The sequence below is a fragment of the Anoplophora glabripennis genome, unplaced genomic scaffold (genome assembly GCF_000390285.2).
Source record: "Anoplophora glabripennis isolate ALB-LARVAE unplaced genomic scaffold, Agla_2.0 scaffold638, whole genome shotgun sequence".
NCBI lineage: Eukaryota > Metazoa > Arthropoda > Insecta > Coleoptera > Cerambycidae > Anoplophora > Anoplophora glabripennis.
This window is the reverse complement of record NW_019417008.1, coordinates 104,138-176,226: the sequence shown is the minus strand read 5'-3', so window position 1 is coordinate 176,226 and position 72,089 is coordinate 104,138. Positions and strand designations below refer to the sequence as shown.

Here is a 72,089-nt window from a genome sequence, read left to right as displayed (position 1 = left end):
GATTAGCTTTTGCTTTTGATGTCATATTCAAAAGAGTTAGTTTTAGTGACACTTGCTTAATACAAAATATTTTAAGTTCATAGTAGTAGTGTATTATTAATTTCAATGGAACTTAATATTATAGAATATTCCAATCTTTTACTTCATATTAGCAAAATCCCTTCAGCAGTCCACAAAGCAATTAAATTACTTAAATTTCGTAAATGGTAGCATATTCTGTACAAATGTACAAATGCAGTATCCTTAAGTACAGATAAAATTATACTAATTTAATTTTTTTAATATAAAGTTATAGAATTCTCTACACGATTCTGTTGTACATATATGTTTGTATATTTTTTAGATATTTTCAAGGGCAACAATGCCGACAGCCATGCTTGAAACCTACAATTCATGTGACAAACCGCCTCCTCTTGACAAACTAAACTGTTACCGAGATGACGGAAAAGATGGTTTGAAGTTCTATACTGATCCCAATTACTTCTTCGAACTATGGAGGCAGGAGATGCTCAACGATACAGAAAGGATGATGCACGACAGGGGAAAGAAACCTCATAGGCCTAGAACGGAGGGCGGCCAAGGTAACAGACACAAGAAACGAGTGAGGCAACCTCATAATACTAGGGAAAGGCAGAAACAAAACGCAAGAGAACATGGGGAGTTTATTATGCCACAGAATACAATCTACAGGTATTTATGTTTTTTTCTTTATATTTTACTACAAAGACAGCTATACAAACAGCTAATGATCAGCTGATAAATACATACTATTGATGAGGATGGTTGTAAAAATACATAAACTATCACGTAGAGAAAAATAGAGAATTAATTTTTTCGGGTTATAAACTTTAGTCACCTTAGAAGTACGCTCTATTAATACTAATGCACTAGTTTAAACATTTTTTCCACTGCGAAACACCTTTCGTACTTGTCCTATCTGATGTCTTGCAGCCTCGCCTTTGATTTTCTTCTCCCCGCGGAAATGTCTGCAAACGTTTTCCTTTCAGCTCCCTTTTCATTCGGGAAACAAAAAAAGATCACAGGGTGCCAGATCAGGTGAGTAGGGGTGGGTTAGGAAGCGCTGTCATGATGTTTTTCGCCAAAAAATTATGCACAGAGATGGCTGTGTGAGTTGTCATGGTGGTCACATTTGCAAATCTTCAGCTAAAACTTGTTGCACTGAGTTCCACAAATGACCAGATAATTCAACAAGTACATAGTACGCCTTCTATCTTTGTACACAAGCACTCAAATTTTTTCCACATTTTGATCAGTTCTGGACGTGAAAGGCCGACCTGTGCACTGAATGTCTTTGATCGACATGTAGCTGCTTTTCAATCGCTAATACGACGCAAACACTTGAGTTCTTTTCAAGGCATGTTCTTTATAAGTTATAGACGATATATCACCTGCGTTCCATGCACTTTTATCGGGCAGAAAACAAAATTTCAATGCTGCATGTTTTTGAATATCAACTATTTAAAAAAATCGAAGAGGTCAAAATAGTTGTCACATAAAAACTGTCTCAGGGACTCTCTACAACTGTTTGAAGCAACACCAATTGGCAGACTGACTGAAATTTGAAAAGAACATTAAATTATTGCAATTGTTTATAAGCGTGAAAATTGCGAAAATGTTTAAACAATCACCACAGCTCTCCTAATCGTCCGATTTGAATTTTGCAAAAAGCATTTTAAAGCTTGAGAGCTCTTCTTTTTGTGGTGAAATTTTCAAGTATTCAAAGGCTTTAGATTTTTAGAAATTTGATTTTGAAAATTTTTAATTTAAAAAAAATAAAAAAAATTAAACAATTATTATGTAAAAACTATCGAACCGAATTGGATGAAATTTGGTGTGATGATTTTATGCACTAAGAAGTTTAATTGGGAAAAGTATGAAGATCCTAGGTATTATTCAAGTGTCTGAAAAAAATTGACAAATAAACTAGCATTTTTTGCAATTTTTTAAATGATTTTTCCGATTTTTACAATAATTATTTTTTCGAATTGCAACTAACTCTATCTTATTCAAAATTTAATTTCCTCTTCCATTTTTGTCTAAAATGAATAGTTGCTAAGTTGTCGACGAGAAATCCAAGAAAAAAATGATTTTTTTTTGTTATTTTTTTATACTTTTTTGTAATAACAATTAAACCCACGTTTTTTTTTATTTACATAGAAAAATTATCATTTCTGATGTTATTTAGAAGCCGTTAAAGCAAAAATCTCCGATCATATGCGTTTTACCCAAGTACACCCTTTGTAAGACAGATACCGCCTGGACTATAATATATTTTTTGCATTTTTAGGCGTTTAGGGGATGATCGGTCGATAGCCGCATGGGTTAAGGCGTCAGTACTTAAATCGTCTTCAAATTTCTGCCCGGGTTCGATTCCCGCGGCCGGTATACCGTAGATTAGCAATGCTTGTACGGAAGATTGGCACCCTCTGTACAGGTATGGTAGGGCGGAAGAATGTTGGCTTGGGTCAATGTGAGAGATTGACACTGGTTGGCATTTGACCACCCCCCTAATTAATGAGGTTTTCCAGGTTTCCCTCATTCCTGCAGTGAATGGTGGTTAGGGTCTACCAACATAAGTCGTTTTAAATACGAAATTAGATATTTTCACGTTCATGATATTATTTTGATAACAACATAGAAATATTTGGTGTTTTACAACTGTTGATGATTCTTAATTTGTTCACTTTTTTTGTCTTTTCAACCCCTAAATAAGGGTGATTTTCGAAAAACTGAAAGTGTTGCTCATTTTCATTTTTCATGACGAGTATTTGGATATTTTTAAAATATTTTTAGGATTTTCCCTGTCGCCTCTGTCAAATAAAAATTTAGTGCCCTGGTCATGATTTTAAGTCGGCAAAAGAAAGTAGAGGCACAGGAACATAGACACATATTTTTAAATACCTATCTGTTAGCCATTATTTACCTGTTACCCGCTATTTACCGATTACTCGTTATTTATCCGATAACCAATGCGTAATATTGGTTGCAATAGGGACAACTTCAACAAAAATAGAAACCTAGACAGCACAGACAGAGACAGGGGCGATTTTAGAACCACAGTGACAGATTTCGGGGATATGAGGGTCCACAATATAGACAAAATCAGGGATGACAATGGCGACGGTAGTAGTAGGGACTGACAGTTAAAAATTATGGACATGGATAATGATAATAATAGATAATTATAATCTAACATGGTAGGAAGCCTCTTTTCCTTCTTGCCCTTACTAGACTTTTCCATACAGACTTCTTATGTAGTTGTGCTGATGTGAACAATAACAAAAATATACTCCTTGACTCAGATGATTAAATGTAACACCTGAGCACTAGGAACATACATCTTTGAAAGTTGCTCATTTCCATAGCTTCTTCAACTATTACTACCACTACAACCACTAACTACTACTGAGTATTCCAGAAATAGGTACCAACTTTTGTTTTTTCTCTTTTATGGAACACTATAATATATTGTCAAAAGAATTTGATTGCATTTTCTTTAAACAACTAATAATTTATTTATTACATTTATGCACATTTTTATTATAACAATGTCTCCCTTCAAACCTAATATCTTTATAATGCTGAGAATATGGAAAAGCGTACAGGTGTTCCACAAGAAATAAGCAGAGTAGATCCTATTTCCCAATAAAAAAATCAATTCCTTGTGATAAATTAATAAAAATTATATTTTATCATTTTTACATCATGATAAACATGTATTTATCGATCTAATTTTATTTTCTACACCCACTGATTTATTGTTCAATTTTTAGAACTCCTCAGCAACTGCAACAACCTACACAATTACCACACGAAGAACTTGTTGTCGAGCAGCGCCCTCCTCGGCCAAATTCCATCGAGATCAGACGTTCCTATCAGCAGGAAGTCCCAGACGGTTTACATTCCCCTACTTATCCACCTTACGAAGAAAATCCTTACCAACATGGGTTGTACGGTCAAGGGCCCCTAAGTTCAGAGTCTTTGTATGCCGGCGGTACTCCCACCAGAGGTGGACGAATTCGACCTAGTCAGCCACCACCTGCACCACCAAGCAATACCAGCACACCTTCCGCCAATACACCAACGCGAGGTAGGAGCATGTCGGCGGGACGAGACAATTTGCCTCCCCCTCCACCACCACCTGAAGCAACTATATCACCTCCTAACGGTATTCCAGCGCATATAGTCAGACAATCGAGTCAGTCCAGGTCTAGCAGCCCGCACTCCCACCTAGCCACTCCGGAACCAATACAAGACTTACCTCCTCCGCCACCTGCACCAGTGAAACAGGCCTCCCCACCCAAACAGCAAACTCCCGTAGCTCCCCCTCCGCCTCCACCGCCTCCTATGCCGGTATTAACCAATGGGCCCACCACTACTCCGCCTCTGCTTAACGGAGACCTGGCCAAGATTCTGAACTCTTCTACGCCACCCAAGTTGACTCCCGTTAAAGATCGTCCGATGACTAAACCGCCTATGGCCGACCCCCGCAACGACCTTCTGAAAGCGATACGTGACGGCATCAAACTTAGGAAAGTGGAGAAGATTGAACAGAAAGAAGTAGAACGTGGCAATGGGTTACACGACGTCGCTAGTATATTGGCAAGAAGGGTGGCGGTTGAATTCAGCGATTCGGATTCAGGAAGTGATTCGGAGTGTGACAGTGAGGGCTGGGGAGAGAACGAAACGTCAGCGTGACACAGACGAAAGGCTAGTACAGCTAGCCAGGTGTACTAAGTGAAAACAACGAATGTAAAGCAAGTGGATCACGCTGTTGTCGGGAGAGACATATAATATTCGTGTAAGAAGTGGCAGAGTTTTCAATACTGGCTTTGTGAAGATATTTTCGTCAAGTCTTAAAAGTTTTAATTTATTTAATAATCAGCAATCTTTCTTGTTTCGATGATTAATTTTAACTTAATAAAAAGTTTTAGAGCTTTTGTTTTGCTTTTAAAGTTCATCACAAAATTAAATTGAGAGTACAACCTGTACAGGGTGATCACGTGAAAATTGCTTTTCACATTATTTCCGTTATATAAACCGTTAATCTGTTATACAATTCGTTAACAAACTCTTAAATTTTGTGCTTCTTGTGTCGCAAAAAACTGATGTATAGACTGAATTTGTGTTTTCTAAATGAAACACTATTTTTTTCCACATCCGAAGAGGACGCTTTGATGTATTAGTGTTAGATGTACACCGAGATTCGCTAATATTTTGCTAAAATTTAGGTAGAGATTCCTTAAAGAAGAAGTCTTATAAACATGTCTCAAGAAATACATCGTGTTGGAATTTTCATAGAGTTGCTTTATCCCCTTTTCCCCATTCGGGCCGCACAGTGCTTTGCCCGTCGGATGGTAAATATAACATTTTTTGGAATTTCGTGTACCTTAGTTTTTTAAACACCCTGTATATAAAAGTTTTGTCGCATATTTGAATTTCTAAAAAATTATTAGTTCGCTACAAAGCCATTGAATTTAGAAACTTTTTTGTCTCTTGATATTCGTAAAACACAATGTTTTTGAGAAAAATGGCGAATCATGATACGCATTCGATCACATTTTGACATTTTTCTCAAAAACTGCATTTTATGAAAAAAATATCGAGGAACAAAAAAGTTTCTCAATTTAATGGCTTTTTAGTGGACTAATAATTTTTAAGAAATTTAAATATGCAACCAAATTTTTTTTGTTGAAAAGAGGACCCACGAAAAATTATCTTAAGGGGATTCCCTGCCAAAAAAACGTAGCACTATCAGATCCCACGTCATGAAACCCTTGTGTACCAAATTTAGTGATTTTCGTACAAAAGGGTTCTGAGTTAAAAGGGTTCTGAGTTATAAAAAAAGGACTATTCTTAAGGGTGGATTTCAGGTGGCTGTAACTCCGAAAAAGGGGGCCACTTGGCACAAATAAGAAATACGGATCCCCTAAATTTGTCTTAAGAATCTGACTAAATTTTGTTACATTAATTTCGGAACACCCTGTATAAATATTGTTATTTTAAATTTCTCGTGCATCTTTTTAGCCCCCTTTTACGTAATCCAAGAAACGGCCCTATTTTTTAAACACTGAGTCTTCACTCCTATAAACTCCATACCTTGGGTCTCCACAGATGTAAACGGAAAATTTAAAATGTCCAAATTAAGTTTTATCTCTATAATATCGTCTCTAAAAGACCACAACTGGTACCTAATGGCACAATAACGACTCGCAGTGGCCCTATCGGCTGGGAAAACGCGTCGAAGCTCAAAATTTATTCTGATGTCTTCACTGATGTTTGTCTCCGTTTCTGTCTAAACATCGGGTGTATTTTAGGTATCTCTCCTTCACTGAATAAATAGAAATCGCTTTCAGAACATAACGATGGGATAAAGCAACGGTCTTCAAACTTTTACGACTTGGGGAACCTGGCCAACATTTCGATTTTTTTGAGGAACCACCTAAAAAAATTATCGAATACATAAATACCAGTTTTAAATAAGTTTTTTTTATAATTTTGTAGTATCGATATTATTAATTTCAAAAATTTGAATTTTTGACTGAGTTGCGGAATCATCAGAGAGGTTGTGGGGAACCCCAGGGTTCCACGGAAAACAGTTTGAATACTGCTGGGATAAAGGAAAAACACCCTTTATCTCAAAAATGAGGTATTCTGCTCACATGTTTGTAAAACTTATTTCTGTTCCTCCACTTAAATTTTCTTGTAGTATTACCTTGTACCTACCTTGTACCTTGTACAGGACACAAGGCCCCATCCTATTGTTTGAAATTGCTCATAATTTGAGGGGACTCTAGACTGTCTGTGGTTAGAGAGTATCGATGCCAACACTATCAGATGAAGAACAGGTGCCATAAAAAACAGGGGAAAATTTTCCCGTGATCACCCTGTGTATATCAAATTTTGTACCCTCGCAGAAAACTTCATTCAGATTTTCTTATAGATCGACTACATATTTGGAAAAATTTTGAAAATGATGATTTTTAGTAATAACCAATTGTTTTTAAAAAGTCGAACAACTTAGCAAAAATATTTTAAGTTACTTTAGGTCTAATGTCCTATATACCAGAAATAAGGAAGGCGAAACAAATTTCAGCAGCACAAATATGGCGTTAAAATTTTTAAATCATACAAGTCATTTTTTACCTTTAAATAAACGCTTAAGAGCGGGTTAGACTTTATCAAACTTGCTTAAAGAAGTTGAAGTGATTTTACTATAGAGACGCTGAGATTGCTATTCATTAGCTGCAGATAGTCTTCTTACTTCAATATGGATCGGCGTTTGCACTACTTTACCATCTTGAAAAATTAATGCAAAATTCAGTAAATGTCTTCGCCATAATGTGTTCTGTCTGGCCTATTCAATTATTTATCAGAAATCCAACAATTGCACAAAAAATTGTATCAAATTTGTCATGGAACTATGAATTTTTTTATGTTCGTTATGTATCACTGACCTAATCATTAATGTGAATGAAAAATATTACATTCATCCCTTATTTAAAAATATATTTGAAAATTTTTTGTTTTTAAAAAAAGATCGCTGAAGAAATGAGATCATTTAAGTCTAGGCATAGAGTTTTGTTCGGTATATTAAGCATTGAGTGTGTTTTACTGATTTTACTATAATGAGGATGATTAATATTTTTTTCAATATTTACACCTAAATTTTTGACCTCTTAAATACTGTAAATATAGGCCAATCGTATAGAAATTTTTCCAGAGAGAAATAAACGTGTTTATTGTCTACAGCACTAGTCTTTTTAAATATATTTAAATTTTTTTGTATTTCTAATATTGTAAATATTTTATTTAAACACAGAATCTGCACATGTAAGTGATATGACTGAAAATTAAGCACGATTAAAAAATTTGAAGTCTTGTATATTACATCATTTACTAGTTGTTGAAATTTTATACAAATTCCAGTATTACTAACCTCGTAAATTCTTAAATTAAAAAAATTGCGCATTATTACAATTAATATGTTTCTTTGTTGCAAAGCCACTTGAAAATAATGCCAACTATATACAAAAAATGTATACAAAAGTAAAATCAAATGTATGTTTAAATTGCAAAAAAATATATATAAATGTTGGCTTTATCGAGAATAAATTAATTATATAGACTCAGCTGTATGACTGTTTTATTTAAACCAAATGTAAAAATTATTCCAAGAGCAATGCCAAATTGTCAGTATTATACTCTCCAAGTTTTTGTTTTCTCCAGAAAATTGGGGAATATTCTTTAATAAATGTGCTTTCGCTATGTGGTGTGCTAAACTTTATATAGAAATAATTTTAGTCTTCATCGCTAAACATTTACGAAGACTATATTGTCGCTATACTCGAGTACGTTTTATTGAAAAATTGTGTTGGCTTGAAGATAATGAATATGTACAAAATATACGTCTGTTAAAGAATATTTCCCAATCTTCTTTATTCTGTGTGCTTGTAGGTACGCTTTACTTTTAGAAAAACATGTATATAGTGTAATGAATGAACATTTTTGTAAATTTGTATGCTTTTCATTTTAAATTATATAAGGTGTATAGTTACAATATTTATCTCGTACTATGCTAATACTCTTTTAATATTTTGACTATAACTATCTCCTTCAGGAAGCATTTGTAAAATATTTAATGGGTAAATAAAAATGAGTTAAATATATTACTGAAATATGTAGTGTCTTTTATTATACATTTCGCATTAAAATTAATGTGTCACTAAAAATGTGCCTCAAATACAAAGCTGATTTTCTCGTGAACAGCTTATCAGATCTATTAAAGTCCTTATTGTAGAAGTTTTTATCATAATTTGTTTTGAAAATATACAGGGTGCAAGAGTAAGTCTTTATTCTCCAAAATTTGAAACCCTGTAGAAAATTCTGGTTGTGTTAAAGAATGTCTTCTTAAATCCAACTATATCTTTCTTGATAAATTTATTTTTTGGTTCATGTTAGTTATCTCATTAATTGAGATACACAGTTATACAGGGTGTCTCATTGTGACGGCCCATTAGAATTATTTCAGAGACTACTTCAATTTGAATTTTGAAGATTTGGGATACCGGGTTTTCGGGCATGCCCTTCTCAACTAAAATAATGGTGTCCATGTACCACTTCCGGTTATACTGAAAGTCGCCATCAACTTGCTTATTTTAAATGGAACACCCTATACATTATTGCAATTTTGGATTCTACGTGTTATTTTAGGTGGACTTTTATGAAGTTTCCCTATTCCTAAAATTAACTGTTTTCGAGATAATTAATTATTTTCAAAAAAATGGAGAGAAACTGACTAGCTTCAAACCATGTGTATTTTATAGTAAGAAAGATAAAGCAACATTTATAGTGGGGATAGCTAGACCCATAAAGCTTCCCATCCATACTTTCAAAGTGGCTTAATTGCATACAGGGTTTAGTTAACTTCAAACCTTCATAAGTCAGTTTTTTTAAATGGAACACCTTGTATGTTTTTCTATGTTCTGATACACAACTTTATTCTATTTCGAACAGTATCAGGGTCCCCAAAACCTATCTCTTCTAGTTTTTAAGTTATCTACTATTTTTTGTGTAATCACCTAAAGTCATGTAAGTTCTTGCAAGGATAGCTGTGGATTTTTAGCAAAACTTAAAAACAAACGACTAAACTGTCACCAGTTATTTATTATTATTTATTCACAGATGTTGCAATGGGATTCTAAGCAGAACTTTTACAGTTTTTAATGAGACATCCCAATTTTCCACTAATGAGCAGAATAAAGTTAAGAATTCTAAATCAACTTCATATATAGTAATACACAGTTTTAATTATGTATGTTGATAATAATTAAATTTCTAGCACCCTGTATGCAATTAAGCCATTTTGGAAGTATGGATGGGAAGCTTAGGGGTCTAGCTATCCCCCCTATAAATATTGTTGCTTTATCTTTTTTACTATAAAATACACATGGTTTTTAAACTTCAAACTAGCTTCAGCTAGTCACTGTTTCTCTCAATTTTTTTGAAAAAAATGAAATATCTTGAAAACGGTTAATTTTAGGAATAGGGAAACTTCATAAAAGTCCACCTAAAATAACACGTAGAATCCAAAATTGCAATAATGTATAGGGTGTTCCATTTAAAATAAGCAAGTTGATGGCGACTTTCAGTATAACCGGAAGTGGTACATGGACACCATTATTTTAGTTGAGAAGGGCATGCCCAAAAACCCCGTATCCCAAATTTTCAAAATTCAAATCGAAGTACTTTCTGAAATAATTCTAATGTGCCGTCACCATGAGACACCCTGTATAAGGAAATGGAGAACATGCCTATATAAAATATCCTCAATATATCGCATACTATTTAAGGAACTTCCCCATTCTCGTTGTCAGGGAAATTTTTCCTCAAATTATTATGGAACATCCATTAAATAAAGTAAACTGACAAATGTTGCTCTGGGAATACAATTCACTTGTCTGGCTTTCTATTGGTCAGGTCTGCATAAGCAAAACTTAGATTTGTCAGTAAACAAAAGACATTCAAAATCCTACCAGCATACATGTCATCCAGCGAATTGTCTCATTCTACGATTAGTTGCGTTTAATGTCCTGCTGCTTCACACAAGACTTTTCTTTGCACATCATGTGTAGCATTAAATTGTACCTAGAGATTTCTTGCTGTTACAAAGTGTTCTCTCACACTTATTCACACATTATGAGTAGCATTAATTTATACTTGCTGTTACAATGTTCTTTCAAAACATGCGTAAGATTGAGAACCAGTGTTAAAATATTGTTCGACGTAACTCGAGGACTGCCTGTATTATTTTTATATTTTAAGATCTAGATGGTGGGTTTATTAAGAAGTGTAATAAAATGTGTTTGTTCAACAATTTTGTTGGACCAAGGTTCCTATATGAGTATAGTTACAGTTGCTGTACTGAGTATTTTCATTATACCTATGACGATATTTATGTTTAATTATATTCCTATGTATGTTCTATGTATATTTAAATTTTTTTCATAGATGGCAAAACTGCCAATAAATAAGAAAAAAGGAAAACTATGCCATAAATAATAACTTTAGACCATATCTACATTTCTCTCTACAAAACGATTCACACTGTCCTTGCGTTGTCAAGATCTGCCATTGTCCCTAGGAAATCTGAGGAACAGCGAATTCAATAATGACTCCATTAAAGATAGAGAAGTAGGTTGGCTGTTTTCTTCCTCCATGCCTTGTGAAGATGCTGATGCACGCCCTATATCTCTTAATCTCTTGAAGTCATATTTATTACCACAATCAAACAATGAATTTATTGTTATTATTGTTTTATTTTTAAAACAATCATGCCACTGGAAAGTAATATGTGGTTCAGTATGGTCTATAAAAAGAGTTACTATGAGACTGGATAATGTCTGCCAGACTGCTAGCTTGTGACGGCAAGTCCTAAAGTTAAATACATATCAGAAAGTGTGAAGAATTATACACTGTTCATAGTCTTATACATCACTGAAGTTCACGTGTATAGGGTTTCTTTATTACAGAGGACACCACTTATTATGACTATTACACATTCACAAAAAAAAAATGAGTGATAGACATGACATTTGCATATTGTGGTTAATTCACATTAAAACGATAACCAAGCGAAAAAAATATATAACTTGAGATTCTAAGAGAAAGAGATTATGAAATTTTTCTAGGAAAAACAAATGGAACATCTGACGAGAACGAATAATTGTATGAAATATACATAGACTGAATTTAGATGAGTATTGCAATCATTTCCTTTCCTTATTGAATTTAAATGTAACAAGTTAATTGGGGAAGTTTACGTTAAAATTTTATAAAAACCATTGTCTTCAGTAATGTTTTTAAGTAAAAAATCATCACCTTTTGAAATTGGACATTCCAGTTTTAAATAATCTAGCATTGTTATTTATAACTTCAGAGTTGTTTAGCTTTGAAATTACATGCATAGACTTTTTGGCATTTTGCACTGCCGATATGCTTGCGTTATATGGTAAAAAAAATTATGAATTATTGTAAACAAAACTAGATATATGGATACTAATAAAATAGGACCTGTTTCAGCATATATTAAAACACCTGATATAGCAAAATGTGTTGTACTTTGCACCAGTAAACATATATTATTTTCTCCCAAGGAAACTATCTTTCTGGTATGTCTGATTACCTTATGGGAGGGACACCCTGTATACGCCAAGGTCTAGATTTCACTTGCAATAACACATACAAGTAAGTTTATTAAGTTATGTGTTCATATGTTTACTTCAACATAAAGTGACTAGCATTTAATTCGTTTTTAATTACTGTCTTGTTTGCAAAGTTTGTAGTAGCTATTTTTGTTTCAAAGAAATTAAAGAAATTTAAAACAGTATAAAACCAAATCTTTCTTGAATAAATTAATGAAGAACTTCACCAATTTTTTCCAAAAATAAGAATATAAAACAGCTTTAGAAAGGGATTATTAGTTGCTAGGCAACTAAGTCGTTCTCCAATATATTATGTTCTTGGCACATTATTTTGACCATACCTATCTTATTATTGTTCACTATGTTCATTTTGAGTGATAGATTCCACCAATTATTGACCTCTTCAAAAAATTCTAATCTTTAAGGAAGGATTTATCAAATAAAATTTAAATTGAATTTAGCAAATTCCAGTAGTCAATTAAATAGTATCTCATACATTCTCAGTATCTCATTCAAATTTACAAACTGGCTGAAGTTGAGTCTATAGAATCTACGAAACTGAAATACCCCTAATTATTAAGCACGAACTGTTTCCTCAAGGGTACGCTACAGCGTACCACTCAATGCTAAATGGCATGTTGCAACTCGAATTAATCCTCAATTAGTTATTTTTACAATGGATATGTCTATCCATGCAGACAAGTGCCATTCTATAAACTGAAATTTAACAAAAACCTACTGAACTTTCTGCTCATAAGTTTTGAATAAATTAACTGATAAGAGAAAAACCAAGTACTAATTAAAAACTAAAATTGAACTGCATCTACTGCCATAAAATTTGTAACTTTAAAAATGTGTGTGCTCCAAAAATTATATTCAGGATATTAGAAGCCTCATTATATTCAAATGTAATTTATGTAAAATTCTCTCTAAAAACAGCTGAACTAACCCTAAAATTCTGACTATAACTGCACTAAATATAGCCTAAGTATAAGTAAATCTCTTTCAATTATAAAAAGCATTCTTTTATACATGTTTTGCAGCCTAGTTTATCAAAACTTGTGGCTCCATTTAAAAATTACATTAGCTCTAAAAAAATTTACTGAATGCAATAATTATGTCAACAGAACATCTTACAAGTTTTATTTATATTCAGGATAATATAGTTCTATTAAATCCATAAAAAATGCATTTATTTTATTAGCTTAAAATTTATAATAAATTTTAGAAAAATGACAACATAAAACCTAAATTATGAGGTTCTCATTGGAGGTGAAACCAAAATAACACCGTCACCTCTAACGAACAACATTGGGATGTTCCTTTTTGTTGTTCTGTAAACTTCTTCGTAAGTTTCCTCATCTATTTCAACTGTAGTTATCGTTTCTTCAGCATCGCTAAGAATCATATTCATGTGTTGATCATATGCCTTAAAAACATTAAAATTTATTTAAGAAAAAAAAAGAAGCAAATTTCTTACATGTAATCTTCCTTTAATTTCTCTGTCATTTCTCATTTTTACGTATATCCTTTCATCTAAACTTAATCTCACCAAATCCAGTGGTTCCTTCACAGTTATCGAAGGAATCTACAAGTTATTTCATTTTTAAATATTGTATAAAAGATAAAATAGTATAACTTACATTTTCTAAATCATCTGCCATGTTTAATTATTACTTTTATTTTATAAATGAGAAACAATTAATTAAATTTTATTTAGCTAAAAGTTTGGTTAAAACTAATGTTTGACAGTTTGACATTGACAATATTGACATTTCACCATAAACCTAAATAAGATAGATGGTTAATTTGGATTGAATAATGAATGATGGACTAACCATAGACAAGGAAAAGAGAATAGAAAATATCTAAAAAAAAAGACTGGCTGAGTATTTCCCACAACCCAAAAGTTAAATCTTTTCTCAACTTTTTTGTTGGTCATTTGCGATAAATTCATCTATCAATATTTATAATGTGTTATTGGCATAGATTTGACAGTTAGTATACTGTCAAATCTATGTTTATTGAGCAAACTATGGAAGGTGCAGATAGAGCCCTCCATAGAGCATAGAGCATATATAGAAACTTCCATAGAGCAAGCCAGTAGAATACAAATTGTTGACAACAAAATTCTTTACTATTTTACAGGACTAATAAAATTTTCGCAAGGCCAAGGTGCGATGGATTTTGATGAACAAAGCTTAAATTATAGTTAAAAGCAGGGACCCGGACCGTACCGTTTTTGGACAGAAAACCGGACCAGAACCGTAATTTTTTTGTGGACCGGAACCCGCGCCATTATTCTATGGCTAGAAATTGGCCTCAATGATTTGGGATCGAGGGGGATTATCCCTCTTTATCCTGCCTCATCTCGTGTAGGCCTGGACAGCCTTCGTAGGTGGGCCCCATCCGTCGTCTACCCCGACCGCAAATGCGGCCGGTGTAGGCGCTTTGTGGGACCTCCTTTTGTCCTGGCTGGACCCCGCCGGCTAGGGCCCTTTCTTCTGGCGCTCTTCTTGCTTCGCCGGCTCGTCTGTGTAAACCCCGGGGGTAGTGTCATGTTTATGTGTGGTATGGTTGGGTAGGGTAGTGCGGCTATGCAGCCTGGGATGCGCTTTGCTAAGGTGGCCCTTAGGCTAGCGCGGGAGGGGAGGGGTAAGGAGGGTATGGGGGGTGTGTATGTGTGTGTGTGTGTGTCGTTGTCTTCGTTTCTTGATCCTGGCTGTCTCTGAAACAGAAAAGGTTAGCGGGCAGGGGGGGGGGGTCATTGGGGTGGTCACCCAGGGTCAAAAAGTTGGTGTCTAGGTCTTTTGTGTTTGTCGGTCACGTCGGGTACGTAGTCAACGGCTTGCCTGAGGAGGGGATTGTCATGTCTAGCGGCTACGTCAAATCGTTTCTCCGCGTTTTGTCTTATTGTCTGTGTAGCGTTTGTGTATTGTAAGTCTCGTAATATGTCAGTGTTTCTTACGTACCAGGGCGCGTCGGTGGCCGTGCGGAGGGCTATGTTTTCCACAGCCTGTAATGACTTTAAGTGGCTGCGGTTGAAGTACCACCTTGATAAGCGTTCGCTTATTCCTTAAACTGAGGGTGTTTCCACCTTTGAGTAAGGGATAGAGCCTAGCCCTGGTGGTCTTCGCTCGCGCCACCGTCTCCACGATGTGCGGTTTCCACGTGAGACGCTGGTCCATCGTCACGCCCAGGTATCGTGTTTGTCGATTCCAGGAGATAGGTTCCTGGGATAGTGTCAGTCTGTCGAGGTTTTGTGGGATTTTTCGTTTGGTAAAAAGGATAGCCGAACTTTTGTTGGGATTAATTTTGACTTTCCACCTGTTGCACCAGGTTTCAAGTTGGTCTAAGGAGTTTTGGAGGAGGGAGACGGAATATCTAGGATCTACGGATTGGGATGTGATTGTCAGGTCGTCGGCGTATAAGTATATGTTGGTGTTGGGGGGATGTGGGATGTCGGAGTTGTAAATGGTGTATAAGTGTGGGGACAGGACGGTGCCCTGGGGGACACCGGCCTCCATGGGACGGGTGGTGGAAAGGGAATCTTGGATTTGGATGCGGAATTTACGGTGGTGTAGGTAGGATTTTATGAGTTTGGTAAAGGATATGGGATATTGGTTGGTGAGCATTTTCATCAGTAGGCCTTCATGCCAAACCGTATCGAAGGCCTTTGCGACGTCCAGGAAGACAGCACCAGTGTACTGTCCCCTGTTGAAGGCCGCCGTGATGTGCTCGGTAAGGCGAAGGATTTGGAGTTCAGTGGAGTGATTGGGTCGGAAGGCGAACTGCTCGTCTGGAATGACTTGCAGTTCTTGGGAGTGGGTTCTTAGACGGGTTAGGATAATTTTTTCTACCACTTTGCTCATAGCCGGGAGCAGGCTAATGGGCCGGTAGTTGGATGGGATGGTGTGATCTTTGTTGGGTTTTGGGATAAGGATTATGTTTGCTGTTTTCCAGCGGGTAGGGAAGTGTCTTAGTCTGAGTGTCGCGTTTGTTATGTTTAGTAGGGCCATGAGGCCCTTGTGTGGTAGTCGTTTAAGTGTCGTGTTATGTATATTGTCGGGTCCGGGGGCTTTTCTGTTTTTAAGTCTGCGTATTGTCAGTCTTAGTTCGTCAGGTGTTGCGGGGGGGAATCTAAGAGCATTATCACTAATAGGTACTTATTTTATCATACGCATTTTAGACGCATTTTAAAAAGATCAGGAACGACGGAAACTGTAGAAAGAAACAGAAACCATTACCTATAATTATTGTGTATACATAATATACAAGGCCCGACGGTAGAAATTTTAATGAGAGCATTTCAAGAGCATTTTTATAGTTCCGTTCTACACACGATTCCACAAAAAAAATAATTCAAAAATTTAAAAACTAAAACTACTATTTTTTTTTAATTTGATATGTTCTCTCTTTCTTTTAGAAAACGTGAATTTAAGAATAAAAACGTGAAAAAATATGTGAAATAAAATTTTGTACAAAGTACCTATTTTTGTTAATTTTATATATTGTCTACTCTGCCACTGGTTCAACCCCTGGCTCTTTATTTAGTTATCGATTTTCCTTATTTCGTTCTGGAACGTCCAAAATAATCCCTTACAAGTGTTTTTTTTAGGTTATACAACCAAAAATACAAGACTGTCGGTGTTATTGTTAATGTTAACAATAAGTCGATTATAATTGGAGGCGCTTGCATAAGAGTATTACCTTCGTTTTATAGCTTTACTAAATTGGGTAAGTGAATCTTTTAAATATTTACCACTTGTGGGATTGCGGATACTCATTTATAATCTGCAACCAAAACAACCTTTCTCACAAGTCTATAAAGGCTATTTATAAACTGATCCATTAAAGTTTTTGAATCTATAAACAGTGAAGTCTGTTTTAGTTCATTCAATCGTACTACTGCACAGTACTCGACACTACGCAATGTTAATGTTTTTAAAGTCATAAATTTTAAATTTAAGCAGTTTTTTGAGTCATACACTATCGTGTGATCGATTTGAAGCTCGATTCTAGTAACTTTTATATTATCGTAATTGATTTTATTGCCGCATATTACAAGCAAAACATGAAAAATGAAGAAAGTGCGGTTGGTGAATCAAGTTCAGATGATGATACTGTTTCAGAAGATGAACAAGATAATTTTACCCATACAACTCGGGTAAAAAGATATACTGAATGGTAAGTACAGATTTACATGTATAAATGTTAATTCTGTAACTTAAAAATAGGCACCTATCTAATTATATTCTATTTTTATAAGCACTCATCAAAACATTTGGGCGGGAAAGGGTTGACGAATGAATTTTCATTTTATGTCCATAGTTTAAAAACTATTACCCACTTTAAAATATTTTTTATTTAAGATGAGCAGGAAATAGCTTATAAAGTTAAATAGGTTTGGGTTATTAAGGTGGTTGTTATTATTATTATTATTAATTTTAATAATGGTTTCCTCTAAAAATATACATAGATCATTCTCCATTAAAACATCATATTTTGTTATAATTTTAAATACTTACCTAATGACTAGAACTACTGATGAATAACATTTTATTAATTTTCCAAAAATTATTTTATTTTAATTAAAGGAATTGAACATTAATATTCTCTTTATAATGATTTGCCATGTCTAACTTCAATAATTTAAGAAAAAAGTAATCCCCATAAATTTCAGGTTATCTTATTATTCTTAATATTAATTTTCTTATTAAAGTATAGAACGAACATTTTTTTTTTGTGTAAACATCACGGATGATGTTTTGAAAGAAACTTTAAAAATCCAAAAATAAAATAATATTTATTGAGCAACTTCAACTTTTCTGCAAGAACTTCTTTTTCATATCTCTAAAGTAGGAGAAACCCCCAAAAATGTCAAAATTGGTCCACTATTTATAAACACTACGTATAAACACTACCTTGTGCTCGGCAGGCTTTCACAGAGTTACCATTGATGATGCTGACAGTAAATAGCAGCGAAACGTTTGGAAACATTGAATGTGAACAGTTACAAACTATTGTTGAGGACCATTCGGTCTTAGACCTTACAATTAATAAGAACCGGAATCAATGTCAGGGCGGGCGTAGAGTTTGTGAAAGCGGGTCTGCCCCGCAAACCCTGGCCCGAGAACAACAAAAGCAAAGATTCCTAGCTAAGGCTAAGGAAGTGCAATGTAAGTCTGTAACTTGCAGCGATCAAGTGCATAAGCCCCACGTCATAACGACTCGAGAAACTAACATTAGGGACGGTGAAAGCCTCAGATCTTCTGTCTTTGTAAACACAAACTAAACAGTTGAAATTTAAGGAAATGAGTCTTCCTTCTTAAATTTTTCCCTAGTAGCATAATTTCAGGGTCAATTCTAGGCCAAATTTTAATTCCTTGCACCTGATTTAGTAGTGTAAGGTTAGATTCTTCAGAGATTACCTAGTTATTTAGTCGTACAATCTGTTTACAACTACTACTTACATGTTTTTTTTTGGTATCAAACTACAGAACGTAGAGAAACATTAGCATTCAGACGTTTAAATGCGCAGGTACGTTTGAATGTTTTTATCTAAAGTATAGGCACTTGTATCATATTTTAAGACTCTTCATTAAAAATTTTCATGAAATAAAATTATTGGAAAAAATTTTAGTCTAATATAAAATTAAAATCGGTTTTTAGTTTAAGGATATTATTACTAATATTAGTTACAAAGATTATCTAACTGTTAACTTCAATGGATTTAAATCTTGTTATAAAAACACTGCGATTCTGTTTTATTTTATTTTGTTTAATTATATAATACTAGCCTTTACTATAATTTTTATTCAGTCTGATAGTTTGAGATCCAGATATTCGATCGAAATAAGTTGGGTGGTCTATTAATAAACATATTCAAGTTTGTACATGTCTTATTGCGTTACTGTTCTCTTAACGTATTTTTTGCAAAATAGTTGCAAGGTTTCTACCCTCTTATATTTAACTAATATATGCATAATACACAATACAGGGTGTACAGGTGTATTGCATAGTTTAAACTAATGATATAACTCCTCTAAATAAGAAACAAAATTCCCACAAACGTAAGTCAGGAAATAATTTCCTACACACAGGGTGTTTAAATTGAGATTCATGAAAATGATTTTTGATCATTCAAAATGCCTAAAGATAAACTTTTTAAAAAAATATATAGGTACCGATTTTATTATTAGCTCTATTTTAAACGTACCTATTAAACAAATCCAAATAAATTTTAAAACAGCCTAAAAACTTAACAAATGAAGTTAACATGTTTTTATACCAAAAATGTAGGTATTCAAAAGATATCTAACTTCACTTTGATATGATGATATTACAAAAAGCAACTACTCTACAAACAACGTGCCCTGACAAGTATTGAATTAACTAGCAATAAGCAGTAAATAAGTAGTTATAAACAATTGAATTGAAAAACATACCTCATATATTGAAATAAATAATGTAAACTTTATTCTTATTGTTCTAACGTTACCATTGACAAAGACGAAATATATTGCTGGTATAATTTAATGCTGGTCAGGGTATGTAGGCCGTAGACCTTCAAAATAAAAAGAAAATTTGCTCCAGAATGATTGTGATTTAAACTTGCTATTTTATTTTATATAAAAATAAAGTTTTAGGTGTTTTTAATACTTATATTCAAATAAATTTATACGTGTTTCGACTTGAACTGCCTGCATTTTTAAATTAAGCATGTTTAATGCACTGGTTTTTTTATTTTGGGAATTACACTATAAGGTAATACATGACCTTATGCAATTCGAACTACCCTGTATTATAATACGTATACGGTTATTAGTCTATTTGATTAATTATATATTTTTTTCTTTAAAGTCTTTGGCATAAAATCTTTTTGAAGGGCAACACTTTTTTGGAAAAAAATGAAAATTTACAGCTAACTTTGCAGTCCATTTGTAGAATGTCAGATTTTAAGATTCACGTTACTTATTTAAATTTCTTAGCAATTTGAAAAATACATTCATTATCCTTTAAATATTTTTAGTAGATATCTAAGGATTAACAGTATCAGGGTTAATACGGACATGATGAAGTTTATTCCAATGTCTCAGTACCTACCTACAAATATTTTGACGATCCCTACTCATGCTGTTATATACCACCTACCTACCAGATATTTCATGTAGTGTGGAAATATCTGAATAACGGTTTCGCTGAAGTTATTTCAATAAAAATAGCATAACGTGAATGAAACAGTCACGAAATAGAGGTAGTACCTAGATATTCTAATTTGAGGCCAGACGGAATGTAGTCTGTCCTCTAAAAAAAAGTAATGGTATTGACTAATGAAAACAACCATTAAATCATATACAAGCATGTTCAAAAAGTGCTTATAAAAATAGCGGGAACATAGTAAATTGATTTTTAACGAGTTTCAATAAACTTGTGTCTTTATTTTTATACAAAAGTACTATATTCAGTGTGTCTATAAAACAATAACTTTTTCTCGAAAAATCAACAATAAAAAAAGTTTATAAGATTGCACTACCCCATCCGGGCACACACCGTATAGGTATGTGGTTTCGACATCATGAATTACACAGGTCAACAAGGGTCGAAAAGCAGACACACTAATATGCATTCCCGAAGGATTTTGGCGTGCTGAATCCGAATCTGGCCGCAGAATTGCTTTATCATGTCAGGTTTTTGAGATACCCTAACCTAAAAGTGCAAAAAACACTGTTTTTCTTCTTAAAAAAAATACATATAATTTAAAAGTACAAGGCTCCCTCTTTCGAATGCCGTTGAGTTTGCTCAAATATCTTTTTTTTTCGTTGAGATATCACATGTTGAAATTTCTAAGTTTATCAGTTTCTTAATATGTGAAAATCCACTAAAGATCCCTTAGACGTCAAACAGTTGATTGCAGTTCAGAAACTTCATACTCAGAAACCTTCAATACATACGAACTCAAACTCGCAAACTCCAAATCCACAAACCCCAAACCCACAATCCCTAAACCCACAAAATCACAATCCCACAAAACCCGAACCTACAAACTCCAAGCATACAAACCCCAAGCCCACCAACTCCAAACCCACAAACCGTATGGGTATGAAGTTTCTGAATTGCAATCGATTGCTTGATGTCTAACGGATCCTTAGTAGATTTTCGCATATTAAGAAACTGAGAAACTTAAAAATGTCAACATATTATGATATCTCAACCAAAAAAAAAGGATATTTGAGCAAACTCAACGGCATTCGAAGGAGGGAGCCTTGTACTTTTAGATTCAATGTATTAGTTTTTTGAAAAAGAGTAGATGGCATTACTACATAACCTCAAATATGACGAAAAACAGTGTATTTTGCACTTTTAAGTTAGGATCTCAAAAACCTGACGTGATAGACAATTCTGCTGCCAGATTCAGATTCAGCGCACCTAAATCCTTCGGAAATATATATTTAAGTTTCTGCTTCCAAAAAAAAGTTAAATTTTGTTGGTCTGTGTTATTATTATGTTTTTATTGAAGATGGTCATTTTCATCCTATGCTTCCAAAGCTTCAATTAATCTACACAATATATATTTTTTCCTTTCAGAATCTTTTTAACTATTCGTGTTTAAAAATTAAGAAAAGTATCTATGTCGTTCAATAATAATTTAATAATTATTTTTATATATCTTTGAATATAAAAAATTCAATAAAATGGAATACAAAAGCATGACAAACTTTTAAAAGTTAATGCATTGTTTTTAGGTGTGGTGTAGATACAGAAAATCACTCTTTCTACGAGACAACTAAAAGGGTAGTATGGCCCCCTCCTTCTTCCTCCTCCTCATCAGCGCAAAGTTATATAAATTTAAGACCCACAAGGGTAGGCAATCCCGTGTTGGGAAACAAAATGCAATTGTATTCAAAAACGGGTCACCATTTAGCAATATATCCTGATGGGTCGGTAAAAGGGACTTCAGATGAAAATGATCTTCATAGTAAGTGTAAATTTATTATTTTATGTAATCATAGTCGATGACAATTTGTAGTTATTTATCTTCGTTATTTGTTATTATTTATTTCTCAAATTATCAAACTTTGGAAATCATTTATTAAGTTCCAAAAAATTTAGAAGCTTAGACTATTGAAATACCCTTCTAAGTCATTGTACACAAAAGCGCGTTTCAATCACATACATATTTATTCTGTCGTCATTTCATGATGTTGTTTCCACAAATAGAGCTCTCTGTAGCTTGATGTTCAATTGTTTATGTAATGTAGGTATTTTCTTTCTTTACACTTTCGTTCTTATATGTACTTCATTAGTGTCTCGAAGAATAACGGAGAAAATAGAAGTGACATTTGTAGTGGGTCAACCGGTAAGAGTAGTTCCAAATTTCTGATATTTAGTATTGACTTTTTTATTTCAGCGTATTTAGAGGTGGTGTCGGCCGGATTTCCTGGACACGTGAAAATAAAAGGAATGTTAACGAATCTGTATGTAGCGATGAACAAAAAGGGAATGTTGTATGGAGAGGTAAATATTTGAGTTTATCAATGACGCTATTTATAACTAAAATAAAAAGTATTGACACGTATTTGCCATTGCTGTGTTTACTATGGCTTTATCTTAAACAGCTTCTTCCCTACTAACACCAAGGTTACAAATGTGTAATATTATTGATATTGCTTAACTCGGTTATGGTTATACCTACGTAAAAGGTGGTCCCAAATTGTCTCCTGATATTTTAAGAGCGGATGGGACATACAAAATAAGGGTAGCCTTTTCTACAAATCTTTTTTTCCGACAATAGATAATAATGAAGATATGCCTCCCAATGAGAGGATGATCATCATGTTCTTTTGCCATTAATTAAAACTCTCTATCCGATATTGTTTAGTTATATTGTAATTTTTTATTATTTAAATCCCAAGTCTTGCGTAAGAGGTAAAGTTTGGGGTCACTATTTCATCCCCAACTTTTTTAATTTATGGAGAATATTGATCTCTATACCATTAGAGCAAAAAGATACCTTGTTGTGTTATTTCTTTACATTCAGCAATGGTATGTGCCATGTGTCACACATTTTGAACTATTTGTACAAAACAGATACAAGTGCAGTAGTGTTATTTGAAAAAAATTAAAATTTGCGAAAGATAGGTAATATATTTCTCTTTTTTAAATTATTTTCTTGAAATTCTACTAAAGCGAATATAATTGCCGAAACTAAACAAGAGTATCTTTTTTGTCTATTTTGTCTATTTTGTATGATTAATATACAGGTACAGGTACAGGGAGTATTTAATAAAGTGATCCTCAAATTTCACGTAGAATGCGAAAATGCAGTAATATATAGGGCGTTCCATTTAAAATAACGAAGTTGGTGTCGACTTCCGGTATAACCGGAAGTGCTGGAGAGTTCTAGATATTTTAGCTGTGTTCGCCCCAGAGACATTGCCATGTTACCAAATTTTCAAAATTTTCGAAGCAGTACTTTCCTAGATATCGATCAACGCAGTTCCTGGTGGGACACCCTGTATATATATACATATATTATCTATATAAACAAGTATCCTTAATTTTGTTTATATTATTCGTCTGGAAAATATCCGGAGACAATTTAGCATTACAGGATATTTCATTAAGAATGGAACCCAGTTCAATATTAGATTCATGAAGCCAAATTAGGTTGTTACTCTTTTTGAAAATTTCGGATTTTATTTTATGATTATCGGTAAAGGTTATAGAAGCTCATAAAATAATCGAACTTTATTTTTTAAACTTTATTATTAATTTTATACATTATTAGTCCTTGTCTCCTTCAAAAAATCTCAAGGAGCCAAGTCTGGCGAGTGAGGAGGGTGAGGGAGGACAGTACTCTGATTTTTGGCGCATTACATACGGTTTACTGTTTCGCTTTGAGGCAAGAACTCAAAATGCACAATTCCATTAAAGACGAAAAAACAGTGTGCATCATTTTAACATTGGATCGAGACTGATGTGCTTTCTTGGGACGTGTAGATCCTTTGCTAATCCATTGTGATGATTGAACTTTTGTCTCAATGTCGTAGCCGTAACTTAAACCTAGCTTTCATCTTCCGTTATGATCCTTTGAATGAATGTTTCATCGTCATTGAATTATTCAAGGAGTTGCCAACGAACCTCCACACGATTTTCTTTCTGTTGCTCGGTCATCAAACGAGGACCAAATTTTGCTGCAACTCGATGCATGTTAAATTTTTCAGTCAAAATTTTATGGCATGACCGAATTGAGATGCTAATGTCTTCTGTAATTTCTCCGATAAATCAATCGGCGCACCAGATTTTTGACTTTCTGAATGTGGGAGTCATTAATTGAAGTCGAGGGTCTCCCTGACTGACGACCACTTTCAAATTGTGAAAACCATTCGTAATATTGCGTATCGTATAACCCAGAGCATCATCATTGTTTTAAAAGTTGAAGCGTTTCCGTGAAAGTATTCTTCAGTTTCACGCCAAATTTTACTTTGCATCATTGTTCTAGGAAATCGCACACTTCATAAATCGTCACTAACAAACACGTTGCACTCAAATCACGAAAACTAAATGAGATAACAATAATCCAAGAACATGTGGTTACAGAGGAGGTTATGCTGCCAACCGTATATTAGTAATATCACTAAATATCTCCATTAGCACGTAATTAAAAAAAAATCGGTTATTTACTGAACAAACCTCGTATATTTGCTTAAGCAAATATAATCTAAGCATTCTAGTTCATCACATAATAGTATCTACAATTTGGACCAACAATTACAAAAATTTACCTCGTTTTAAATAAAAATTTGTTTACTAATTGGAAGTAAAAAAATAACCATTTCCAAAATAAATCCGATTTTTCATGTTATTAAATGTTAACTAAGGATACTACTGTACGTTTGTATTTTTTTTGATTAATTTTATTTAATTTTTATACCTATTCTAATCTTAAAAAGTATTTACTTCCGTTACCAGAACAAAACATCTAGTATGACCTTTTACTAATATGTTGAAAAAAACTTTGTAATCGAGGGAAAAGTTTTCAGCAATTCTAAACAATAAGTAACTCGTACGTATTTCGAATTCTTGTTGCAATAAACACATCTATAGAGATTTTCACTCGATTATGCATAGTTTTAGATATATTACTAGAATCCGAAACTTTTGTACAAACTTTGACAACTTGCAGATTGAAAGATTTGATTAAAGTATGTTCAGTTAAATTTTGATGTCACACATCTGTCACTTAACTGTGTTCTATTCTTAATGCACACTAAATATTTATTTTTCAAAAACGTATTCTTAGATTAATTTTCTCGTTAAATCGTAGATTAATGCAAACCAATATTCAAAGCAAATAGGATACCTACATTTTATTCCACATTCATTTATGATGACACACTCATAGTACAAGAAATGCTAATCATATTATTATTCAAAATTACAATTTAATACATTAAAAAAAAACCTTACTTTGTCTATGCAAACATTTACAACTATTAACTGTATTGTAACTATTATTTTACAAAAATTTTAAAAATTAAAAATAAATTGCATGACTTTTTGTGCAAACATTGCCTCTACTCCTTACAAGAAGTTTGTTCTTATGGTTCATCCCCAAGTGTATAAATGATTGAGCTTGTAATTAAGTTGTTGTATCTGTTTTATATGTTATTTTGCTATATTTTAGTGATTATTGTGCATACGTTTCATATCGTGTATGGTTCTTATTACTACTACTATTATACAGGGTATATCAGAAATGTTGGTAAATTCTTCGAAAGGCAATATATCTCTTCAAAATATGAAAAAAATTATTCGTATCTGCCCTGAAAATGTAAGATAGAGACAGAATGAGAACTAATTTTTTATTTTAATGGCTTCTACAATCTCTAAGTAGCTGTATTATCTGAGCAGGGAGTACTTTTATATTGCTATTTGCTACCCACTTGCTAGACAGTACTGGAGTGGCAAATTGTTTGTAAACAGTGAACTTGATATGTTTTTTAGATAACGGTAGATAACAATTTTAGTGGAAAAATTAAATATTTGATGACAATTAACTGCTACTTGACAAGACAAAACAGTGATATATCGAAAGTTTTATTTTTCTGAATTTTACCTTGCCCAAAAAAGATTAAAAAATAATTGATAGATACTTTTTTCTTCATAAACAACTAAAATGTAAAATTGTATGTTTGTTGATTTATTTAATAATATTTTTTTACTAATATTACTAAAAATTTCGAGATTTAATTTGTTATCCATTCATTAATCGTTTGATAAAATATTTTGTTGTCATTCTCGTAAAATTAATATCGCAAAATATTTTAGCTGTGATACTTAGTTGCTGTAGCTACTATTTATTTCAGTATTTTCCAGGAAGAATGTATTCTATTTAAACTATTTGACACACCAATGATGTAATAAAAGCGGTATGCTCTTGGAAAAATATTTTTGATTAGCGTCGCATAGATCTATTTTTATTTCCATCCCAATTTGGAACGAAGGTTATAAAGAACGTACCTCATATTTTGTATATAATGAAATTTTTCTTTGCTGACTGTGACAAAAACGAATCTCCCATGATGAAATAATCACCCTGTATATACTGTATATTACTGTATATTACTTAATAACAATAACTCATTACTTTTGAAGTGCCTATTTTAATTAAAATCAGTTCTAACACCACATATTTTTACTATTAATATACTGTGTGGTAAAGTTCGTTTCTCGTAGGGGATTTTAGGATTAAATATTATTTGTAGAAAGTTTTTTATTTATAGAAAAGTAATAAGTAAAAAAATATATCTACCTGTAGGATATGTAAATAATAGTAGCCGGCAGTTAGTTTCCCACAATATTAAAAAAAATCATCTTGTCTAGTACGGCATTAGTCATGCTTTTATAGTACCTACAGATTAGTAGGTCGCTATCTGCCAGCAGATATAAACTATGCTTTATACCGAAAACAAATCTTTGCTAACAACGAAAACGCCTTACCCTATACATGTATCACTTAGTATTTCTGATTGTTCTTTTAGCCTAACTCCTCAGAGGAAGCAACTGTATTTATTGAGTCATTCCAGGGATCATACAACGCGTACTTGTCAAGGAAATACGCACACTTAGGATGGTACATAGGTATAAAAAAATCGGGGAAGGTCAAAAAAGGACCAAAAACCGCATATGGGCAGAAAGCTGTGCGATTCATACCTAGAAGGTCGAAGTTCGAATGAAATCTGCATTTTCTTCAACAGTATTATAAAAAAGCAGTATTTATTTATACAGTAAATGATTAATATGGTCTGTCGTCTGTACACATTGTCCCATCCAAGGTCTATTGTTTCTTAGCTTTCTTATTATTAATATTAGTTCGAAAAGTAACATTCTTTAACGGTATAGTAGGTAAGTGTGAAGTTGTAAAAAAGTGTTTACAATTTAAAATTTAAATAAATCGAGGTGGGAAAATTTGATTAACAGATTTTTTTGCAAATAAAATTTTTTGTTTTTAATACACTGATCCGATGAAAATCTTTTTGGAACCGCTGAGGTCTCCTATAGCTCTGCCTTGCTGATGCGTGGTTATTTGGAAATCGGCGAAGATAAAGATGTGCAGTTAAGTAGGAGTTTTCATCATTGTTTCCATATATGTATTATCGTCATGTTAGTTCTTTGTTACTATATTATTGTGCCATTTTAGTGTGCTTATTCGTACTTGTTAATTCACACACATAGACATTCCATTCACACACTGTAAGAAAAGTTGGACTCATTTTCACTCAATTTCACTCAATAATGTGCTAATTTCTGTCCATGCCCGATTGAGTGAAATTTTCCTCTATTGGTATGAGTACAACTAAAATTTTATCAGTGAAACTATCAGTTTTAGATTAAATATTATCAAAAATGTGTAAAATTAACAGAATGCCAAACATTTATTGAAAATGTACTCAATTATTTCTCTCAATGAATTCACTTCACAAAAAACAGGGCAAAAAAAACAGGCAATATCCCATTTACTGTTACAACTATTCACCTCTTTTTATGTAGTAGGTATGAAAGTCGAGGACGATTCCAGACGTTCTTAATATGTTTTGACAATCTTGGTTATTATTAATTTAGGAACCATTTTGAAGCTTTAGCGATTTTTATAATTAAAAATGCTTATTATTATCTACCGTAAAAAGATCCTCTCCAAAAAAGATACGAAAGTTAGACATTTTAAAAAATTTTTCTATAATGTAAAAAAAAACAACTGAACATGGCGTTAAAAAAACGACTCAAAATTACTACAAAATTGTTTTTTGAGAACATAATTAAAAAATGTGATCATGATGCTTTATACACGAGTTACATACGACATTTTTTTCTACACCGTGTCATATCAATCGAAATTAAAGCAGCATTAAAAATAGCTCATTTCAAAATTTCCTCACTGACAGTTGATTTGATTTTTTCACCTTCTATTTTTAATTAAAAGTTTAATCTCTATAACGATGACAATATACAAATTTCGATTGAAATTTGGGCTTTTCAGCACATTTTCCTCGGAAACTTAAAACACCTTGTAAGTTGCTTGATTGAATCCGATATTAAATACGCAGTTAAATTACAAAAACAATAAAAAAATCAGTGGCAGTAGGTATTGGTATTTAGAAACATTCATCCTCTACTTATCTCTCTTGACGACATGGTCCCAAAAATGTGAAATTTCATTGATCAAGAAAAGGTTAACATCTGGTTTTGAATATGAATCATCGATGAAAAGCAGTTATTACAAGCATGGATTGATTTTTTTCTATTACTGATTTTTCTTTTTTTTTTTCATCACTAACGCCGTGGCGACTGGTGAGAGAGTGCTCTGGGACGCCGACCCTCATTAAAAAGGAAATGTTAAATTTGTAATGTGCAGTCAATTTAACTCGACTCACAAAATTAATTTTAAAAACACTGAATACGTGGGCTCTTCGCAGCTCGCCTCTAAATTTGTAGGTATAGTGTTTACAGCGGTGGTCATGGTTACCGTCACGCAATAGTGAAAGACGGAGTGGGAGTAGCGCATATTTACTATGCAGGTTGGGCTCTGTTTAGTCCAGCTCTATCCAAATAACAGCTAGTCACCGCTTTTTTTTCTTATTAAACATAATTTGTTCACCTGTGGTGTAAAATTTTGTTACTTACGTATTATTTCTTGTGTTTTTTAAGATTGTAAAAGTTTAAATTAGACTGTAAAGAGACACTAACAGCACTTGCAGTGCTATCTGATGAAAAATCAATAGTGCCAAACTTTAATGAAAAAGTAATTAAAAAATTTATTTCGGGCAAAAGCAGAATAGACATTCACTATAAAAAATAATGTTGAACACATTTTTCCTATATTTCAATAGTATTTAAAATAAAACTAGCCGATTTGATTTTTTTTTTCAATACTTTTTACCTAAATTTTTCCGCCCTCTCTGGTATGGAAGTCAAGAGCCGCCACTGCACTGACGTTACAAAGGTCTACAATCTACAATTATTCTAAAGATTGTCAGATTGTCAAATTTCGCTAGTAAATCAACTTTTGAGTGATGCGTTAAAGTTGATATGAAGTGTATTTACTTTATGCGCTATAACGCAAAAGGTTTAGATTTGATATGTTGTACAGCGTGATCCAAATTCGAGAAAATTTAGGGTTATTTCGAAAATTACGAAAGACAGAAAAAGCAGATATACTTTTTTCTGGTCTTGTTTTTAGAGAAAAGGCCAATTGCACAAACCAGCCTGTTGTCTATTTCCATTGCAAAGATATAGAGCATTTTTCAAAAAAAAATTCAGTTTCCACCAACAGCTGTATCTTATTATGTAGAACCGAAAAACGGTAAAAACTTTTTAAGTAGAAAGACAAAAAATGGAGTAGAAAAAAACAATCATAGGCTTGTGACTTTTTAGTTGAAACACGCTGTATATTTTTTATCGCCTTATTAAAATTTAAAATAGTTTTCCATTGATATATAATAAATAATACATTTTTTGAAAGTCTGAACATAGTTTTCATAAAAAAAATTCGATGGCCATGGGAATTATTGGAATATCTTAAGCAAATGTTACGTTACACCAATTTAGAAGGTACAGTGTCAAAATGATGTCTACAATTATCTATTTTTCCTGATGGAGCAATATTCCTTCGTTGGGACACTATGTATATTTGTTCTGTAATTTTCTACTACTTATACATTTTACGATTTTCATAATGTGCTAAAGTAATGTGTACCTACATTATAGGTAATTTATATTTTTATAATATTTAGTTTACCAAATATTTATTGTATTAGTAATAGCCTAATAAGTCGCGGTATGTTATATTCGTACAGCGACGATTTAAGAATTGGTTCATTAACTTACATCAGACTTGACACGGGTACGAAGTGGTTCTGCTGCTGAGGCCAGGTTATGAGAGTGTTCAACACGTATGAATTTTGATGTTTTGAAATTTTATGCAGCACTAACGTAAGTATATTCACGAGTATTTTTACATTTTTATATGTATAGGTTCTTTAAATTTATCAAAGATTTGCAAGTTGTAAACTGTTCAATATTGACTATTTGTTAACCATCTATGTATTTATTTGTTAGATTTAAGATAACTTGCACCAATAAATATTTCTATTGCCAAATACAATTTCTTATCAGTACATGAACGCCTTTAGAAATATAATGCTATATCAGTTTATAATATTGGAGTTATTATTTATTTTTGCAGGATTTTTTCAATCTTTAATTAATAAATGTTTCATAAATCACGAGTATAAAATAATAAATTAATTTTTCTTTGTAAAATAACAAATGTAAATTGCATATACGTATTCATGGACAGAAAGCAAGACATTTAAAAATAGTTAAAAATATATATTTTTAAAACAACTTTTAATATATCGCATTTTTTATTAATTGCCAAATTTAAGCCCGTGGAACCCAACAGTAGAATTGTAACTTGTCGCCTTTGGTATCGTATTGTTTGCTATTATATTTCCGATTTGATAAGCCCTAAATATTAATTTTGACGACAACTATCGATAGCAAAATCGCCTCTGGTTGCAGTTATGTACATATACAGGATGTTTCCAATTGGATAGATACGGTAACACTACTGTCTTAATCTAAGTTATTTAATGGGGACAAAAAGGAACTTTCAGGTTTATTTACTCAGACAGGTAGATATGGTAATTTTATTTTAGACAATGAAATTGAATTGTAACTATTTTGTAAATAAAAAATAACAATGAATTTTTCGCAATCAAACTCGAAAGATATTCATGAACTTGAAACGCTTTGATTTCGAGATACAGAATGTTGAAATTTGACAACAAATTATATTATATTTGAACATGCTTCACATAAAGTGATGCAACTTGAAATAACAACTTTCTTTAATCAAAGGTTTGTCTAATACCCGGATTACAAAATATTTATGGCAAAGGCATTCTCCAGTTTAAGAAATAACTTTGATTTTATGTAATTGTACTATCATTTTTTAACCGAAAACTGTTATCTCTATTTTTAATTGCTAGTGGTATGAAAAAATATCGCTTCCATTTAATTTAAAAATCGGATCGTTTTCGAATTACTATACATCACACATTTCAGTGAATCTAATATATCTAGAATTAACTACATGTGTCATAAAAAAAGGCCATAATATAATTTTTTTTCCTAGTAATGAAATTTTAAAATACAATTGAGATTATTAAAAGCTGAAAAAATTATTAGCGTAGAAATGCTAGGATAGCAGTAGATCGAAAAATAAATAAAATAATAAATAAAAGAAAAACATAAATAATGAATAAAAAATAATAAATTAATATCGAAATTAAACTTGGCATGTTATTTGATAAGAAACCTAAAACCTGTTTTAACTTCTTTACAATTAATAACTGTTTATCGAGCGTATGTGAGTTCCAGATTGAGATATGGTGTTGTCTATATTCCACAAAAACGTATTTTAAGATACATAGCTGGAATACCTTTTGTCCTTGTGGCCATTCATGTAGACAAATTTTTAAAAATTTTAATATTTTAGCTGGTGTTGTTTACCTTTGAATTGTCGCATACGTTTTTAGAAATAAATTCACTTTTCACGTGATGATAAAGTTTGAAACAAAATTCATAACTTTCATACTGAGTGATTTAAAAAAAAAACGCTTGTTATTTGATATATACCGATCAAACCTTACATCACTGTATTAGCTTTATCCGAATATGGAAAAATATACAGGGCGTTACATAAGAAAAAAACAATTTATTGACCGTCCAGCTTTTCTGGGTTACCCTGTGTATAACTGAATCATCTTAAAAGATGCCCCTCCCGAGAACAAAATCGACCTGTGTTGGCGTTTTTTTAAAAATCACTCAGTGTAAGAGTTATGAATTCTGTTCCAAATCATCACATTGTATATTAAAAGTATTAGGCAAAATAAGAAATTTTACATTCCTTTCTGTAAATATAAAGTATCTTGGGATTCACCATTTTATTTAGGTTTAATATTTTTAATAATTTGCCTTCTGAGATAATTTACAATTTTACATTTTTTAAGGAAAAGTTTTACAAATACAATACTCCTACTTTATACTAAATGATTTTTTTCCTAATGTAAAGTAAAATAAATAAGATATAGAGTAGGTAGTTTGAATTTATTTTAAATATTACAAAATATGTGACTCTTCCTATACAATGCCTGAATTCAATAAAAATAAAAAAATAAAAAAATACATTCTACAACCCTACCTTAGTTACGCATGCGCATGCTCAACGCTCCTTATCGGGCGCGCAGACCATTCAATAACGTTACATTTTACTGCTGCTAGCGCGATTATTATATAAACTATCAATGTAAAACGTTTTGAAAATAAAAAATTAACACTTTCTTTAATTATCCCTAAAATCCCCGTCCTATACGTCCATTAGTTAATTAACAATTAACGTAATAAAGAGGCTATCTTGGAGACAATGTGGCGTAGGTAATTTCTTTTTTTTAATTACCCTAAAAATGAGCTTTATTTAACGCAAAAAGAACGAATCCCAAGCGGATTTTGCCTAACCCAGGGACAATTTAAATATAACACTGCACCTCCTACCTTGTCAGTTGTAAGGATCAACTTAATTTCAACTTTTGAAATTTTTCTTTTTCGATACGTTGCCTTGGAACTTCTAAAATTAACATTTAGTAATTAAACAATTAGTTGAAAAAAAAAAACGAACGAAATTAATTAACAAATACCCGGGGCAACAATTTGATTGTCAATGGAATCGGTCTTTGGCGCACATGTTGGTCATTGCACTGGCCGTCTTTTCCATAAATTTTATGAATATCTATCGCTTTTCGCAATAATAATGCGCAATTTTCGAAAACTGACTTCTGCGTTCGACCTTTATTTTACATTTAACCAATTAGTGAAAAATGACTCTAGGCTTGCAACGTGATATTTTAGAAAACGTGAAATATTTCTCAAATTTCAATAATCTGTATGGCTTTTTTTTCATACATCACTCAAACTTAAATTTGAGCAATTAATCCCGAAACAGTATGTATGCCATTTAGATAATTTTTATCTTATATTATTATACCAGGATTCATCAGTTTATGTTAATATATCTTTAGACACATTCGAGTAAATACATTTTTAAAACTTAAACAATCTGTAGGCATTCTTAATTTATAAGGCCTAAAATGATTAGAGAAGCACCTCCTAGAAGTTATGATTTAGAAAACATTCTGTATAAATATACTTGTGAAAAGTTATATAAAAAAGTAGATGCTAATTAAAATAGTTATTTTACAACAGGAGTGTACAGCAACCTTTAACATTGAAATTTGTGTTCAAATAACATTGAAATATTAAGGCACGTGTACATAGAGCGAACGAAAGTACCTAAGCCGGCTACTCACTACACGGGACTTGCTGAGTGACTTGACTTGGAATAGTTTGACAAGTACTTGCTCAAGTTAAAGTAAACTGTACACATTACGCGCCCAATTTACTTGACTCTCAATTTTTTAGGAAGTACAAGTTGAAAGGCGAGTAGTCTTAAAAAATGGACGAAAGTGAAACGACAGCTTTAGCAGCACCACTTTTTGTGCTGCTCTTTAATTTGCTCTTGCAGTTACGAAATGTGGCCATAAGGGAACATTTTTTTCTTTTATAACTCATCGATATTAACCTCTAGTGAAAAATCAATTTGTATTCGTTTCCAAGCATCGCGCACTTCGTTTCTGTTTTTATGTAATTTACGTGCTAAGTCCCATATGATAGGTTCTCGCTGATATAAATCCAAAAACATAATTATCGACTTATTATCATTTACAATAATAAGAAACATGTTTAAACAAAACGCGACTGCGCAACACACAAAACAATTTACTTATGAAATCCTTCAAAGTAGGTATAGATATGTCTGTATAATGTGGCGCGTTCTAACAAGTCGCCGAGTCAAGCTACTCGCTTCCTTTGACGCCTGGCAGTTTTCCGACACAACGGAAAGCAGAAGTAACTCGCCAAGTCTAAACGAGTCGCCGTATACACTACGTGCTACTTGGCAAGTACTTGCCAAGTACCGCGTAGTGAGTAGCCAGCTTAAAGAGATAATTTATTCGTTTACTAAGCTTTATCAAAGAAGGGGAGCGTTTATATGCGCAATTTTTTTTCCAGTGTTTTAGAAAATCTAAGCAAATTAGAAACATTATCTCTTCACTGTGTCAGTTATATAAGTTTTCTTCAGAGTATAAGATAACTGATAATACATTGGTAAGGAAAAAGAGTATATTTTTACCACTTACGTTTATCATTACATCCTGCAGTTTGCACGCCTGTTGAACATACAGAAAATGGCGTACGGTACTACGAACATAATCACGCCCCGCAGAATGCTTTTAGGAAACACATATTAATTACATGCATTAATCACAATTCTTGAGTCTCTTTACAAAGAACCTCTTACAATCCTTATGGAAAGTGGCTTTTGGTTATTATTTTTTAAATTTTGCTATGTGATAGTTCTGATCGCGTGGATCAAAAGTCTCAATGGGCACAAAGTCTGAAAGTCCTTTGTTTTGGACCTACGACTATCACATAGCAAAGTTAGTAAAAAATTAGCCGAGATTCACTTTCCTTGAAGACTAGGTCCTTTGCTGGACAAAACAGGAAAGGTACATTTTCTGATGTTTACATGTTCTCCGTGATCTTTCAATGCGAAAAATTAAAGGAAGTTGCTTTAGTTTAGTGTTACATTTCGTTACTTCTATTATTGTCTTACTAAAAGTGCGATTTCATGTCCATAAAACACCAGCCATAATGTGTACAAGATTACGAGTTTTCTTTGATTCTAGAAAATGCTAGAAGATCATGATCACAGTCGAATGATTGAAATTGGAAAATGGTTACATTAGCATTTGGTAAAGTAAAGGGCATTTAACTTTGAATAACGAAAAATTCAGCCGAGTGGCTTGTTGGGTACCTACCCTTCTAAAAATGTCTTTTTTCTATTTATACATATGCGATGGTGAGCTTTCTCACGGCTTAGTGGATATGACAAAAATAAAAACGTAAAATTTATGTTTTTAATTAAAACAGTAAACTATCTAATTTTTAACCTTATCAATGAACTAAATTTCAACGGAATATTTTTTACACATACCTAGAAATATTAAAAAATACTAAAATAAAGCGGTAACATTTTTCTTGAATGTTATCTTCTCTTTAACATTGGCAAGTTGTAATGTGTTGGTTTGTGGAAATAATAGTAAAATTAATTTCAATTCCATTTGGTTTTGGTTTAAATTAATCATAAAATTATACGTGCACGAATTTGCTCCAATTTGTTGCGAAATATTTAATTTTTTAATGAATGTTCATACTGTTCCTTAACTTCATCAGTATATAAATATATATATATATATATATATATATATATATATATATGGATATATATATATATATATATATATCATTCGCAAGAAATCGTCTCTGCAAGTTGTGTGGGAGATATACGTACAAAATTTATTAGCAGGTACACCTTTACTGTTGCTGGTTGCATTGTAAATTATGCTAAAAATAACACTTAAATAAGCGAATGTGTGTGTCTGAAACTTGCATAATGCATGAATCATTTACAGCCACTTAATCAAAGTAGTTTGTTATCTTTGATCATTCACACTATTTACAATGCCCACGCAGTTTCATTCACAGTATACAGTTTTAAATATAGGTCAGAGAGAAATATTAATTTAGTTCGCGAGATATAGGATGGCCCAAATAATTTTCCAAAATTCCATGTTTTTTTTTTAAGAAATTAGTCTAGTTTATCACATTTATCTTATAAATTAAAAGAGGTCAGTACAAACAAATACTCTACTAAACAGGATCTGGCCCCATTGTCGTGGAAAAATAATCGGCTAAACAGGTTCATATATTCGTTGTGATAAATGAAAACTTTTGAAATTTCCAAGGTATAGCAAAATATAAAACAATTTTTCTATTTTCTATTAGGGTGTCCCAAAATTCATAAAAGAAGTAATTTTGATAGAAAATACAGGTTTCTAATTTAAAAATTGTAAATATTTTGTTGATTCATAAAGTATACAGTATAGGGTTATGTATGGAATAGCATATCGGGTTCCATGACCGTTTTGCATAAATGCCGCCGAATTTCTTTGATACAGTGTTCAATTTCCTCCTTCAAGGTGTGGGTGGTCTTGGACTTATTGGCATAAAACTTAAAATTCAAAAAAACCCAAAGAAAAAAGTCCATCGGCGTTAAACCGTATGATCTGGGCAGCGAATTTTGATCACCGAAACGGGAAATTACACGACCACGAAATGACTCATGCAGTAATTTAATAGTTTCTCGGGATGTATGGTATGTAGCGCCGTCTTGTTGAAACCACTTATCGTCTACATCCGTATCTTGAAATTTAAGCACAAAAAACTAAATTATCATGTCGCGATAGTGAGCACTAGTAACTGCTATTGTCTGACCAGCCCCAATTTCCAAAAAGAATGGTCCGATTATGCCTTCAATCCAAAATCCACACCAAACAGTGACATGTTGTGGATGCATTTGTTTCAACAATCACTTGTGGATTGTCTGAACCCCAAATGCAACAATTTTGTTGATTAACGAAGCCATCAAGATGAAAATAAACCTTACTTATCGCTGAAAATGACTTTGTTCTAAAAGTCGGCATGTACTTGTTGTTCCATAATCCATTCAACGAGGTCCCTTCGTCTTACGTGGTCAGCAGAATTCATTTCTTGAGTCAATTGAACTTTGTAGAAAACTTCTCCTTTCCAATTCTTGACCACGTGTCGAATTGATGTCCTTGGATTCTCTTCTCAGCAACATTCTCACGAACTGCTTCGACGTTTTCTGTTAAACGACTTGTTGAAGGACGGCCAGAATGTATAAGATCGCTAACTGATCCAGTCTCTTTGAATTTTTCAATTAATCTTTTCACAGTTGATGAAGTTGGCAACACTTTACCACACAAATGTCGCAAAATTCAAATCTTGCGTGAATTTTAGGACACCCGTTACTTGATGAACATTTTGAGAAACAATTTTCTGGAAAATGTATTTTATAACAAGGTAAGTGTAACATTAGTCCAGGAGAATTACATATTGACATGGCTGTTGCTTGACGTAACTTGGATATTATTAAAAATCGATCGAAAATAATATATACAATGAAAATATAAGGTTGCGCCAAGAAAAAAAGTTGTGCTATTTGCAGAAAAAATTAAAAACTGCAAAAATACTCAAAAATGACGTGTTTTTTCTAACATTTGCCAACATAACTTCTTAAATATGCAGTTTACAGAAAAAACTATTACTGGTGAAATTGTTTGTTATGAAATTTGCTACAAGATAGAATTGTTTTGATACCTGCGCATATCATATTTTTGTTGCTAAATAGCCAAAACAACGTAAGAAAGTGATGAAAATCGAGGTAATTTGGAAGTGTCAAACTGACAGGCAAGACATTGTCCAATTCTACTATAAATGTAGATGTAAGTACTTTAAACGATTATAAAACGAAATTCCAAGACGCGATCCAAATCGGTCTGATAGTATTGGTATGAGACAATTTGTTACTAAATTTCAGCGCGAAATGTCGTTATTTTTTTACGTGAGTGCTGGGGTTAAAGTTAGGCATTTTAATCTGCGCTGATTTTTTTACACTTACTTGGATCCCTTAACAATCATATAGAATTCAAAAGTTAGAAAAATTTTGACTTTATAAACAATTACTTTCGTGAAGCGGTTTTGCGGGTTGGAAAATATGCCAAAGTACCAAAAAACAGTTCTCGGAAGGACGCTTAACTTGAAAAAAAGTTCCGAGATATCGAGTGTCAAAGTCAACAAGCGTTAGCTGCAAAACTATGCATAATGTAACAATAACAAAATATGAATTTGGTAGGTTTTTTAAGTACTTTTCGTATGTGCTTTTATAAATATTATCACACGTGTGCGTTTTTTATGAAAATTTAATGAATATCGCCAAGCCGACCATTTCAGCCGCAAAACCGGAGGGAGGGGATGAATGATAGAAATTAAAATTGTGCGCTCAAAAAGAGCGTGCCCTCTTCGGCGTTCAATATCTCGGCTTCTACGGCTCCGATTTTGATTTTTTTTTTTTAAATCAATATAGCAATATGAGAGGAATTCAATTATCAAGATTTCATTAATATATTATAAAGCCCTTTTCTGTCTATTACGACTATGTACTTAAAATTTCTCACATGTGTGGTACTGTATATTCATGTAAATAATAATATCGATGGTAGGATGTAGGAACATAATCCACTGTTAATAGGCATTAGTTTTAATAATTACGTGGTAATAATGTTTAAATAAAATCATAAAATTTTTATTTAATATTTAATTTATTTATTGTATGCATAGAATATAGAAAAATATAGATGCAAATAATTATTTATTTATGTTTATAAAACGTGTTTATTATATTTTCATTATCATCATATTATTAGAGTTTTTCACTTTTTTACAACATCATTGCTGTTTTCAGTAATAATATCAGCATTTGAATAAGTACCGTTTTCCATTATATTCAAATCAGTGTTTAACTAATTGTAAGTAGGTACCACTGTCAGATTATCAGTAAATGATGACTTATGGTTGGTTATGGTTGGTTAATTTGATTTTTTATATTTGCTAGCAATTTCATAGCCATCCTCGCAAGAAATTGGATCATTTTATTTATCACAAAAACCGTCAAACAGAAAAATTAAAAGATAGGTATATGGAGATGTAATATGGATAGATATAGAGTAAATTTTTACAATATATTTTGATTAAATATAAAAGTTGTCTAATTTAGAAAAATCAAGTTTTGGCGGTTCGGTCAATCAAATGCGACAATAAAAATGAAATTGAAATAGGTCGAAGATCTATTAGATCCATTAGATCTTTAGACATGAATATAGGGAAGCTTTATAAAATTCCCCTAAAATTACGCGTAGAATCCAAATATGCAAAAATATATAAAATGTTCCATTTATAATAAGCAAATAGGTGGCGACTACCGGCATAACCGGAAGTACTACAACAATGGCATTATTTTATTTAAACTTTTTTTAAATAAAACCTCCAAAAACCAGCAGGTCCCAAATTTTCAAAATTCAAATCGAAGTAGTCTCCGAGATATTCTAATAGGCCGTCACCGTATGACAGCTTGTAGAAGAAAATTTTGAGAGCGAAAACAGCAACAATGCTGTAAAAAAGCGGAATACTTTAATAATGCGATGATAAGTTTTATAAATATCAAATAAATAAATTACATATTAAATAAAAAATTCAAGGTTTTAAACATTATTACGGTTTATTAAAACTAATAACTATTAACAATGGACTATGTATATATACCATCGATATTATTATTTACATGAATATACAACAACAATGAAATGTGTGAAATTTTAAGTAGTCGTATTAGGCTCATAGGGCTTTATAATATTTTAATGAAATCTTGACAATTGAATTCCTCTCATTATGATATGTTGATTTTAAAGAAATCATCAAAATCGGAGCCGTAGAAGCCGAGATATTGAACGCCGAAGAGGGCACGCTCTTTTTGAGCGCGCAATTTCTATCATTCATCCCCTCCCTCCGGTTTTGCGGCTGAAATGGTCGGCTTGGCGATATTCATTGAATTTTCATAAAAAAGGCACACGTGTGATAATATTTATAAAAGCACATACGAAAAGTACTTAAAAAACCTACCAAATTCATATTTTGTTATTGTTACATTATGCATAGTTTTGCAGCTAACGCTTGTTGACTTTGACACTCGATATCTCGGAACTTTTTTTCAAGTTAAGCGTCCTTCCGAGAACTGTTTTTTGGTACTTTGGCATATTTTCCAACCCGCAAAACCGCTTCACGAAAGTAATTGTTTATAAAGTCAAAATTTTTCTAACTTTTGAATTCTATATGATTGTTAAGGGATCCAAGTAAGTGTAAAAAAATCAGCGCAGATTAAAATGCCTAACTTTAACCCCAGCACTCACGTAAAAAAATAACGACATTTCGCGCTGAAATTTAGTAACAAATTGTCTCATACCAATACTATCAGACCGATTTGGATCGCGTCTTGGAATTTCGTTTTATAATCGTTTAAAGTACTTACATCTACATTTATAGTAGAATTGGACAATGTCTTGCCTGTCAGTTTGACACTTCCAAATTACCTCGATTTTCATCACTTTCTTACGTTGTTTTGGCTATTTAGCAACAAAAATATGATATGTAGCAAATTTCATAACAAACAATTTCACCAGTAATGGTTTTTTCTGTAAACTGCATATTTAAGTTGTATTGTAAGTTATGTTGGAAAATGTTAGAAAAAACACGTCATTTTTGAGTATTTTTGCAGTTTCTAATTTTTTCTGCAAATAGCACAACTTTTTTTCTTGGCGCAACCTTATATTCTCATTGTATATATTATTTTTGACCGATTTTTACTAATATCCAAGTTACGTCAAGCAACAGCCATATCTCTAAGGTTTTGAGCTTAATTCTCTTGGACTACATCGCATTGTATCAAAATCAAGAATATACCTAACCATTCGTTTTTGTTTGTGATAAAAACACGACAGGTATTAATTTTACTACAGCTTTGTTAGTCTCGGGAATAACTTTTTATTGCATACAAGTCAATTTTAATGAAATAAATGATATTACTCACTGTCTAACTGATTAGAAAATAAAAGTTTTAAACGTCAGTAATAGATGTGGTATAGTAATACATACTCTTGATTTTGATACAATGCCTGTACTGTGGACTATAACTTACTTGGAAAATGCAAGAAAACAAACTGTCTGTGGTGTCAAGCAATCGATTTGTGAGAAATAGTGAGATCTAACATTCTGTAAAATAATATGTTATGTGTAAGTACGTAAAATTAAACTTTTTCAAATATGTAAAAAACTTCCATTAACTCAACGTTTAAATTACATCCCAAGTGAATAATTTGATTATCTCAATATTAAGATAGTGACTTTAAATGTCATTGACTTCTGAGAAATGTCTATCTTAAGCACTTAGACTAAAATTAATTTCAAATATATAGATTATGTCGAGTTGTAATTATTGCCACTCGTTTCTCATCGCGATACAACATTTTAACTTACCTATTAATAAAGACTATTTTATCGTGCATATTTCAAATAATTTTATTTTCTCCCTAACAATTTATCTAACGAAAAATAAAATCACCCTCTAGATTATGTTTATTTTGAAAAACTGGAAGTATTCTAATACATCACAAAATACTCTTCAAAAGCAAAAAGTCTAAGAAATTAAAATTATGCAATTCAAGAAATAAATAAAAAAATCCATATAGAAAGATTAAATGAAAAAATAATTACTTATAAAATGGCATTTTCCTTTTAAATTACACTAAACATTAAGAAATAGTAATGTTTTAATCTTAAAAACGCATTTTATATAAATTCATCTATTTCAAATATATTTATCATCAACTGGTGACCACTCACCGCTGCCTGATATCACTGAAACTGTATAATAATTTTATGCATGTTTGAAGTGGTATGTAAATATTTGAATAGTATATTATCATTCCGTTTGGTTTTGGCAAAACAACAAGTCTTCAAGTTGCCAAAATTAAAACACTAAAACATGATTTATTACATATACATGAGTTAGAGCTCGTTTTTCACAAATATCTTAAGAATTTTATAAATATTTCAATGTTCATGCATATAGGCACATACAAGATGTAGGTAATTAAATTACTAAAAAAGCAAACAAATATGTGACGAAAACGCGTTGTTTTCGAGATATAGGATGTTCAGAATTAGTGAAAAATTTATTTCGAGATACAAATAACATCTGACGAAAATCATTTAAATATTATTTTGTTTATGGAAACTTAAACTGTTTTCACTATTTAAAAAATATCTGACATGACACCTTCAGTTTTAATTATACTTGTTCTTGGTATGACATTTTGCCATTTGTCTCGAAAATCATTCAGCTTTAGTGACGTGCTTATGCACATTATTGTAAATCTGCTTAATAATGCTTTACCATAATATGAAATATGTTGAACTAAAAAATTTATTCTTCGAAACAAAGTTCTATAAATAAATAAAACAGGAAAATTTATGGATAATCAAAAACTAAAGCTATGAATGCAATTGCTGCACACATTTTCCTGCAGTTTAGAAATGTTTAGAAATTTTTTTAAACTTTAAGACTCAGTATCTGGTAAATGGACACATTTTTATAAGAACTTTTTTCATAAATTTAAATTTAAAGTTTGACCAAGCATTTCAGGTTAGTCGTAACAGAAACAATTTTAGTTAATGATTTTGTTGTGTACTTATTACTCGACCTCCTTTTTTTAAAAAAAGTCATAACTTCAGTAGGTTATCCTTTGGATCATTTTTGGCTAAAAAAAAACAACAAATGAATAAAGAAATTCCAAGAAAAGACTAAGCCAATAAAGTTCTGTTATCGGAACTACTGTAACAATTTACTGCACCAGGAGCGCACCTTGAAAATTTCCACGTTTTTTTCAGAATATTAAAATATAATATAAGGTAAATATGTGTGGTAAAACAGTTCTGCATAAAATTCATATTTTCGTTAAACATTTTTTTTTTTCGAAAAACGGTGAGACCCGTCGATTTTTATTTGATCCAGTGCACCTTGTTATGAGGAACATTTTTTTTTTTCGATAATCCACTTACGGCAGCGATGACATATTTTTTTTTTTAAATGACAACGCATATTTTTTTCGTTCGAAATTGATGACAGGGATAATTATCTAAACAACGGTGTGAAAATTTCGATGTCTTACATAACAATTTTTTTTAGAAAAATGCACCTTAAGTTCTTATAAGTGATAATTGTCTACTTACACTATTAATGGCTCCGAAAAGGACAAAGTTGACAAAATTACATTTCAAACGAGTAAAATTACACTAATGTTTGTGTAAGTCTAGCGAAATTGTTCGAATTGCCCACCCTGTACCATTTGGCATTGTCCTAAGCGTGTGTAAACGCCGTCTACACTTCGTTCAAGCATTCCCGGGTCGATTTGATTTATTTCAAAACGAATACGGTTTTTAAGTTCTTCCAAATCACCTGGTCTGTTTGTGTACACACGCGATTTCAAATAGCCCCACAAAAAAAAGTCTAGAGGTGTTAAATCAGGCGAACGCGGAGGCCACTCGATTGTTCCGCGTCGCCCGATCCACCGGCCAGTAAACGTGTTATTCAAGTACTCCCGTACTTGCACTCCATAATGGGGCGGTGCACCATCCTGCTGAAACCAAATTCTTTCCTCAGGAATATCAGGATCCTCGTTGTTCGGGAATAACTCTGCTAAGCTTGGGACCAAATCGAACCGCAGGAAATCCAAATAGCGAGCAGCAGTTAAATTTTCCTCGAAAAAATACGGGCCTAAAATACGACGCCCTATTATTCCCGCCCAAACGTTCACCTTTCGGGGGTGCTGATGATCTACTTCTTGCACCCAGTGCGGGTTTTCCTGAGACCAATACCGGCAGTTATGTCGATGCACCGATCCATTAAGATAAAAAGTAGCCTCGTCAGAAAAAATTATGTTCTTGAGGAAGTCGGGGTCTCCGTTACATCGATGCATTAAATCTTCACAAAAGTGGAGACGGCGGTCTGGGTCGTCCTCAGTCAATGCATGTATCAAGTGACCCTTATAGGGGTGAAATTTCTCTTTTTTGAGAAAGTTCACCACAGTTACATGTGAAATATCATTGTTCAATGCAATCGACCTTGTACTAGAATGAGGGTTGTCCTGGAGCTCCACCAGGATATTCAATCTAGTTTCATCATCTACTCTAGGACGACCCGCACGAGGAGCATCTTTCACACTACCAGTTTCCTCAAACCTTGCCAGTACCCTACTAACCGTAGATTGCGTAATTGGTGGTCTGTCAGGGTACGTTGCATTAAATAATTGGCAAGCTTCTTGATGGGTTCGTAACTTATCGCCGAAACCAATCATCCTCAAAATATCAATTCTTTCGCGTTCACTAAGTTTTGCCATTTCGAATTAAACGATTTCACCAAAGAATGTTAAATCGGTACTGATTTTTAGTCTTCAATATTTCAGGTAATCTACTCCTTTCAAGTAAACATTTCTTTGGATCTTTTTTTTTTAGGAATTTATCGGCAAACTCGAAGACAAAAAGTCGACCTTAATTTGCTACATACTATTTGGATTTTGTGCGGTTGAACTTGGTTCTAAATTTTGCAGTTTAATCAGGATCCTGACAATATCTGATGAATAATTCCGCAAATATTACATAACACCAGTTGCAACTTAAGTTATCTGAAATGCTTTCTGCCGAATAAATTTTTTTCTAAGGCATTTGATCCGTAAACAGCAAATTATTGCATTCAAGAACTTAAGGTGCATTTTTCTAAAAAAAATTGTTATGTAAGACATCGAAATTTTCACACCGTTGTTTAGATAATTATCACTGTCATCAATTTCGAACGAAAAAAATATGCGTTATCATTTAAAAAAAAAATATATCATCGCTGCCGTAAGTGGATTATCGAAAAAAAATTTTTTCCACATAACAGGGTGCCCTGGATCAAATAAAAATCGACGGGTCTCATCGTTTTTCGAAAAAAAAAATTGTTTAACGAAAATATGAATTTTATGTAGAACTTTTTTACCACGCTGTATATGAAACAGATTTTTTGGATTAAAATGTATTTTTACTTCTTTTACAGTACAGTCGAGTGAGTACCTTCAGATTATAAACAAACTAGAAAATAATACAAATATTAACACGCTGGTACAAAGAAAGGAATAAACAATGAAACATGTATTTAAGTGACCTACTATGGCCCCTAATCTGGTAAACTTTCAAAATCAACTTCATCACTAGAACTTGCATTATCAGAAGCTACATTAATTTATTACACTGAAAATGTACAGGACGATACACTTACGAAGAAACACCCCTTCGTATGCACTGCAAGCTACTAATGTGAACGCCATGCCACCACTGTTTTCTTACCTCGGGTGTCGAATGCGGTTAATTTCAAGAAAGTGGCGCAGGGGTTTTCTTGGAATCATATCTCAACAAATATCGTTCGAACTGTAATAGCACTTTTCGAGAAAATAGCTTGCTTCCATTTTAATTAAAAAATAGTTTTAGGGTTATCTACTATTTTTTTAATTTAAAATAAGGTTATAAACAAACTCGCAAACTTATTTAAAACGTTGTACATATTATCAATTATTTAGTTGGTTTATTTTCTTAAAACTATAAGTTTTGAGAACACGTTTCTGTTGAAAATAATCTGAAATATTAAAATTCTGTACATCAATTCTAAATCGTGTAACAGCGCTGTTATTTCTGAACAAAATTCTAGAACTAGCAATCACTGGTGTCTCGTTAGGGTAGGAATATTTTTTCTTTAGTTGTTTACTATGCATTGCTATGCACTTATAGATTTATTCTAGCCGAGTATACCTATAAAAATACGCAGACATCTATATAACACTCGACAAATAGGTATGGCAACGGTAACTATATTGTTACTACAGTCATATTACAACAATAAACTTTTTTATTGATTAAATAAATTAATATCATTCGCGCTATCTGATATAGCGGATTTATCTTTACGATAATAACTACTTGATACAGTGGCGTCCGTGGTTTATTTAGGAAAAGGTTCTAAATATTTCAATAAATATTATTTTCAAAAATGTAACAAAATGTGTGACATATTAAAAGCTAAATAATTCGTCTAATGTACCTATAATTTGCAATTTCGTTCCGGGAATAAAAGCAATGAAGTATATTTTTTTAAAAGTTATATCATCGGAAATGTTAAGGCGGCTGCAATGTGGTACAGGATTGGCAGTAGGCCGGGCTTTCCTTATGTAATTTTATTCAAACAAAAAGTGTCACAACCGTTGCCTTCTCATAACTGCACTCTGTACAATATAAGAATATATATGAAAGTACTTGCAGAATAGTATTAAACAAAAAGAGACAGTGTCTATTTTTCGACCCTAAACGGTTCACATGGAACTTAACATAAAATATATAGGTATAGTACGTAATAATAAGTACTAACAAAAGTTAACAAAAAGATAATTTTATCCATAAGGAAAGCGATTATAGAAAATAACAGTTGGCCTAAGTGTTCCGTGGTTCATAGTTTCCGGCGAAAATAACTATTTCAAAAAACGAAAATGACCGTTTAACATTTACCAAGGTCACAGGCACATATCTAAAATAGAGAAAAATTTTAATAGATTACTATTTTACTAATGGTGGCGAAGCTTCAACTACTTCACATTTTAGTAATCCCATTATCCGTGTCGTTGTATATGCACATGTCTGCCTCTAATCTGAAGCTTCACATCGATCAATTTATTCGATACGTATTTGGAGACACCTTAATGCCTGGCCTGTCGGTCTGGCGTGCTGGTGAACAATGCAGTTCTTTTGCTGAGGAACGTTGTCGTGTGTGCGAGTGTGAGTTTGATGCTTTGCTTGGTTGAGTGTAAGGCATGTATTTTTATGACAATCAGTAACATTATGCATCGTGAGCATAGAGCGGCCCATGGCTTGACCACAGGTTTAGCCTATTTATGTTACTACAACGAGTATTGCCGCTTACTAGCATAATATAAATTACTACTTTATTTATTTTATTGTCGTCACAAAGTTTCCCTTGTCTAGTTTTAACACAAGAGTCGCTATGCATAACAAAAACTAGAAAAGCGTGTAATGATTGTATAATGAATATTATTCAACAGAATGAGTCAAGACTCCCAGTGCACCTACCCAAAAATAAATATTTAAAAATACACCTTGTGGTAGGTACTTAAAAGAATGCGTCATATGGGTCTAGTCACTCTAGTCGAAGAAGTGGAACATTAGCTGTTATAATTTTATATTTTGTTATAACGCAACTGCACCATATAGCATTAAGACCATCCCCTTTAGAACCTGTGAGTTACGCCTATATACGCCTATATAATATAAATAACGATCGACATATATTACCTATATATATCGTACACACGAGCGTTGAATGTGATTGTTTTTTATATTGTGAATTATACCGTAACTTGTTAAGGTATTAAAATATTTAACTGAAGGAAATGGAACACACTGTAAATAAAATAAAACATTACTAGGAATAGGTATGAAGTGTTTATACGTTTGTGTGTTTACATTTAATAAGCATTTTAAATAATCAATGTCGGTATGTGTTCCCTCACAAAAGTATATATAACAATACCATGACTTTAAAGCAGCATTTGAACTAAAATTTGAACAGACAGTGGTTTGGAAATCAACGCCAGAACTTGGAGTTTTCAATAGTGAGAGTATTAATAGTTGCAGTGTGAGTTTGGTATTTATAGGAGTGTTCACTTTGATTTACTACAGATTTTATAGACGGCAAATGGGAACTATTTTCATTACGTGAGTAGTGTTTATTACTTTTCCAATTACTTTGTTATTTTTTTTACTGACACTTGAACGTCAACGTGTTAGCAATATTTCGAGTCCAAGTATAAAAATATTCGAAATATTTTCCATAAGCTTACTTATTTTTTCCTGTTAGTAATCAAAATCCGGCTTAGCTCGGAATGTTAAAATAATTTAGATAAAATTGTGAAATATGTAATATCACAACGTTTTCTTGGGGAAAATGCGATCCAACAAAGTGGGCAAATAATAAAAACTAAAGGGTGTTAGCCTCACACAATTTTGCACATAATTTGTAAAATACAAGTATTTGGAAGGACCCGTAAAAAGCTAATTATTCATTATAATGAGTCGTTTTAAATTAGGGTTGGTTTGTAACAAGAAATTGCGTTTGTAAATATAGAACTAGTCAATGTTTAGTAAGCAAATATAGGCAAATACAGAACCAGTTTTAGTTGTTAAGCGCTCTACAGGCATTCTCTTCAAACGCGTCGCCGTGGTAGTTTTTTGAAATAAGATTTAGCTTTTTCGGCCACATAAAGCTTTCTCCTTACCTCTTCTTCTCTTGTAGGTCAAGAGAAAGCTTTATTGTGGCCGGATAAGCTAAATCTTATTTCAAAAAACTACCGCGTTTGAAGGGATTGCATGTAGAACGCTATTGAAAGAAGCTGACTAACTAGAAGATCCAGAAATATATGAAAAGGTAGGTGTTTTCAAAATGATACCCTTTGGCAATGATTATAAAGCTATGAATAAATTAGTTGATTGTTGTTTTACCTCTGGAAAAGTTAGACTCTCACCTGATGCTTACATCAATGAATTAGATAAGGCTTTGAAAAGAATCGATAAACTTTCTGCAATAATCCACCATCGAAGTAAATATATCAATAAAAATTATTGTTATTTTTTCATAATAGTTACATAATTTTTCGAAGGAATTGTTTCAAACGAACAAAAGAGTTATTATGTCTTATCTATTTTCAAAAGACTTCTCAGATAATCAGAAATTATATTTTAGCTTTTGCTTAGTAAAAATGTGACATGTACCAAAACATATTTTTTATATTCGAAAAGCAAAATTAGTACCTAGGTATTTTGTTTCAATTGTTTATTATTATACACCTTGTATAGGGTCATATTTTGTATATTTATCTAAGGTTATCTCGATTGTTACTTTGTTAAGAAAAAAATAACAAAACAAAAGTTGTAGATATTTTAAGAAAAAACAATTAAACTGAAAGAAATATTACCTAAACTAGTGTTTATTTAAATAGAGCATCCTGTATTAGAAAGGTTGGTATATTTATTACATTTATTACATTATTTATTATATTATTAGTATATTATAAATATCAAAAAATACATCGAGTAATCTATTTAAAAAAAAAGCAAAGGTTTGGTGATATATTTTTTACATGATGTTCAATTAAATAAAAAATCAGGGTAATATCTACAACTTTTGTACCTTCCATTTTTTTCTTACAGTAATAACTGAAGTTATCTTATCAATCAATCTAATCTATTTCGTAATTTCATCTAGTCAATATACATGGTGTTTATTAAGTACTTGTACAAACTTTAAAGGATGAATCTTTGACTAATTTTAAGATAAAAGGTTCATATGAACATGGATGCGGCTTGGTTCTTGAGATACAGAGCGTCCAAAAAAATTTTTTGTTCCAGCAATTATTGTAAATGTTATTAACTTATTTGTAGAAGTATTTACAAGTTTTAGTCTTGTAAATGATCTAAGTTTATCACATCGCAATACAATCAATAAAAGACACATTTTTCACTTGTTTTACAAAAATTCCTAATGATTCGATTTATAAAATTCCAACTCAAGTTTAAATTTAAACCATTTTTTTTACAGAATGGCTGATTTCAGCGACTAATACTAAGAGTACCTTTTGTACGTAAAATTGAATGGAAAATAGGTATGTTTACTCAAAAATAACATACAGTGCGACATAAGAAAGTTATGGATATTTAAATTATATTTTAAAACCTGACATGGGCCAACTTTTTTATTTGAAGCGATATACTAGTACTTGTAAATGCAAAGTTGTAGGAAATAACTTGACAAAGAAAAATTTACAAATAATTCTTTCCGGTTTTGTCAGATTTCTGCAGTAGCTACAAAAACGATATTTTTTTAAATAGCAACACCGTATTTTTTTAACATAACTTGATAAACCTTCAACTTGTAAATAAAAAAATGTTATGTCACATTTCCTTATTGGAGTAGCCGTCTACGAACAATCAGCAAAAACAACGAAAATAATCTGCAGTCAGCAGAAACTAAAAGAAGCTAAAACAGCAATAGTAGGTCCTGGATATTAAACAAGAATTATGTTCTTTGAAAGGAGATATTATTATTGCATTGTCATTGTGTTATTTGAAAGCTGTTGTATTTGAATGTGTATAAAAATAACATTTTAATTCAGTAGCTAAGATGAATCAGTTATTTAATCCAAAAGAGAAAGTTGAATTCATTTTTCTTCATGTTAATGGCTTATGTATACGCAATGCGTGCACTGAATTCCACACAAGACATCCTGATAAGCCTTTTCAAAATCTGGAGTTTTCAAGAACTAACTTAGTAAAACTGAAAACAACCGGTAAGATCTGTAAAAGGCTGAAAATTATCGCAACTGAATTAAAACGTTACTTTTATATACATTCAAATACAACAGCTTTCAAATAACACAATGACAATATAATAATGATAGTTTCCATGGAGACTATACAAGGAGCCCGAACTCCATGTAAACAAGAATCTTACAAAAATAAGAGGGCGCTAGTGTTCCATATGTCCCATATGTAGAGAGGGGAGATAAAAAGCGGCAGTTTGAATTATAAATCAATCATGTAATTTTTGTAATGTGTTAAAAATTTTAAAATAAATAATGTAAGCTACTTTGAATTATATAAATCATGAAAATATGTCATTCCGGACTGTAATTAAACTAAATAGGTAATAAAAAATATTAGCTTTATGAGAAGAATTTGGTGTTCGTATAGAAAGAAACTAGTTTTCAAGGAATTTATGACGTGATCTTGTTAATATTAACCTATAAGTAAGGTTTATGTTTTTGATAATTACTTTGTTAAAGATTTTAGTTTAATGTTAGTAAAAAATAGTCACATTTTATACAGGAAGTTGCCTTTAAAAAAATAGTAATTCTTGTATTATTAATATGGAATTTTTACTTGTGGTAATAAAAAATAGAATATAAAAAAACTCGGTGTTTTAAATAAACTTTTTAAAATATTACAGATGTCCGATTTTGAGTCCAGTGATTCAGATGACTTATTAGACGCATTGGTAAATTTTGCATTGCCTTAAGCTCTACAACAACCAGAAAAGTTACATACTTGCTAAGTAACTTGTCCACAAATTATAGATTGGCCGAGATAATGAGGCAGTTGTAATCGAACAATATTTTGCCCACTATGAATTTCCAGAGGTTATAGGAATGATGGGAAAGGAATTCATATAAGATAGAGTATATCACAATCCATATTTTTTTGAATAACCAATAATATACTATATTATAGTGTAACTGAAAACTGACTATGGAAAGTCGATAAATTATGGTTGGACAATTTCTAAGCTGATTGCCATGTTGTCGGTTTAGACTTCTCAATGCTTCGAGAGTCATATCGCTCTCTTCTCAAAATGTCAAGAAGCTTAAAACAACATGACAACCAATTGATACCAAAATTTTAACAAAATATAGGTACTCCATTATAAAGGTCACAAAAAATAGATAATCTAAATATTTTATAACTCTTTAAAATCGATTAGTTTTCTGGGTATATATTTTAAAATTGCTGTAAAATTTAATTCTACTTTCGTAAAATTGTTGATTTAATTCGAACGTAACATGGTTCCATGACTTATTCCAAGTAGAGTATAGACTAAAATTAATAAGGTATTATAAAGAAATATTTTAGCAATGTTCTATATTTTTGTTATATATTTTGTAAAAATAAAATGTTTATCTACCAAAGATTTCAATGTTTTATTAATTGAATCAAAAAAACGAAATTATTTGTGTCTAATTAAAATAAAATAAATATTCATAACAAACAAGTAACAAAGTAAATATATATTACAAATAAAACAACTTAAACATAAGTAATACGTGTCAGTCTATCTTCTTAAAATTTCATTTTGTTCATGAAGCAATTGATTTCCATGTTTAAATATTTAGTAAAAGTAGTCAATTACCAATACAGATCGATCAGCATCAATTACTACACGTATCCTCTCTTTAAATTTTATATGATATCTGAATTTCAATCAGTTTTTTACTAACAGGAGGAAAGAAACAGCAACTAATTGGAAATAATTTATTCAATTTTGTTGCTATTGTCAATATTATGTGAACATATTCATAGTTGCTTTGTCGAGACCTCATCACACGTCAACAGAACTTTTCTTTTATTAGATTTTACAGACAGGATGCTCACTTTCTAGTATAATCTCATCGTAATTTAATTGCTCTTGATTTACTTGCTGTTCTTGTTGTTGTTGTTGTTGTAACTGTTGCTCTTGTTGTAGCTGCTGCACCTGTTGTTGCTGGTGTAGCGGATGCTCTTGCTGTTGATGCTGCTGCAAAATATATAAAGAAACAATGCACCATTCAATTATACAATATTTTCACTTATGAAATCTTTCTATTTAAAAATTTCTCAACCATATTAAGAATCAAAGAAGCTGCTTCCATCTTCCGAATTATTCGACCTTTTGCCATAATATTAACCCAGTATTCGGTCAAGTTGTAATATAGAACTGCTGGACATCATTAGATTGAAAATGCAGATCACAAACGTACTGTTTTATTTTAAATCTGTTGACAGTCATTCACTTCACATACTATTACCATATTTAAATTATTTTCGAAACTTTTTATTTACCATTTATAAAAACAAATTGTAATAATTATTGACTTGACTTCTAGTTTTTAGATTAGTATACCTCCCCGCTCCCCAATATATCTACTAAACTCAGTATAAATAAAATAAAATTAGTTATTTGCTTACTTCACTCGTATTTATGAAGCTACATTCATTTGGGTCATATGGAACACTAGCGCCACCCCAACTTCTGCCATTTCTTGGACAAATTTTGTCAATTTTCCCGTATGAGTTCGTGCTCCTTATCTAGTCTCCATGATAGTTTCTTTCAAACAACATAAGTTTTGTTTAATATCCAAGGCCTACTATTGCTGTTTTAGCTTCTTTTAGTTTCTGCCGACTGCAGATTATCTTCGTTGTTTTTGCTGATTATTCGAAAACGATTATTCCAATAAGGAAATGTGACATAACACTTTTTTATTTAAAATTTGAAGGTTTGTCAAATTATGTTAAAAAAATACGGTGTTGCTATTAAAAAAATATCGTTTTTGTAGCTACTGCAGAAATCAGGCAACACCGGAAAGAATTATTCGTAAATTTTTCTTAATCAAGTTATTTCCTACAACTTTGTATTTGGAAGTACTAGTCTATCACTTCAAATAAGAAAGTTGGCCTATGTCAGGTTTTAAAAAAATAGCACTGTACAAAAAACTAAGTAAATATTTGAGTTTCTCATCGTCAATAATCCCAGTTTCCCGAATTTCGTCAAATTGCCATGTTATTGAACAAAAATATAATCAAAATACCAAAAAAAAAATGGATGGAATTTTTGGATGCTCTGTATCTCAAGAATCAAGCCGTTGCGAACCCATGTTCATATGAACTTTTTGTCTTAAAATTAGTCAAAGATTCACCCTTTAAAGTTTGTACAAGTACTTAATAAAGACCTTGTATATCAGATGCATCAGATGATTTTTAAGTCTTTTTTTTTCTTTTTCCAAAAGAAAATTCTTATTAGTATTTCTGTAACACCTTAAACAAATTAACTTTTATACATGTCTGTAAACATATAAATTACGAATAAAAATATTTATTTGAAAAACAGCTACCTAATTATAGAGATCAAGTTTCTGCAGTACCCAATCGAATGGGTTTCAATAAATATTCGCTAGATCCTAGCCCCATTCCAATTTATCCTCACTTAAACATTTAGCTCTCGAGAAATAGACTGGAAAATAGAAACTGATTGATTAAAATCGATAATAAGATTTATATGCTTAATTTTTACTTAACTGCTTTTAAAACCGATCCATTAATTTGAATTTAATATGGCAAGTGGTAGTTTCTTCAATGATTTTTAATTTGGAAAAAGTATCCCAGAAAAACATTGTTTTAAAATAAGTAGCGAGGGGGCACGTTTTAAATAAATTGGACTGAGTTTAAAATATGTTTTACATACGAGAAGTATCCACAAAGTAATAGTACTCAATTTTTTAAAAATCGAAACGGCAGTGTATTTATGAAAAATATACATATTCATGAAGGTATATCAAACACTTTTTTTCGACATAGTCCCCTTCAACCTCAATACACTTTGTGAGCTGAGGGATGAGCTTCTGATACCTTCGTCCTTCGGTAAAAAAATATCCCGCCACCTTTCCATCCTCATCGTCGACCAGAAACACCTTCAGAGAAGATAAAAGATGAAAATCAGGTGCTATGAGCACTGGTTGATCATGTTCCAACCGAATGAAGAGTTGCTGTGTAGCGTTGGCTGTCTGGGGACGTGCATTGTCATGCAACAAGTACACTCCCTTCGTTAACATTCCCCTTTTTTGTTCTGTATCGCTCTCCGTAGTGTTGTCAGGGTGTCACAGTACCTCGCGGCATTAATTGTTTCCCTCTGGGACAACAAGTCAATGAGAAGAATCCCTTTACCGCCCCAAAACACAGCGATTCTGTCAGCTTTGTGTTGATTTGTGACCTGTTTTGATTCCCACCTCACACACGATTTTCGATTACTAAGTGTTTCAGTAATGATTTCATGGAGAAGAGACAAGGAGATTTGTGGAAACACTGCATCTCGTCCAAAGTCAATCGACGGTCGCCACGAAGCATTTCTTCGATTTTGTTCACCATCTCATCAGTCACGATTGAAGGACGCCCACTCCTTTGTTCATCATGAAGGTTTGTTCTGCCAGCTTTATACTCACGACAACACTTGTACACATTAGTACGATTCATCACACCATCCCTTAAACAGTTTTAATTTCGTTAAACACCTCGCGGGATTCGCAATAGAGGCACTCATTTTTTCAACACGCCATTACAACAGTTCTCAACTGACTGAGACAAATGAGCGCGCGTTTTGTTCGAACACCTTGGCCTTGAATGCAGTGTTACCAACTTTGTCGAAAAGAAAAACCAGCATCAGAGTCTCAGTACTCTTATTTTGTGGATATGCCTCGAATAAAAAAGACCATAAATAATAACATAATTTATTTTTCAGATATAACTGAATATGGCCAACGATAGACCCTTTGGGTACCGCATGCAGTTATACTCTGAAACAGGATATAATTTGACAGTTAGAAATACAGGCGAAATATTAGGAACTCAAGACGATGGAGATGTAGACAGTAGGTATTTAAAGTGAAATGAATAAAATACAAGTGTGTATACACTTTTTCACAAGTTTTCTACTACCAAAAAAGACTCGGGGTGTACGAAAATAAACAGGCTATATCTCATTGGTTGAAAATATGTAAATCGACTTTAGGTCAAGTTACCTTAGTACAATGTAGCTTCTTTAAAAGGCTATCTGACTTTTAAGGAAGCAACAGGAATTTACTAGAATATAGTTCTGTAAATTTAACTTTGCGATACTACATTCAAAGGTCTATGTATATCCGTAGACACCGACTTTTTAATAGAGGTGGGTTGATACCAAAAACTCGGGTGTTGGTAACTGTCGAGACTGACTGACTACTAAAGTTGGTACTAACTGATGAAATTTTGATTTTAAATATAATAACGGAAATATTTCAGACTGATTTTTTTCGTTTTTCTTGCTGTAATAAAACTTGTGATTAGATGAAGTTTTTTTTCTTTAGGTCACATAGAATTATGTGGTGGAGGAGATGTCAGTCACATAAGACTTCTTGGATTGAACAGTAATCTCTATATCTGTTTTAGAAGCAATGGTGAATTGTATGGAGAAGTAAGTTATTACGTTATTTCATTAAATTCAATATTAATTATGAAACATTTATATAAGAAAACTATTTAAGGTTTAATTATAATGCAACGACCATACTATAATTTCTATTTTCAACCATTCGAGTAGAATTTATTACTTGTAAAGATGACTTTGAAAAAATATTTGATATATATTTCATTTTTTTTTATTGATTTCTACATTATAGAAATTAGTTAACTATTAACGTCCAAAAATATAGGATTACTGTCTAATTTTGGTTCACATAGAAGTGAACCATGAAATATGATAATGAAATTACAAAAGAAAACGTGAAAAGTCAATAAAATGTATTTTTCGGGGTCTGGCAATGACCACAGACTTTTGCTTACACCATTCGAAAGAACGGAAAAAAATAAGTTGATTTAAAAAAAAAGCATCACCGTAGCTGCTTTCTAAGTGCCACAATCCATTTGTTAAGAAAGAATTTTGCGAAGCCGAGCGCAGCATGGGCACTATAACGTCACAGGGCTCCTCTCTCCTGGCAGCCGCGCGGATCACGGTGTCTTTAATGAACGTTACTTTTTGGTCGAATCCATTAAAAAAAAATCCGCGTATAAAGAAAGTCTTCTACTTTACAACGAGACTAAGTTTATTACAAAATATTAAATAGAACAGCCAAAATACCGTTTAAAAATAATTATCTCGGCTCCTGTTTTCGGATCGAGACGTTTTTTTTTTTAGTTCATGTTTTTTTAAGCACTATTTTATGTACCTAATTGGTTTGAAATCTGTATATTAAAAAATGGCCGAGATAAGGACCCTAGTTACCGTTTTTTTTTGGTTTTTTGTTAGTATCTTATTTATTTTGCAACTTAAAAATCTGAAATTTACATAGACGACCTTTCGATACTTTTTTACCAATTTCGATATCTTGACTTGGGCAGAAGATATACGCGTACGCGTTTTCGACTTTATAATTTAATTAATTATTAATTTAATTTTGCAATAGGCCGCCATTTTCAAATCCCAATAGTTATCTTTTCTTGTAGTTACATCTAATTTCAGTCAAATTTGTTCTTTTTATTCTGAAAATTTTGCACATTTTTTTCACCGCTAATTTTCTAATGTAAAAAGAAAAATTTGTGAGCTTTTCTAAAAACCTATCCTTGTAGCAAATTTCCTCAGGAACAAAATCGATATACCTCATGTCCATCAGAGGCTTAATTTCGGAGATATAAGCGAAAAACTGAAAAAAGAGCAATTATTTTTTTTTCTTCTATAAATGACGCTCGACCTCCACAAATACACAAATTTAGGATTTTATTCTGTGTATTTTTCACTTAATTTTAAACCCATAAAGTTCGACTTAGACCTGATTTTTGAAGCAGGCTTGTGGTTGGTATAATTCGTCCGGATTATTATTGTTTTGGAAACTCAAGTGTGTGACCCAACTAGTGCTAGATTTGCGGTGGGATTAACAATGACGGGTGTGTGGTGCCTCATAAGAATCTTTCTCTTTCTACCTTTTAAGGCGATAATGAATAGAATTTGATACAACTTGAATTCGATTTTCCTCGGTGATTCCAAGTGTTCCATCACCCAGTTCAGCCTTTGTGTGCAGGTTCAACGGCAACTATAGTCCAGACGGTATCTGTTTCAAAGAGTCCATATTTGGGTGAATCGTATATCCACGGAGATTTTTGGCTTTTTGGCTTTCAAATATCACTAGAAATGAGAATTTTTCTATGCGCATAAAAAAAAACGTGGGCTTTTGGCGGCACAATATGTTAAAAAATTCGGAAAATGTCATATTTTTCTTCCTATTTAAATATGTATCTTTTCAAGAGTTGATTTTAGGCGAAAATGGAAGAGGAAAAAAATGTCTGTAATTAAATTTTACAAAATATGACTAGTTACAAATCGCATGAATCATGATTATTATTGTAAAAATCGAAAAAATCGCTAAAAATGGGGTTAAAAAACATTACTTTTTATGGATTTTTTTTGGGGTCTTTAAGTTGGGTACAGGACCTTCATACTTGGCTCAAGAAAACTTCATGTTATGTAGAATCATCAACCAAATTTCATCAAAATCGGTTCGATAGATTTTGTATAATAATTTTGCAATCCAGATTAAAAAAAAATGTCCAAAATTTTGCACAGCAAAAACCAAGGCCCTTAGATACTTGAAAATTTAATTACATATAGAAGGGCTCTCAAGCTCTCAAACGCTTTTTGAAAAATTCGAATCCGTCGTTTAAACATTGGTCGAATTTTTGTACTATAATTTTGTATTTTTGTAATATAATGAGTTAATTTCTCATTTGCTTATATTTTAAACAGTAAATAATATTTGAATTATACTTTAATCACAAAAGAAATGATGATTAAATTAATAATTAATTAATTAATTACTTATTTTCGACATATGTTGAAAATAATTGTTGTTAACAATTTTAGAATATTTAAATAAATTTTGATCCTTGATAAACAGTATATAAGTTTATGCACTTACCTTTGATTCAATAAAAAAATAAAGTAAATAATTAAAGGAAGTTTAAAGTTAAATAATTCTCGGACTGTTGAAAGACCTAATTATTAATGAAAGGCATTTGAAAATATGCTAATTGTTTTTTTTTAAATCGCCAGACATCGATTTAAAAAAAATCATCAAAATCGGACCTCTAGAAGCTGAGAGAACTTTAAACGCGTTTTAAAGTAGGTTGCCAATGAAGAAAAGTATTGCAAACTTAGACCTGGTAACAACTCGGAATACCAAAGGTATTTTTCGAAAAATTAGCCCGGATGTCCCAGTACATTTAGTGTAAATGACGGTTAACTTTGATCGGCTATAACTACGTAACTAATTGACCAACCGATCTGTTTTTTTTTTAAAGAAGCGTCTTTCCAATAACTTTTAAAACCAGCTTTAAAAAATTTGATTTGATTGAATATTCAGTTATTTTAATTTTTTATAAGTACAAAAATTCGACAAACAAGCGCCAGAGCTCTCCTAATTGACGGATTCGGATTTTTCAAAAAGCGTTTGAAAGCTTGAGAGCCCTTCTATATGTGATTAAATTTTCAAGTATCCAAGGGCCTTGGTTTTTGCTGTGCAAAATTTTGAAAATTCGCAATTTTTTTTTAAATCTGGATTGCAGAATTATTATGCAAAATCTATCTAACCGATTTTGATGAAATTTGGTGTGATGATTCTACATAACATGAAGTTTTCTTGAGCCAAGTATGAAGGTCCTGTACCCAACTTAAAGACCCCAAAAAAGTAAAAAAATAATGTTTGGCGATTTTTTCGATTTTTACAATAATAATCATGATTCATTCGATTTGTAACTAGTCATATTTTGTAAAATTTAATTACAAACATTTTTTTCCTTTTCCATTTTCGCCTAAAATCAACTCTTGAAAAGATACATAATTAAATAGGAAGAAAAATATGACATATTACGATTTGTTTTTAACATATTGCGCCGCCAAAAGTTAAGCTCACGTTTTTTTTTATACGCATAGAAACATTTTCATTCCTAGTGATATTTGAAAGCCAAAAAGCCAAAAATCTCCGTGGATATACGTTTCACCCAATCCAAAACAGATACCGTCTTAGTAAGACTAATATAGGATCGGACTGATCTTGTATCAACCAGTGTAGAGTAAGTTCTGTTGTATATGGTTACTTCTTCATGGAGCCGATTATATCCTCTCAAACGGAATCAGTGGAATTAACGAGATGAGTTTCTGGATGGTTGTCTTGATTAGAAGCCTCTACAAGCGAGAATTGGCTTCGTCCTGGTCCAGTTCCTCGGGACTTTTCCTGGTGTGCAGTACATCGCCAATGTTTCCATTGAACTCCCTGTCGTCCGCATCGTGAATAGAACAGTCTTGTATGTCCCGACATCTGCAGCATGTGTATAAGATTGTTTACTTCTCTTGGAGTGCAAACTTCGGTCGGAGGCGGTCGGTCGCTTATGTCACGTCCTGGTACTTCACGAAGACGAGGTACAGCAGGAGCTGTCATTTCGGATGTTCCAATTGGCTCAACCTACTCTTCGATTTGTCGAACTTATTCATATCTTGTATTTTCTCAAATTCATAGGCTTGTTGTAATAACTCGGTTACACTGGTATCTCTACGGATGTATTGTCGGTATTCTGGCCTTAGCCGTCGACAAATGCAAGTAAGTTCTCTTTCTCTAGACTCTAGACAAACCCCCATGTAGGTTGTTGTATCATGCTCTGCATGTCCAAGATGAAAATCTTTTGCATTAGTCTGATGGGGCTGGTATATTTTACTGATTCGGGCTTCAGAAGATCACAGGAGTCCACTGGAGTCATCCGATTTCCAAAATAAGCGTTAGTTTTGAAAGAAATGCTTACACAGTAGTTTCGTGCTCGGTGAGTCCCAAGACTCCCGGAAATCAATATTCTTTCTTCAAATCAAGTCCCTGTTGCTCGAGCGCCATTAAATATGTGACGACCTTTCTACGTGTGAACCGGATGTCACACAAAAAGTCGCCGTTCGGGTAACAGTGGTGGAGAAAAGTATAAATCAGGGATCTTGAAATGAAATCCACTTTATACAATATACAGTAATAATACAATACATCAGTTTGTAGTACACGTGTACGTACTACAAACAGAATAATTAATCGAACATAATAAAACTCGTCTTCCAAAAGTGATTTATTCCTTTTCAGAGAGTAGTGGTACCTACCTATTTAAAATGCTAGAACTTCTGAAAAAAGCCTCATTCGTCCGTAGCACTTGCTAAAATTGGAATCGGGTGCACTTTCATTTTGATATCAATTATAAAATTCATACGCAGGACAGCTGTTTCGGTCAACGTTCTAAAGGTCTCTAGTCCGCCGGCGTGTTCGCTGTCATAAAATGTGTTGAGAATAAGGTGCCAAATTAACGGGAGATAAGGGGTAATTTGGTTATTTTTTAAAAGGTCGAGTAAAATATATTTTTTTAGATTTTCTGTCTATGGTTAAAATTAATGATATGACTGAATCACCCTGTATACAATATATTTTATTTATTAAGATTCAGAAATAAACAAGGCTACTTCTTTATTTCTGTCAGTTTAGCGGACGAATATATGAATTTAAATTTTTTAGTCCTTAAATGAAAAAATAAGAGTCCCACATTTTTTAAACCATTTTCATTTTGTAATGTGTTTAAAAATACGGAAAATACCCCATTAAAATTTAAAAGTAGATGTAAATCTTGATTGATCTATATTGACCTATACAGGCTGTTTCAGAAAGACCTCCCGTAAAAATAAAAAAAAAATAAATAAATAAATTAAAAATAAGAATTTTTTGTCGTATGAACTATATCTTCTCTATCTATCTATCTCCTCTTGTTTTCGAGATACAGAGCGACAAAATAAAATTTTTTAAATAGAATTTTTACGAAATCCAAACGGTGCGAAATATTTTTATGAAATTTGATATTCCGGGGCTTTTAAGGACGCCAAATACGCTAGTCTAATTATTTTTTGGATATTGCATAGAGGGCGTTAGTTATGCTAGATTCCTATTACATTTTAAGTTCAAATTTTTTTTAAGGTTAGGTTTTTTACCATTCGGGTTCCAATTTCTAATGTACAATTTTATTTTCTGAAAATTTTTTTATTATGATTTATGATTTACTGTGATTTTTTATTTTCTGTTAGAACTTCCTAATATGGACAGTTTTCGAGAAAAAAGGCTTTTAATTAAACTCTTAAAATATTACGTTGTATAAAATAATTGACTTTTCTCAAAGTAGGCTTATGTAATTAGTCATTACTATTACAGTCACTAAAAATTACTAGAATTTTAATAATAAATTGATATAAAGTTAACTAGTGTTTAAAATATTAAGTACTAAGAATGTATGCATTGATTAAGAGACATCCATCAATAAGTTTTGACATGAGCCTACTTTGAGAAAAGTCACTTATTTTATACACCGTAATATTGTAAGAGTTTAATTAGGAAGTTTTAACAAGAGTACATTATTTTTAGAAAATAAAATTGTACATTAGAAATTGGAGCCCGAATGGTAAAAAATCTTACCTTAAAAAAATTAGAACTTAAAATGTAATAGGAATAGACCAGCGTATTTGGTGGCCTTAAAAACCCCATAATACCAAATTTCATAAAAATATTTCGCACCGTTTGGAAATTTTCGTAAAAATTCTATTTAAAAAATTTTATTTTGTCGCTCTGTATCTCGAAAACAAGAGATGGACATATAGTTCATAAGACAAAAAATTCTTATTTTCTGTCGTACTATCACCCCCTGTATTGACGGGAGGTCTTTCTGAAACATCCTTGTGTTTTATAAAATACACACGATTAGATTAAATATTGAAATTTAAGATTGTGAACTCTAATAACAAATTTTTGCAGAGCGATCCCTCAAATCGAGGTACAATTTTCATCGAGGAATTCCAAGGATCTTACTCGGCCTACAAATCTGCTCTTTATCCAGAATGGTACATTGGAATAAAGAACAATGGCTCACCCAAGAAGGGTTTTAGAACGAAATATGGACAGAAGGCTATAAAATATTTACCAAGGAGACTCTAATATTTAGAATAGATATTAATAATAACGCCTACAGTATTATTTATTAATTTATTTTTATTTAAAGATATATTCTTATCTTATATGTTTGTAGTAACAATGTTGCAGTATGAAAACCTGTTTCTATCTTTTTATAAAAACTATTTCAAGTTTAATTTCTTTATCAGATTTGGTGAAACATGCGTTAATAAATCTACAGTCTGTTTAGAAAACATTAAATGATTTCCCTTTGAAATTTAATTCTTAAGAACATTATAGCGGTTTGAGTTTCAGAAAAACGTCTTTTTATTTCAAGATAATGTTATAATAAAAGTTTAGAAACATTAATTGCCAACAATAATTACAAAAAATGGTCAAATTGAAAATCATTTATTGATTGTTAGTACACTAAACGGTGAACAAATTCATGAAGATCAAAATATTCCCAATGAGGAATTATTGTTCCAGGGTGGCTAATTTATTACTTATATCTAATGTCTTTCCTAACTGATGGAGTTGTTTGATTTTTTCTTCTGAAAATGGAATCCCTACTTTACTTTAGAAAAGAAAAAAGTCTAAAGAGATTTTTACCTCTTTAGACTTTTAGACTAAAATTTAAAAAAAGTTAAAAACAATCTTGACATTTTTCTTAAAACGTAAACGTTTTGGTTTACACGCAGTATTTCTGACTGTAAATAATGTTAAACTTTAATAGTCGATAAAATAATGCATCCTATGACAAAAAGTTCATTCAAGTTTTATTTTTGATGCAGTGTGTTGAACTTTTAAAAAAATATTTCACATTTATTCTGATACCTCTTAAGGCTGGCGTTTTATAGACATAAAATCGGGCTTTTAGTAAGACAATGATAGAACAAGTAGATCCATCCAGGAAGTGATGAAAAGTAACTTAACTAGAGCAACTACCTTTAATTTTTCGCATTGAAAAATCACGGAGAACTGTATATTTCCTATTTTATCTACCGTACGCAATTTTTTGTATGCGTCTAAAATTCAGGAAACGTAAAATAAACATACGAGGTAAAATATGATTTTTTTTTTGTACCCTGAAGAAAACTTGTATAACTAACTGGTACAGTGAAGAGATATTATTTCTAATTCACTTAGATTTTCTAAAATGCTGGACAAAAAATTGCGCATATAAACTCCTCCCTTAAGATTGATGAAATGTGAACTAATAGTTTACTATTTATTACCTATATGTAAACCAGTGTTAAAAATACTAGGATGTACTATTATTAAGAATTTCTATTCCACAGAGTTTTTGGAAATAGAATAAATGCTTTTAATAATGGTTGGTATTTCTAACAATCGAATATAACCAGATAATAACCAAAATTATTCGTTTCTCAAAACGTCATGAGAGTTTTTTTGTTAGAAATGCGATTTTTAGAATGTAGTTCTTAAGTTGAAAAAAATAATTGGCATAGGAACTTTTAATCTTCAGGGTATCAAACAATTTACGCCAACTAATTAATTTATACATTAGGTACATTTAAAATAATATTTCCAACTGAAAAGTTGAAATAAATAGCAAAATAATAACAAAGAATAATAACCAAAACGAACATTTTTTTTTGTTATAGAAGACCAGCAGAAGTTAAATCAATTTATTCTATTTCAAAAGTTCAGTGGTGTTGAATAAATGTGATTTTTTGAAACCTCAGTCTGTATCTCAAAAAGGAAATTGTTTTTCAGAATGATATCTCCTATTGACTGCTGACTACTAAAACTTGACCCTAAATAGTAAATAGTAAATTGATCTATTTGGTTTTAGGTAAAATTAAGTAGATACATTCAGTTTCCCATTCTACATTTGTGAGTCTTTTTATTTATTTAAATTATAAAAGTGTGTGGTTCCAAAAATTTCTTAAAAACTACAACTGTAAAAGGTACAGCCTCAATGTGGAAACATTTTCTTTGTTCCTATTTATTTTCTATCATCTAAATACAAAAGTTCATTATTATATCTTATACAGGGTGTTCACAAAATAGGTGCAAACTTCGAAAAATTTCACTCATTGCAGAGTGTCCTGTATTAACAGCGGAAAATATTTTGAGGGTCATAATTTTATTTACTGAAGGTATATCCATGCAGTTTCATCGATTTCACTCATACGGGGTGCTCACAATAAGACGGCCAAATTTTACATTATTTTTAATAGAGTTTCACAACGAAATAAAATTTAAATATTACTATTTTCTATTAGCCCACCATCATTTGCTCTCCTCTTATTTCTAATAACTCTCCTCAACTATTGTGGTGTCATTTGTCGACATGCTTGTCGAATTCTATTACATAAATCTTCTCTGTTCTGGGGCCTTGTTTTATACACTTTATTTTTCACAGTTCTATCAGTTATGGTACTGTAAATAGAGTTTACATAATGTTTAATTTGACTGGAAGCGTAGTGGATTTAACTCCAAGAGGTCTTAATCGCCGTCGTATGCATTCGCATGATGATATCTTAAACCATGCAACTGAGAATCCCATAGCAAGTGTACCTACTGTTTCTCAATTTAAATTTATCTCATACTAAAATTTGGATATGTCCCCGTAGAAATAAAAGAATCCCTTTCAAGCCCAGATTTCTTCACATTCTGGAATAGGGCGACAAATAAAACGGTTACAATATTGCTACTGGATTCAAGGAGAAATACTGAATGATCGTAGTTTTTTAAATAACATAATGTTTACTGACGAGGCTACATTTGCCACCAATGGCGTAGTTTCATCCCACAATTGCAGGTATTGGTCTACAGAGAACCCACACTGGGTAATTAATTGTAAGAGACAATACTCGCAAAAAATTAATGTGTTTTGTAGGATTTTATGTGATCATATAATCGGGCCTTCTCATTCAACGTTAATCTAAACGTAAAGATTTTTTTGAATTTTTTAAATAATGATTTCTGGGATTCAGTACATGCACTTCCTCGTCATATAAGACAGAACCTCTACCTTCAACTAGATAGTGCACCTGTTCATAATGCGGTAATACTACGTCATTGGTTGAATGAGAATTTCCCGAGAAAGTGAATAGCTCGCAACAGTGCGTTAGTTGAGTAGTCGTCAAGATCTCTAGACTTGACGCCTCTTGATTTCTTTTTATGGGGAACTGTGAAAAATAAAGTGTATAAAACAAGGCCCCAGAACAGAGACGATTTATGTAATCGATTTATGTTTAGACAAGCATGTCGACAAATTATTAAAAAATACCTTTAAAATATTTTCCGCTGTTAATACAGGACACTCTGCAATGAGTGAAATTTTTCGTTTGCACCTATTTTGTGAACACCCTGAAATTTTGTATTTAGGGTTTTGAGGTGTGATCAAATCGAAAATGTTATCCATTCCATATATTGGGTCGGTCGATAGCCGCACGGTTTAAGGCGTCAGTACTTAAATCGATGTGTGCTAATTCTGCCGGGTTCGCTTCCCGCGGCCGGTAGACCGTAGATTAGCTATGCTTGTATGGAGGATAGGCACCCTCTGTGCAGGTATGGTAGGGTGGAAGAATGTTGGCTTGGGTCAATGTGAGAGATTGACACCGGTTGGCATTTGATCACCCCTCTAATTAATGAGGTTTTCCAGGTTTTCCTCATTCCTGCACTGAATGGTGGTTAGGGCCTACCAACATAAGTCGTTCCTGGGCGCAAATGCGGCCTGCATAATAATAATATGCCGCCTCCTCTCCCGCACAAGTCTCCGACTTCTGGGCTAATTCTCGTGGTTAGAATGAGGGGTAGAGATATTATTATTATTATATTATTATTCCTTTCTTAAAAAAATGCCTAATATGTTTTTTGTTTTTTTAAGGTCTTTTCTTAATAATAGTAGGCCGTGTAAAAGGTCACATGTCAAAAAGTAGGCCTTTTTGAGTACTATCACATAAAAAAAGGAATTTTGAAAATCGGCCAACGCCATCCTAAATACGGAGGTGTACCGACTTAAGTGAAACACATTGTATGTACAAAAAATAAAGCACATTTCATTTATGATTTAATAAATTATTTATCTATATTTATAAAAGGGTATTTAACTTACCTAGATATAAGATTTAACATCATTGTTGGGGTCCTGGCGCCTTTACCAATATATAGGAAAAAATTCTAAAGAATTCTTTTTTAATTAAACTCGCAAAACTTTCAATTTATTTTATTAGATATTAAAAAAGTGAACATTTTAACTGCAGACATTAACTAATTAACTAAACTATTAAACTACCACTAAAGAAAATATATATTCTTTCATTGCAGAATTAAGATTTGCGATTTTTTTAAAATCTATGTTTAGCTCTTGTGTTTTTATTTTATTTGAAGAATATTAAGCTAATTCATATACATTCAAAAAAATTCATGTCGATGAAATTTCATTTGACAGGATTTTTTCTAACATTTTTTGAACTTATTTTAATTACCTTTAAAATAGAGTAAAAAAACAAGTAAAAAGTAATAATAAAATATATATCTTTAAAATATAAATTTAGCAAAAAGAGCAAATATTGGTTTGGTAAAAAAAAACAAATCACATTAATCTAGTCATATTCAATACTTCTAATATTTCAGTTTCAAAATTTAATTTTTTCTAAGTTGTGTATGTTTATATGTTCAATATACATATACCTATTCAATTAATATTCCATTTGCAAGGAAGCCATTTGAAAAAGCAATCCCAAAATAAAATGTCGAAATGGTTAAGATCTTACCTATCGTGGCTATTTTTGCGTGTTGGTCTTTGTCAAAGATGATGTTAGAACAACAAGGATAGAAAATATTTCTTTGATAGATTGTATTATTTAATGATTTCAAAATGTCTGTCACAATAGTTGGACGTGACTAGAATTATGAGGATGGGTATGGGAAGATGGGCGTTGGATCCGTTTGACCCGAAATCAACATAATATCGTTTGTCTGGCGCTAGGGATGTGTGAAAAGACATTTTTCTGCCATTACTACCTGTCATAGTAGTGGGATGTGGGTCCATTGTAGGGGGTATATAGGACAGTAAATAGTGAGGTGGATCCGTTTTCGTATAAAATCTACTGAATTTTGTTTGTCTGGACAGAAGCTATAAAAGTCATGCACTTTTTTACATTTTTCCAATTGGGCCGAAAACCGCGCTTAATGAACCTCCTCCTTTATATTTGGCTCTGGCTTTGGCTCACAATAATAAAGAGAAGTACATATTTAAATACTTACATGTTCCTCTCTGAGATGTACAACTGTTTAAGCATGGAGTACTTAAAGAGTAGAACAGTAGAAGAATACTTTAGGTGCAGTTCCCAGACAACTGGAAAGCATCTAATGGTTAAGGATGAAGTTTTCTTAACAACAATGGATGGAGTACTATTGAAAAGCTTTAGAAATGTTGCTATCAAAATTTTGTGGGAAATTATAATAGCGGCTATTACGAAAAGAATAAATAAAATGGTTGACAATTTCAAAATATAAATGTTGACGAGTTTGAATTTGCAACGAAGAGCAAGAAGGTTTCATCAGGATATGAAAGAAATAGTGCACTGGTATCAAAGTAGATAGGATATATGACAGAAAATACGACGGCAGATTACTACTAAATATTAAGAAAAATGTATCTTATAACAGGAAAAAAGAGAAAGGAAATATTCTGCATTGATATATCGAAAGCAATACAAAAGAAAAAAACTATAACTCCTTCACACTGCATTCTGATGGACTCCAGAACCTCATCTAAAGGGAAACCCAGTAATTTGTAGCAAAATTTGGGGTTTCAGAGTATATGAAGACTGCAGGATGTTGTGTTAGCATGTTCAGAATAAGCTTGCGGTCTGCGGCATTGGGTAAGTGGATCGTATTGTGTGCAGTGTTGGGTTAGGATTAGGAATTTGAGTTCATGACCTACTAATAAGCCCGCTTCATTCAACTGTTTACTGTTCAGGGTGTGTAGAGCTCGCTTTGAATATCCAAAATTTGCGATGAGCTCCACGGATGCAGAATTTTGACTGATTTTAAATTTTAGGGATTTACGTAATTTAAAAAACTGGAGCATTTAAGGTATATTAGGTAGAAATACATAAGTTAGTATAATTTCCATCCGTGGAACAGACCGAAAGAAATAAATGAAAATATGATTTTTTCCAAGCAATACATAAAATCGATAACTTGTTCCAGATATATCAACCCTGTATTTCGTAATTATCAAGGACTTGACAAGGACAATAATTAATACCACACCAAACTTTAAACTTTATTTTCCAAATAGTTTAATCAGTGAAATATACAGAAAAGTTTAGCAATCATCTAATATAAATGCAATAACAGTCATTATGTGTAAATTAATTTTAAATTTATTCTATGATTATAATAAAAATATAGTGCTAAAGTGTTTATAAGGAAAAAATAATACCACATCAAACTTTAAACTTTATTTTCGAAATAGTTTGAACAATAAAAAGTACTAAACCTACGGCAACTATCACATACTAAAAATACCAGACAATATTAAATAGGTAAGAAGAATATCATTTAAATATTGCATTCAAATTATTTATCTTATTCTTGTGATTGTCTTTCAACAATTTCACATAAGTTTTACGCCCATGAAAGTTAACGAAAATGTATTTTGATTTGTTTTTTAGCTTAAACACTTTTATCCAGGACTCAGAAGCTGGGCAGCTATAACAGAAATAGAGAGAGAGACATTTAATTCAAATTGACTTATTCGAGGACGGCTATAGATATGTTTCTGCCACGAGTATTGCGCCTTTAAATTATTGGAAGTCCTCTAAGGACGGCGTACATACTAAAATTACAATTAAGATTAGGAAAATTCAAGAAACAGTAGTAACTATGTTAAGTAATTAAATAGAATTTAAGTAAATTATTCTGATGTTGTATGTATAAGGCATTTCAAAGTCGAATATACACTTCAGGGACGAATTTATCTTCGCTGCTTCATTTCGAGATGAAATGTAAATAATTTTTTATTATCTTTTTTATGCTTATAAGTATTAAATATAACAAAATTTGTTTTTTTTGCACAGCAAAGGTTATTGTTGAAGAAACTACCAACTGTCAAAGTTTTATTTCTATAGAAACGAATATCGTAAGTTTGGACCATCAGACCGTTCGTCAAATAACTTTCAGCAGTTGCAGATAATAAGAAAAATTTAAAAAAGTAGTTTCAAAACAATGCACACAAATAAATCAAAAAGTAACTAAAAATATATCTAGTGCCTTGTAACATCTTTAAAAAGTTGTCTCTAACAAACTGAAAAAAATATGATCTCGCTGTATCTTTAAAGACATATAGAATTTAAACTGTGAAATATTTACAGAACATCCTGTATGCAAAATAATGCTTAATTTAGTTGATACGGGTTGACGTTGTTTTTACAATTAATTTTTTTTTTCAAATATATTATTTTCCATATTCAAAACATACGGGGGCTGTACGATAAGTACCTGGCCTAAGCAAGAGATGGCATTGCTAGTATTTAAGAAGTGGTATTTTTTTCGTAAATATCACAACAAAACTGTTAAACGATCAAGTCGCTGCGTGATTTAATTTGTGAATGCCAGCCATTTAAATAGAACAGCTTTTGTAAAAACAATGGAAAAAATTGAATAGCGAGCAATGATAAAATACTTATTTATGAAAAAAGAAATAAATGATGAGATTAAATCGGAACTCAGCTAAGTTTATGCATCTTCATTATCAACCATAGAATTACTTATTGGACAGCTGAATTCAAATATGGCTATAAAAACATTTTTGATAAGATCATCCAGATCGTCCAAATGAGGTTACCACTTCAGAAATGATTGAAAAAATCCACGGTATCGTGATAAACGATCGAAGAGTGAATGTGCGTAAGATTGCCGAGACTGCGCATCATAATTTAACGAATACAGAATATTTTAACAGCTCATTTGGATATGAAAAAGATTTCCGCAAATTGGATTCCCCGATTACTCATAATTGACAACAAACATACACGTGTGTCAAGGTCAAAGAATGTTTGACGATGTTAACATGCAATGGGAATGATTTTTGGCGTCAATTCATAACTGTTGACGAAACATGGATTCATCACAGCACGCCAGTGATGAAGAACAGTCCAAATAGTGGGTATTCCTGAGGCAAATATGCGCCAAAGAAGACTAAGGCGACAAAAACGTGGCTACAGTGTTTTAGAATGTACGCGACATAATTTACGTCGATTGCCTTGAAAAGGGCAGAACAATTAATGGGGAGTATTATGTCAACTTATTGGACCGTCTTAACTATACTGTAAAAGAAAGCCGTCCGCATTTGGAGAAGAAAGAAAATCCTTTTCCATCAAGACAATGCACACGTGCACACTTGCCATGGCAAAATTCCATGAGTTAAGATTCAAATTGCTTCCGCATCCACCATATTCGGTAGATTTAGCGCCCAGCCATTTTTCTATTTCCAAATACGAAAAAATGGTTCGACGGAAAAAAATTTGGCTCTTATGATGAGGTCATTGTTGAAATGAACACGTTTGTTGAAGGGTTGGACTAATAATATTTTTAGGGGTGCACAAAAACTGGAAAAACGTTGGAGTAAGTGCATCGAACTGAAAAATAAAATAAATTTTACACATACAAAAATGTTTTTTCTTGTCAAGGCAGGTAGGTACTTATCATACAACCCTCGTATATATCTAGAACGGATACTAATACCACCGTGACCTATATATTTCATTATATATTTGAGAAAAAAATAATTCATTGTTTCAAATGTAATTGCATCTATCCTGAATACGCTACCACACCTGTCTAAATATCATTAGGCTAGTGCTTTTAACTGTACCATTAAAATACACTCCTCAATTCTAATGATATTTAAGAAACAACGGTTTATATTTAACAAAAGTGGAATTAAAGGTTATCCTAGAGATCTCTAAAATATGTGCCAAACACTGTTTGTTGAGAGGAGTTTTATGTTGCACTTTTTGTAATAAACTTTTTGAGATGTCATAAGTACGTTTATGGAGAGGATTATTTCGTAATGTAACATAATCTCAAATTTATCGAAACAACATATTTTTCGCATATTTAGTTTAGGATCTCTCCAACACTTGACGTTATAAAACAATTTTGAGGTCGTATTCGGATTTAGAACGTCAAAAACCTTTGGAAAAGTATAAGCTGCTTCCTGGTT

At 32.1% G+C, this 72,089-nt stretch overlaps 4 protein-coding genes across 8 annotated transcripts in view; 3 read left to right on the top strand and 1 right to left on the bottom strand.

Moving 5' to 3' along the window:
* LOC108913707 (wiskott-Aldrich syndrome protein family member 3) overlaps window positions 1-5,443 on the top strand; it is a 34,299-nt gene extending 28,856 nt beyond the window's left edge. For both annotated transcript variants that reach the window (XM_018719301.1, XM_018719302.2), the window contains exons 4-5: window positions 344-690; window positions 3,795-5,443. In XM_018719301.1, coding sequence (XP_018574817.1) covers window positions 344-690; window positions 3,795-4,719 — 1,272 coding nt within the window. In that variant the 3' untranslated portion in view covers window positions 4,720-5,443. The remainder of the gene's footprint in view (window positions 1-343; window positions 691-3,794) is intronic.
* A 7,957-nt stretch (window positions 5,444-13,400) lies between these two features.
* On the bottom strand, window positions 13,401-13,977 carry LOC108913704 (U6 snRNA-associated Sm-like protein LSm3). The gene is made up of 3 exons (XM_018719298.1): window positions 13,868-13,977; window positions 13,705-13,812; window positions 13,401-13,653 (listed from the first exon to the last, which is right to left on the bottom strand). Exons 1-3 carry the CDS (start codon window positions 13,886-13,888, stop codon window positions 13,477-13,479), a joined length of 306 nt encoding a protein of 101 aa, XP_018574814.1. The 5' UTR covers window positions 13,889-13,977; the 3' UTR covers window positions 13,401-13,476.
* A 3,205-nt stretch (window positions 13,978-17,182) lies between these two features.
* LOC108913703 (fibroblast growth factor 1-like) lies at window positions 17,183-28,047 on the top strand. The gene is made up of 4 exons (XM_018719297.1): window positions 17,183-17,411; window positions 21,971-22,203; window positions 22,636-22,742; window positions 27,272-28,047. Exons 1-4 carry the CDS (start codon window positions 17,299-17,301, stop codon window positions 27,464-27,466), a joined length of 648 nt encoding a protein of 215 aa, XP_018574813.1. The 5' UTR covers window positions 17,183-17,298; the 3' UTR covers window positions 27,467-28,047.
* Window positions 28,048-29,709: 1,662 nt separating this feature from the next.
* Window positions 29,710-63,928, top strand: LOC108913708 (fibroblast growth factor 1-like). 4 transcript variants are annotated; one of them, XM_018719307.2, is made up of 4 exons: window positions 29,710-30,719; window positions 55,636-55,765; window positions 56,240-56,346; window positions 62,741-63,928. In XM_018719307.2, exons 2-4 carry the CDS (start codon window positions 55,648-55,650, stop codon window positions 62,918-62,920), a joined length of 405 nt encoding a protein of 134 aa, XP_018574823.1. In that variant the 5' UTR covers window positions 29,710-30,719; window positions 55,636-55,647; the 3' UTR covers window positions 62,921-63,928. The 4 variants fall into 4 exon arrangements, with proteins under 4 accessions (XP_018574823.1, XP_018574822.1, XP_018574821.1 ...); XM_018719306.1 differs by lacking the exon at window positions 29,710-30,719 and adding an exon at window positions 47,856-47,971; XM_018719305.1 differs by lacking the exon at window positions 29,710-30,719 and adding an exon at window positions 47,856-48,174.
* Window positions 63,929-72,089: the final 8,161 nt, after the last annotated feature.

Excerpts from the sequence above, each read along its gene's own strand:
- LOC108913704 (XM_018719298.1), bottom strand. The coding sequence starts at position 13,888 with ATGGCAGATGATTTAGAAAAT. Across the intron at positions 13,813-13,867 it reads TGGCAGATGATTTAGAAAAT|ATTCCTTCGATAACTGTGAA; the intron begins GTAAGTTATACT and ends AATAACTTGTAG. Across the intron at positions 13,654-13,704 it reads AAATTAAAGGAAGATTACAT|GCATATGATCAACACATGAA; the intron begins GTAAGAAATTTG and ends AATGTTTTTAAG.
- LOC108913703 (XM_018719297.1), top strand. The coding sequence starts at position 17,299 with ATGAAAAATGAAGAAAGTGCGGTTGGTGAATCAAGTTCAGATGATGAT. Across the intron at positions 17,412-21,970 it reads GTAAAAAGATATACTGAATG|GTGTGGTGTAGATACAGAAA; the intron begins GTAAGTACAGAT and ends CATTGTTTTTAG. Across the intron at positions 22,204-22,635 it reads AGATGAAAATGATCTTCATA|CGTATTTAGAGGTGGTGTCG; the intron begins GTAAGTGTAAAT and ends TTTTTATTTCAG.
- LOC108913708 (XM_018719307.2), top strand. The coding sequence starts at position 55,648 with ATGGCCAACGATAGACCCTTTGGGTACCGCATGCAGTTATACTCTGAA. Across the intron at positions 55,766-56,239 it reads AGACGATGGAGATGTAGACA|GTCACATAGAATTATGTGGT; the intron begins GTAGGTATTTAA and ends TTTTTTCTTTAG. Across the intron at positions 56,347-62,740 it reads ATGGTGAATTGTATGGAGAA|AGCGATCCCTCAAATCGAGG; the intron begins GTAAGTTATTAC and ends AAATTTTTGCAG.